The sequence below is a fragment of the Pleurodeles waltl genome, chromosome 6 (genome assembly GCF_031143425.1).
Source record: "Pleurodeles waltl isolate 20211129_DDA chromosome 6, aPleWal1.hap1.20221129, whole genome shotgun sequence".
Classification (NCBI taxonomy): Eukaryota; Metazoa; Chordata; class Amphibia; order Caudata; family Salamandridae; genus Pleurodeles; species Pleurodeles waltl.
In genome coordinates this window covers 1,578,953,158-1,579,025,246 of record NC_090445.1, presented here as the reverse complement: position 1 = coordinate 1,579,025,246, position 72,089 = coordinate 1,578,953,158, and positions in this window count along the sequence as shown.

The following is a 72,089-nucleotide window of genomic DNA, read 5'->3' as shown; positions in this document are numbered from 1 at the left end:
AATAAGTGAGCTCTGTGCATTCATATGCCACTTAAGCAGCTGTCTTTAATGTTGCTATTGCCGCCTAAAAGACGCCAGATAAGACAAAATAAAAATGTCACGCGCCAACCTGACTGGCAGTTCTTTGTGAGCCTGTCCCCCACCATGAATGGATGTCTTAACATTAGAAGGTGTTACTGAAAAAGAACATTTCCAAAGGGACCTATAAGTGTTCAGAGACGGGTTTCTTTACGTGTAAAGCAGCGCGGGGCGCTGGCGCCTTTGTTCTCAGGAGAACTTGAAACAGCACCTTTAGGTCAGCTAGTAAACAGACCCCATGTAAAGCCCGGTGTTGCTACGCATTTGCAATTCTTCATATTGATTAGTCCTGGTCCAATGCGTCGTGTGTATCTCTCCTTCAGTTTATGTCTGTGAGCAGTATCTGTGACACGTGGAATGGGTAAGCCTTGAGTGGTGTGTTTATGTGTGTGTGGGTGTGCGACTGCAGGCTGTGTTTTTGTGTTTGGTGTACGGTTTTCATTCCAGAGACGATTTAAGTCATGGGTAAAGTGGGCTCTGCCACAGGGCCCCAGCCTTTCCGGGGGCACCTGATTAAGCCAGCTCCGATGATCTTGAATACTTCAAAACAGATTGTTTTAAATATTGTTTCCTTTTTTTTTTTTTTTTTTAAAGTGAGTGATCTGCGAGACTCTATTACAGAGATTTTGCAGGGAAATGTGGTTATGTTTCATGCAGCATCCATAAAAAAGTTTATTTTAGATCAAGACAGGACCTCATACATGCCATATGGGAGAGTGTCAAAGAGAAGATTTGCAGTAATATTACTGAGCTGCTGATCAGTGCTTAATGTGCCCAAGGCCCGCCTCTTAAACACGCAGCTGCTTTAATTAAATGTGCGAAGATGGAATACTGATACAGCGTAATCCTGAAGCTATCTTGGGCCTCTTCCATCCATTTAAAGCCAGGGGAGCTCCTCCATTAGGATGATGGAGTATCGCCCCCCCCAACCAGCAGCTGCAGCTTCAAACGTTTTCGTTTTTTGGGAAAAGGGGTGGGGCATCGGGGGTGACGAGCAGTGAGGGGCGCATGTGTGTTTGGCAGGCTGTCTCAGGCCAGCCAAACACACATGCGCAGTGGGCTCTCTCCAGCCCAGCAACAGAGTTGCCAGGCTGGAGAGAGCCTGCACAGGCACCCAGTCTGCCTTGGAGCGCCCTGGCTGGGAGCTCCCAGCCAATCATAACGCTACTCTAAGCAGAGTCAGGCTTTGCTCAGGGCAGACGGGGAGCCTGTGCCTGCAAAGGAGGTGGAGGTAATGTGTTTTTTAAATTATTTTATTATTTTAAATTTAATTTCCCCCCTGTGCTGCCCGCCCCTTTTGCATGCTTCGAGCCGCAACTGTTTAAAGCCACTCCCTGCACCTTCAGCTCACTCTTGCAGTTTTCTGCTTTCTCCTGTTGTGACGCTTTTTCATTTTTCTCTTCCTCCGTCTTTTCCATATGTGTCTTTTGCTCACAGTAAATGTTTGAGGCAGAAAAATAAGTGCCGGCCCCCAAAAATAAGTGCTGGTGCTCCCCACCAGAAACAACAAGCACAAATTAAACACTGATGCTGCTGGGTTACAATATTGAAAACATACATCACTATGCCTGATTATTAGAAGCAACAACTTTAGAATTTGAACAAGTGCCCTGTGCACTATTGATGAAGCAGAAAATGAAGGTTTTGATTTATTTACGCATAAACGTAGTGTGAAATAATCATGTGTGACATTAACCGAACTAATAAAGATTGTACGGGGACAAAATGTGCCCTTAGAGTAGTTTGCCAACATTTATATGCGTGCTTTATATAACGTGGTGTATTAGAATTGCACTAATCCGACATAATCATAAACGTGTGCTACGATTTGCTTGTTTGAAATGCCTTAGCTTAGCATTACTTTAGCGGAGGCTTTGGCCTAGTGGCCTGGTCTCACGGTTTAGATGTTCGTATTTTTCCAATGTGCTATTAAACGTGTATTTCTGCTTGAAGCTGTACTTTTCCACAGAAACTGTTCACATGCTTATCTTAAAGTTTCGTGCCAGCATGGCATATTTTCTCTTTAATTCAAGGTCGACTTGCAGGTGCGGACAATGGAGGCTCTGAAAGTGAGCTAATTGGGAGACAATGTTGCGATTTGCGTACCCATCTCCAAGGATAATGTATGCTTAAGTAAAAGCTTGAGAACTGTCGTTTTTGATTGGACAATTTGAAGCTAACCTATGAACCCTCCAATGGAGACCCTACAGGACTTGAACTGTTGTCTATAAAACCCAGGTGCACGAGAAGAAGGTAGCCATTACCAGCTTTATACCCGCCATTTTGCAGACTTCGTAGCTATTATGGCCCACTTTGCTGCGACGCCATTTTGAGAGACTTTGATTCTTTCTCTAATCGAGAAAAAGAGACTTTAAATGATTCTTGCCCTAGAGACTGTAACTTTGATTTGATCCCTTTGCATGAAGTAATAGTTTTACCTTGCCGCCGTGAGGCATTTGTCCCGTTCACCCCTGCCCCTTTGTCCCGTCCCATGCTGATCGAGAAACGGTACCCACGATGACCGAAGAACGGTACCTGTGAGACGAAGACTTACTTGTATGCTGATCGTAATTGGTAAATATGAAAGGAAATTGTACAATTGCATTGTGTTTCTTTTAGGTAACCAACTGCTGATTTTGATAAGATCCCTAGTTAGGAGTTTTTCTAAATTAATGTTGCTAAATTGTTTTTGCATGAAGACCCACATGACGATGCTAATTTGAGGTTAGATGAGGATTCCATATGTCACACGATGCAATTTGAGATCTTGTTATGCTGACTAAATGTACGCAATTAGCCCATTACAGATTATCGTATTAGTGATTTGCATTGCCATTATCGAATGCCTTGTGATTCAAATGCTACATAGATTACACTTGTTTCGACGATATGGACAGCTATTAATGTTCATTTATGTTTATCATTTGGTGTTGAGACACATTTATATTGTGCTAGCTTTGTTAATATAGGGAAATAAATTCACTAACTTTGAAATAAACTGGTGTGGTTATTCCTGACTGAAAGGTCAGGGTTCGCCGAAATGTATTCTGGATTAATCATTAAGTGTTATGTTGATCAAGGTATTGCTTATGTACGTTATTGATTGTTGATTTGAAGCGACTGATCGATTAAGAGTACAGAGAGTTCCCACTTAGTCAAAAGATTCATCGGCCTAAAGAGCGTCCGAATACAGGTAAATTATTAGTACGGACCGCTCTATCAGTAGATGGTAGCAGAGGACGGTTTCGTCTTTTGGGACCCTGTACTAGTAGAGTACATGGTGTTGGATTAACGGTTACGCATTTTTGAGACCCCACTCGAGAAGTTGAATTAGATTTTCTTGGGTAAAACAGATTGACAGAATGATGATGGGCTAGGTCCACCGCGACTTTCCCGGGATCTCGGAGCTTGCGAATGGAGAGAACGGAGGTATGGAAACAGCGTTGGCGGTACTAGTGATGGTATGAGTGAAGTTAGGGTTTTGCGCTTGCACAGCTTATTGCCGCAGGGTGTGTGAAAAGGTTGCGAGGATTTTTTTTTTTTTCTTTTTAAGGATAGCGGAGGTGCGACTCCGGGTGTAGAAGTAGGGAAGTCGTCGAACTTCATAGAGATAGCGGAGGTGCGGCTCCGAGTGTGAGAGTAGGGAAGTCGTCGAACTTCATGTGCGTGTGGCGCTTTGTGCATAAAAAGGTCCACGTGGTTGTTGTTGTTGAGACGGGCCCTGCGAGGTCAAGAGACTCCGGAGTATGTTGATCCATGTTGTGGTCTGGGCGGTTTAGTAGGTTGATCGGGCGTGGTCAACAAGTCGGTACGTGTGTTAGGGAGTGAAAGAAACTTCGACTTCGGGCTTTGACAAGATTCTAAGTGCACTAGAACAGATCATTGACAAGTTGAGAGTAGGTCTGCGGGTCAGATTTGCTTGCGAATGTGGGGACTGAGAAAGACGGAATAGCGGCCAGAGGCTAGTGAAAGGTCCCGAGGCTAGTGAAAGGTCCCTAAGGTCCTGAAGCGATTGTGTTACCCTTCCTGTAGTAAACCGACAGATCTGTTTTATTTTTTTGGTAGCTCGCAATATATGCAAGAAGTTGTTACGAGAGGAGGTGAGTGAAGGAGGACTAGCCGCGAGGCTTTGTCAGCCGCAGTGTGTGTGAGTGTGACGTCACTAAGAGCTGCGCTGGGATAGGTTGGTTGCAGAGAAGGGTCGCGCACGGATTGGACGCAGTCCGTGGGACTCGTTTGGAAGGGGAAAGGCAAGCGAAGAGTATTCCGGGAATTAAAGTCACCTATTGATTACAAACTTTGTGGAATAAAAGTGACCTATTGATTATAAACTTGGTGAAATAAAAGACGAGAAAATGAAATTCTTTAAAGCATTCAGGAGCGCGATGAAGGGGGAGTCTTACATTAAAGCGAGCGTAGGAGAGGAGACGCCGCCCGAGGGCACACCAGCTTACATTGTAATGGAGGAAAAAGGGGAAGCTCCGTGTCTTTGGCTAAAGCAATGGCACAAACTGACAGAGAAACATGGGAGCGTAGCATTCCCGATACATGGGACATTCAATATAAGGATCCTAGAGAATTTGAGATTCACGATGTACGACATGAAGGTGCCTCCAAGGCCGGCACAGTTTGAGGCTCTAGCAATCTGGGAATTAATGGCTAGACAGCAACAGAAGAATAAGTTTGAAACAAGGATGAGGAAAGTAGAAAAGACACTAGCGGATGCTAGGTGGGATAATGCGCAGAAGGTGTGGAGGTCAGATGTATTGCAGGGAATAAAATTGTTTCCCGCAATTACTAAGGAAGAAGAAGAGACAGGTAAGAAAGCTACCTGTAAGACAGACAGGAAGTGTCCCAAGGATAGAGAGGACAAGGAAAAGTTGAGAAGAGAAGAGGAGTTAGAAGATGAGGAGTTAATAATGCAATTGCTGAACGACCGTCCACCACCTTATGCGGAGAATGGACAAGGTCCAAGTACCAGTTCTGCCCCTCTGGCATCGGTACAGAACAGTGAAACCCAGAGTTCAGGAGCGCCATCGGGATCTAAGGACCCGAGTTTACTGTTCACCCCGCAGATACCGCAGGTTAGGAGAATATATCCAGATGTGCCCATAATGAAACCAGCAGAAAATTATCAACCGCAGATGCCAGGGTACTACAGCAGTGACAATAGTGGAGGAATGGTTCTAGAACAAACAGTAAGGGGAGTACAGAATGGTCACAACCCAATAATGACACAGGCTGAATCAACTCAGTTTATGATGCCTCAAAAGCAGATGCAGGGAGGAAACGCCCATGCTCAGATGACGGGGAGTCAGATGGGCATGCCGGCAATGATGACCCATAATATGGGGATGAACATGCCTCAGAATATGGGAAATGGACAGAATCCAGATGCGATATCACTACCCATTACTGTAGGTCCACCGGTACCTCTGTATAGCCAGCCTAACTTAGGTACGAGCAGACAGGGACCAATGCTGCAGAATGGGACAGAGAGGAGGTGCATAGAGAACACTCCAGGGATAACTCCGATAGCGGCTCAGCCAAGTGGATCTGGATCCTTGATGGAGTTTAGTCCCATATGTGCTCAGTCTACACTGGTGAGGTCGAGCCCCCCACTGATAATACCTTTAACATCGAATACTGAAAAGTTGCCGCAACCATCGATGGCAGTCGATGTGAATGCTACACTGATGGGGGTAAATGCGCAACAGCTGACACAGTGGTTCAACAGTCTAAATTCCACACAAAGTTCAGACAGTGGGAAAGGAGAAGATTACTTGAATAGGATGAGGCTGAACATGGAAGCACAAGAATTGGTGGAAGGGAATATGGGTGTGAACAGGTTAGAGTCCTACACGGAAGAAGAGCTGAGATACCTATGTCCAAAGATCACGAAAGAAGTGAACAAGGTACATAAAAGTTTGCAAGAAGTAGCGGACAGAAACGGGATTGACATAGACAAAATGAAACACTTAAGCAGAAGCTACAGGTTAGATTTTGGGACCACAGATTTTGAACACATGAGGTCAGCAGGCATGAAGACACACCTTAGAGAATTGCTGCAGAGTGCACAAGTGTGGAGGTGCTTAGACAAATGGGAGAGCAGGTGGGTAAAGAGGAAGGAAAAGAGGAGGGACAGTGCTACAGAGCACAATGAGAAAAGACCGCAGAGTAGTGATACAGTAACTATGTTACCAATGAGGGAGACAGCAGGGGGAAAATTAGTACATGTACCATGGCACAGAAGCGACATTCAGTCCTTTACGGACGATTTTCCCAAACTGAGAGAGAAGCCGATTGAATGGTATCAACAGACTGATAGGTTTGTGAAGCTTGCAAAATGTCTCTGGGAAGATCTGAATACTCTCTTTGAGATCGTGGTTCCGGCAGATTTGTGGGAGGATTGCAAAAGAGCTGTAGGTTGGCCGACAAGTGAACCAGAGAGAGACAGGGAGACGGGTGCACCATCACCCTTGGTGATGAGCTTGTACTATAAGGTGATTGAGCATTTGAAGACGAAGGTTGCCGCGAAAAATGTGGATTGGCAGAAGATTGATCGAACTGCCCAAGAGGCTAAAGAATCGATTCATAGTTACTATGAGAGGTTGTTGAAGGCGTTCAAGAATTACAGTGGCACGGAAACGATCGAGGCAAAAGATATGCTTCATTTTGTGTTCAGATTTGTGGAAGGGCTGAGACCAGAGATAAGTCAGATGATAAAGTCGCATTTGATTTGCTGGCAGTCGAAACCGATTGATGAGGTCTTGACTTATGCGAAATACTGTAGCGACGAAATTGAAGTGAAACAGAAAAAGCTGAAAGAGAAGGTGATGGTGATGCAACTTAAAGCAGCTCAGACAGGTTTGCAGGGTTTGCAAGGGATGCAAGGGTTCCAACAGCAGGTACCGCAGCCGCAGTTGCAGTTGCAGGGAAACATGGCGTTTCAGCCACAAGCGAGAGGCAGAGGCAGAGGAGGTTTTGTGAATAATGGTCCGGATTTAAACACTGTTGTGACGGGTGTGCAGGCAATGAAGAAGGTGATGCCGTGTCACGTGTGCGGAATTGTAGGTCATTGGAAGCGCGAGTGCCCGATGGTGGTGCAGGAAGGTGCAGGTGCAGGTGTAGGTGTTGGTCAGCAAAACAATGATGTCAATGCATTTCAGACAATGAGAGGACCGAAAATGAGAGGTCCAAACCCAAGTTTTCAGACCATAAATCAATTGCAGGGATTACAACCTATGCAGCCGCAGCAGATGCAGATGCCTCGTATGCAGATGACGCAAATGCAGCCGATGCAACAGCAGTTACCTATGGTACCTAATCAGCAAATGCAAATACCTTTGGCACCAATGAGTCAGCAGCAAGTGATGGTTCCTCCACAGGTAACGGGTCAGGTAATGAGTACAAACGGCACAGTACAACAGTTCCCATTACACAGTGAGAGTGGAATAAACAACGTATGGGAGAGTGAAAGCTCAGAAGAGGAAGGAGATTGTGTGCTTGCGGCATCCTTAGAAGTTGATCAAAGGGGTCCGTACGTAGAGGGAAGAGTAATGGGTCATCGTGTCTCATTCTTGGTTGACACGGGAGCCACACGTTCAACAGTTAAGAGCAGTGAAGTACCAAATTTGCCACTCTCAGGGAGGACAGTTCAAGTGGTGGGAGTAGCAAACAGACATCTGACGAACCCAATTACAGATCCGGTACCAGTCAGCATCGGTAACTATCAAGGGGTACATCAGTTTGTGGTGTGTGACTCAAGCCCGATAGCACTGTTAGGGAGAGACCTATTGTGTAAATTGGGTTGTTCAATAATGTGTTCAAACGAAGGAATAACAATCCAGACGAGCAGTGATGGGGAAGAGGAGGACAGTGTAGAGGGGGATGAGATGGAAACGGTAGATGAAGAATACCCTCTGATTTGTCTCTACCCGATGATAACTGAAGAAGATATTCCAGCAGAATTACGAGAAACAGTCGGAAAGGAAGTGTGGGACATGACAGGGAAAGAGGTGGGATTGATGAAAGGAGTGGAACCAGTGAAAGTGGCTGTAAAGCCCAATGCAATCTTTCCCCAGACCCCACAATACCACATGCCACAAGATACTCTCATGAAAGTTGCCCAACTCATTGACGAATTTGTAAAGCAGGGAGTACTGAAAGAAGTGTTAAGTAGTCCATGTAATTCACCAATAATGGGACTAATAAAGCCAAGTGGAAAAGTCCGACTTGTGCAGGACTTGAGGAAAATAAATGACATCATAGTCAAATGCTGCCCTGTTGTACCGAATCCAGCTGTGATAATGTTTCAGATCCCTTGCGATGCCGAATGGTTCTCTGTCATCGATTTGTCACAAGCATTCTTTTCTGTGCCTCTTCATGAGGACAGCCAATTTCTCTTTTGTTTCAAATTCCTAGACAGAGTATACAGTTGGTGTCGAATTCCTCAAGGGTTTTCTGAGTCACCGTCGATATTCAATCAGGTTCTAAAGAAAGACTTGGAAGAGTTAGAGTTGCCATTCGAGTCAACCCTAGTACAGTACATTGACGACTTACTGGTTGCATCAAAGACAGAAAGTGGCTGCACAGCCGATACTATTGCCCTGTTGAACCATTTGGGAAGAAACGGACACAAGGTGTCTCCTTCCAAATTGCAGTTCTGTCAGAAGAAAGTGAAATACTTTGGTCACCAGATAGAGAAAGGATCACGGAGAATAATGAAGGAAAGGGTTACAAGTGTACTTCAAATGAGTCCGCCCAAGACGAGGAAGGAGGTGAGGAAGTTTTTGGGAATGGTGGGTTATTGTCGCCAGTGGATTCCCAACTTCTCGACTCTAGCGAAGCCTTTGCTGAAATTGACCCAGAAGGATGCCTTGGATCAGATCGAACTGAAAGGGGATGAGATGGATGCTTTTGTTGAATTGAAAGAATGCATGTGCAGGGCTCCAGCTTTAGGTATGCCTGATTACACAAAGCCTTTCACATTGTTTTGCCATGAACGTGATGCATGTTCTTTGTCTGTCTTGACTCAAGCCCATGGTGGCGTAAACAGACCAGTAGCGTATTTTTCAGCTACTCTGGATCCGGTTGCAGCAGCACTCCCAGGGTGTTTGCGCGCCGTAGCAGCAGTTGGTATCAGCCTCACTCAGAGTGAAGGAATAGTGATAGGACACCCAGTAACAGTCATGGTCCCTCACTCAGTTGAGATACTTTTGACCCGCTCCCGAACGCAGCACATGACAGGAGCAAGACTTACAAGGTATGAAACGATTATTTTGGGCTCACCGAATGTGCAGCTGAAAAGGTGCACTACGTTGAATCCAGCAACCTTGCTTCCTGGAGAAAATGCAGAAATTGAGAACGCTGAAGACGTCGAGCATGACTGCCTTCAGGTGACTGAATTTTGCACAAAACCCCGACCGGACATCAAGGATACTAAACTTGATGAAAATGACCAAATTCTTTTTGTTGATGGTTCATGTCTAAGGGACGGGATGGGGATTTTGAAAGCAGGATATGCTGTATGTACTGTAACAGGGGTTTTGGAAGCGGGATGGCTTCAAGGAGTCTATTCTGCACAAGTAGCAGAACTTGTAGCCCTTACTAGAGCATGTCAATTGTCTGCATTGATGAAAGTCACCATTTACACTGATAGTCAATACGGGTTTGGGATTGTGCATGACTTTGGACAACTATGGTCACAGAGAGGTTTCCTGACTTCTTCAGGATCCCCAGTGAAGAACGGGGAAAGGATAAGGGAATTGTTACATGCCATTCAAGTGCCAGCTGAAGTTGCAGTGGTAAAGTGCAGTGCTCACACGAAAGGACAGGACTATGTTTCTCTGGGAAATGCATATGCAGATCAAGTCGCAAGATTTTGTGCCTTGAACTGTATATTACTGAGAGATGAATGGAACTCAATAAGTGAGCCAGAACTCGAACCGGCTGAAGCATTTGCCTTGAAGGTCGTAGATACAATAGAGGAACTAAAAGCATTACAGAATAATGTCAGGGAGGATGAAAGAGATTCCTGGATCAAATCACAATGTATAAAGAGACAAGACGAGTTATGGGTTTCACATGAGGGAAAATATGTTTTGCCAAATAGTCTCTTATCACAGCTTGCGCGGTTCTATCATGGGCAGGCTCACCTAGGGAGAGATGCCATGATAAGATTGTTCAAAACTGATTGGTTTAACCCCAGATTTCGTCAAGCTGCAGAAGCAGTTTGCCATCGATGTGTCACTTGCCAGCAGATGAACCCAGGAAAGGGAACGGTCGTGAACGCGAGTCACATTGGTAGGGCAAGCGGTCCTTTTAGTCGAATGCAGATGGACTTCATTGAGATGCCTGTGCATGGGGGTCTGAAATATGTGTTGGTGATTGTGTGCATTTTTAGTCACTGGATTGAGGCATACCCCACACGTAGAAATGACAGCCTTACAGTTGCCAAGCTATTGTTGAGGGAGTTGATACCACGTTTCGGATTCCCGATCTCTTTAGAATCAGATAGGGGAAGTCACTTCAACAACGAGGTGATAAAGTTACTCTGCGAAGCACTGAACATTGAGCAAAAGCTGCATTGTAGCTATCGCCCTGAAGCATCAGGACTGGTGGAGCAGATGAATGGTACGCTGAAATCGAGAATGGCAAAAATATGTGCATCGACAAATTTGAAATGGCCTGACGCATTGCCCTTGGTGCTAATGTCAATGAGAAACACCCCTGATAGAAAGACTGGATTATCTCCGCACGAAATTCTCATGGGCAGAGCTATGAGACTTCCCGCAGTTCCCACAAACATGCTTTTGAATATTACAGATGATATGGTGTTAGACTACTGCAAAGGACTGGCTGACGTGGTTCGCTCTTTCTCTCACCAGGTGGAAGCGACCACCTTGCCACCGATCCAAGGTCCAGGACACGCACTGAAAGCAGGTGACTGGGTCGTGGTAAAGAAGCACGTGAGAAAGTCGTGTCTGGAACCCCGTTGGAAAGGCCCTTTTCAAGTGATCCTGACGACAACTACCGCTGTGAAGTGTGCGGGGGTTCCCAACTGGATTCACGCCAGTCACACAAAGAAGGTGTTGTGTCCCACAGATGAGGAAGTTGAAGCGCTGAAATCGCCAGTGCCTGATAAAACAGTGCAGAGTGCTGAGACAGAACAGAAGCGAACTGAAAGCGAACAAGCAGAAGCAGGAGAGAAAGAGATATTATTGGAGGGCGAAGAGTCTGACTCACTTGGGGAAGACCAAGGAGAAAGTTCAGACAGCGACGAAGAAGCTGCAGGTGACAAAGAGCCTGAAGCAGCTGAGGGTAGCAAAAAGCCTGAAGCAGCTGAAGGTGACAAAGAACCTGAAGCAGCCGAAAGTGATACAGAGCCTGACGAAAGTAACGGTGACGAAGGGCTCGAAAAAGGTGAAAAAGCAGGAGAGTCTGATCAGAGGAGGGCTTTCCCAGAAACAGACGATACAGAAAAGGGAAAGGAGAACGTGATTGATTCCCCAGAAGGAGGGAACGAGGCAGAACAAAAGGAAAAAGTTCAAGATTCCACAGAAAAGATCGCAGGTCCATCAAACGGACACAGTGCAAAGAGAAGACTAAGTATCTCACCGATAAAAGAAAAGGGTAAAGAAAGTTTGAACGAGGGAGGAAGGCCAAAAGTGAAAGAGAAAAGAAAGGAAGTGACTGTCGTGGAACAATCGTCAAGTGAAGAAAAAGACTTGGCAAAAGAGGAAAGTGCCAGCGAAGCAGAGTCGAAAAGAGAAGCAAAATTGAAAAGGAAAAGGATACCAAACAGGAGGTATTCTGGTCCTGAATGGGCATATGCAGTCAATGACGATTGGACTGACGAGTTTGTATCTCTAAGCATCGAGAACGAAGAAGAAGAAGAGATACCAATAGAAAAGAAAAGTTTCATAGACTCTGTCGATTGAAAGAATAGTAAATGATATTGCTTGCTACAATCTAACGTAAAATAAACAACCAGCTGAGACATTGCTAAAACGGATGAGACATTTGCTAAACTGATAAAGACTGAGTTATTGCCGAACTGAGACAAATGCTGCTAACCGATAAGTGACTGGCCTTTTGAAAAAGACGGTGTGAACCTTGTGCTCGTTCAGCTTTGTAACTGAATTGCTAAGTAGTTTCATTTATAAGTGCTTCTAACTCTCTGATTCTATACAGATCATGCCTAGGTACGCTATGCAGAATAATAGAAAGAAATATTGTAAATATGTGTGTATAGGCTTGGTAGTTACATGTGTAATAATAATAATGGCAATAGTGCTTGGAATGCATGGAAAGGGTGAGAATGAGACTATTGAGGCTTCTACTTTTGTTCCTGTTACTGCCACTGAACTAACACCATTGAAAAGACTAGCACTGGATGAGAGGCTCTTGCACGATAAGAAAGAGCTTTCGTATAACGTTTTCTATTGCTTACTAACAGAGTATGTTGAGACTATGGATGCGAAAGATTGTTATGTGTGTACCCAGATACCGACATCAGTAAAGGAAGGGGTAACTTATCACCACATGCCTCTTACATATGGGATTACCTGTAGTATAGTAATGTCTAGGTTTTATGGTCAAACTAACATACAGTATTTTTACTCGAATTATGATGTTACCTTTGCTTATGTTCCTATAATAGCGCAGCTAAGCCAGACTGCAAAAGATTGGGATGCTAAAATTATGAGGGAATTTTCCGAGCCAATGCTACCTTTTGAAACGGCTCACGCTCATAGGGAAAATCTTACCTGCTCACTCTCTGCAGTAGAAATAAGCTTTTTAGATTGCACAGTTGATAGAAGGGCTCAAATGAAGGCGAAATTAGAAAAGGAGTTACATAAGAGGACTTCAGTAGATAATTATGATTTTGCTGCATTAAAGACACAGGGGAAAATTGCTTTGGATGCTTGGCATGTAGGGAAGTTTTGTATATATCGAGGTGAATCTTATTATGACAACATTTTTGTAGGGGCGAGTGAGTGTAAACATACGTTTATCTTTAAGGCCAAATGGACATTCATGATGGACGGACTTGACCCTGTCATTCCAGGTGTATATTACATTTGTGGGTATAATGCCTATTATCGTCTTCCAAAGGGATGGTGGGGAAGATGTTATTTGGGTATAGTGTTCCCAAAGGTTTATCAACTGGATGACGTATCGATGATTCAAAAGACATCTGGATCCCATCGTATCCAGAAAAGAGAGACCGCAGCTGCTGTGGTAGGTGATATATTTGGAGCCATGATTCCTTCATTGGGAGTTGTGCTGAATTCCATCAAAATAAGAAAGTTGTCTACTATAGTGGATAACATGTTGACAAAGTTTTCAGGTGCTATAATCCTGATAGATGCTGAACTTGCAGCGGAAAGAGCTATGACTCTTCAAAATAGGCTTGCTTTAGACATTCTTTTAGCAAAGGATGGAGGCGTTTGCAAAATGATTGGTGCAAGACACTGTTGTACCTATATACCTGATAATAGTGTGAAAATTAAAACTATGCTTGCTAATCTAACAAAAGAAAGTGCAGATTTGAAGGAATTGAAAGAACCAGGAGTGTGGGAGAAGGTTGGAAAGGGACTTGCTTCAGTGGGACATTGGATTGGGGGAATTTGTAATGGAATATTATTAAAAATAATAGAAGGAATATTAATAGTAATAATTTGTGTGTTTGGAATTTGGGGAATAAAAAGGGGAATAATAATGATTATGGAAAGAATTAAAAGAAGAAAAGAAGAGAAAATTATGAAAAGAATGGCAGAAGAATATAAAGCACAAACTAGGGGAACTAAAAGGAAAAGGGAGCTGACAGAATTTTAATGGAATAAAATTTGTGGGCTAAATTTGTGTGATGAAAAGTAGTCATCAGAGGAGGGATTGATGAAGCAGAAAATGAAGGTTTTGATTTATTTACGCATAAACGTAGTGTGAAATAATCATGTGTGACATTAACCGAACTAATAAAGATTGTACGGGGACAAAATGTGCCCTTAGAGTAGTTTGCCAACATTTATATGCGTGCTTTATATAACGTGGTGTATTAGAATTGCACTAATCCGACATAATCATAAACGTGTGCTACGATTTGCTTGTTTGAAATGCCTTAGCTTAGCATTACTTTAGCGGAGGCTTTGGCCTAGTGGCCTGGTCTCACGGTTTAGATGTTCGTATTTTTCCAATGTGCTATTAAACGTGTATTTCTGCTTGAAGCTGTACTTTTCCACAGAAACTGTTCACATGCTTATCTTAAAGTTTCGTGGAGGCTCTGAAAGTGAGCTAATTGGGAGACAATGTTGCGATTTGCGTACCCATCTCCAAGGATAATGTATGCTTAAGTAAAAGCTTGAGAACTGTCGTTTTTGATTGGACAATTTGAAGCTAACCTATGAACCCTCCAATGGAGACCCTACAGGACTTGAACTGTTGTCTATAAAACCCAGGTGCACGAGAAGAAGGTAGCCATTACCAGCTTGATACCCGCCATTTTGCAGACTTCGTAGCTATTATGGCCCACTTTGCTGCGACGCCATTTTGAGAGACTTTGATTCTTTCTCTAATCGAGAAAAAGAGACTTTAAATGATTCTTGCCCTAGAGACTGTAACTTTGATTTGATCCCTTTGCATGAAGTAATAGTTTTACCTTGCCGCCGTGAGGCATTTGTCCCGTTCACCCCTGCCCCTTTGTCCCGTCCCATGCTGATCGAGAAACGGTACCCACGATGACCGAAGAACGGTACCTGTGAGACGAAGACTTCCTTGTATGCTGATCGTAATTGGTAAATATGAAAGGAAATTGTACAATTGCATTGTGTTTCTTTTAGGTAACCAACTGCTGATTTTGATAAGATCCCTAGTTAGGAGTTTTTCTAAATTAATGTTGCTAAATTGTTTTTGCATGAAGACCCACATGCCGATGCTAATTTGAGGTTAGATGAGGATTCCATATGTCACACGATGCAATTTGAGATCTTGTTATGCTGACTAAATGTACGCAATTAGCCCATTACAGATTATCGTATTAGTGATTTGCATTGCCATTATTGAATGCCTTGTGATTCAAATGCTACATAGATTACACTTGTTTCGACGATATGGACAGCTATTAATGTTCATTTATGTTTATCATTTGGTGTTGAGACACATTTATATTGTGCTAGCTTTGTTAATATAGGGAAATAAATTCACTAACTTTGAAATAAACTGGTGTGGTTATTCCTGACTGAAAGGTCAGGGTTTGCCGAAATGTATTCTGGATTAATCATTAAGTGTTATGTTGATCAAGGTATTGCTTATGTACGTTATTGATTGTTGATTTGAAGCGACTGATCGATTAAGAGTACAGAGAGTTCCCACTTAGTCAAAAGATTCATCGGCCTAAAGAGCGTCCGAATACAGGTAAATTATTAGTACGGACCGCTCTATCACTATCAGTGACTTGTCCAAAGAGCTGCATGTAAGAGATGAAATTGGATCCGAAATTCAAAGCTGGTCCGAACAGGAGCCCCAAAAATACATGGGGCTACGGTTCCCCCATAATACTTAAATTGTCCTCGTTTTGTTCTCCCTTTCCATGTCCAAAGCACAAAAGACCCAGAAAATATAATGATGAAATAAAATGTTTAGATAGCACACAAAACACACATTAGACAATGTAAATGTAGCTCTGTGTTAGATAAAGTAATATTTTGTTGGCATTTTTTGGCTCATAGAAGCCAGGCATGAGTTCTGAGACCAAACAGAGAAAAAGGGTCAGGTTTAAATTTGTTTGTATGTATGTGCATATGTATGTATGTAGGCATCTTCACATGTATGTATGTGGTATATCAATAGCATAAACCTAGCCAAAAGGCTGTATAGGGTCCAAAGACAAATATAAGTCAATAGTAGAGGTGGCTGGGTTATAGACAGTTAAACAATTACAGTTCTGAGGTGTCTACTGTAAAGGTGTGTTAGACCTGCCATCCTTGGATTGGTTTATCTGCTACCTTTTTGCCTTCAGACCTCCTGTTTTTTCTGCCTTCATTTTTGCTGGCCTTAGAACTCTGCAGACTTTACCACTGCTAATCTGTGCTAAAGTGCTTGTCTCTTCTCCCTAAAGCATGTTAGATGGTTTGTGTCCTCTCCCTAAAACAAGTTAGATTGACTTATACCCAATTGCATATTTAATTTACGTGTAAGCCCCTAGTAAAGTGCCAGTACATGTACCTAGGGCCTGTAAATTAAATGCTACTATTGGGCTTGCAACACTGATTGTACCACCCACTTACATAGCATTTAAAGATGTCTCTGGCCTGCCACTGCAGCCTGTGTGTGTGCATTAAACTGCCAATTTGACCTAGCAAAATAAAACTTTTGCCAGGCCCATACCTTTCTTTTTAATACATATAAGTGACCCCTTGGTAGGCCCTGGACAGCTTAGGGGGAAGAGTGCAAAGTATTTGAAAAATAGACCATGTATGTTCAAGTTTTACATGTCCTGGTAGTGGAAAAAAACATCAACTGATTTTTCACTACTGCAAGTCCTACCTCTCTAATGGGATAACATTGGAGTTACTTTATTATAGGTTATAAGTTTAATTTCTAAATGTGAACAGGTAACCAGTTCATGTTTAGTGTCTCTGGGATTTTATTGAAAAATCCTAATTTATGTCAGTCGAATAACTTTTTCTTCCTACGATATAATCTGTCTACAGGAGACCTGGTCCAAAGATACGTTCCTCCTGAATGGTTTCACCTCTCTGTGTCAGCCAGCACTAACCTCCCAAATGGGGAGAGCTAGTGGCGGCCTTTTAGTTCTCGTCTCCGTACATCTTCCGCTTTTAAATGTGTCTTTAATTTGGTCTTCTCTTTATTTTATGGTTGTCTTGGTCTCTATTAGTGGCCTAAAGGATATCCTAATTTTAAATTTTTACAATAACATCCCTCGGGGCCTCCTTATGGGTCATCTGGAAGAGGTATCGGACCTCATAGATTCTTCACATGTTTTGCAGAATAGTGATCTAATTACTATCTGGGTGGGCGATTTCAATACTCCTCTGTGCAGCAAAGAACACATGGATCTGTGTGCCTTTCCTGCCGAGGGCAGAGAGTCAGTAATTCATTTTAACCATACATCTGAAGGAGATGCCTTAAACCTTTTTACTTCTAAATTTGATCTGGTTCATGTCACAGAGAAATTGGACCCCGACGCCTGTAATACACCAACCTTTCCAGGGAATTTGAGGGGGAGTACTATCGACTTCTTACTTATTAGCTCCTCTGATTTATATGTAATTCAAGAATTTAAGATTACGACTCATTGTGCAAGCGATCATAACCCCCTTAGCATTATATTGGACCTAAAAAATTTCCAGGCACCCAAGAATAAAAGCCTGAGCACTGCTACTGTTTATAATCCAAATTGCGGCATACGTCTAAAATGGGACAAAATAGATCCAAAAATTTTCAACCAGGAAATTGTAAGAAGTAGGTCTGACTCGATTCATATGTGTCTGTCCCAGCAGTTAGATTCTGACCGCATAGTGCGTGAATTTGAATCTTTAAGCATTGATATCTCACGCGCCCTGGCGGCGGACAGGCCCACGAAGGGGCCGGTGGCCCACAGATGGTTCAATTCTGCGTGTTCATCCGCTCATAAAAAACTCAAAGTTGCACTTAAAGCAGTTCCTTTCTCCCGTCAATTAGTCAAAATAGCAAGAGCCGATTATAAGGCTGTCATTGACAAACGGAAATCAGAAATTAGGTCTAGGGCCTGGGGCGAACTTTTGGCTGCATCTGAGCAGAAGGATACTTCTAAATTCTGGAGAGTGATAAATCACTCTTACTTTTCTGATAACCACTCTTTGGCCAATGAATGTCTTATTGCTGAGGACGTCTGGCTAACTCATTTCAGGAAAGTCTTCTGTTCAGAAACTTATGAGAATTTGTATGTAAATTCCTCTGCACCTTTTATTTTAGACTCCAAAACTAAGGCCCCAAACATCATTTTTGACCTCTATGAGGTCAAAAATGCCATTGATAGATCAAGGCAGGGAAAAGCTCCTGGCCCCGATGGGGTTCCCGCTGATCTTTTTAAATCAGAAATTGATCTTTGGGGTCCGTTAGTTACCAATGTGTTGAATAGTGTGGTAAATAGTAACGTGCCCCTCTCATGGAAATCGGCTATCATTGTTCCTATCTTCAAAAAAGGAAATAGACAAGATCCTTCTTGTTACAGACCAATTTCTCTTATCGATTCGACGGCAAAGATTTTAGGTAGCGTGATCCTGTCCCGTTTGGAAGATTGGGTGTCCGAGGCCCAGATTTTATCTCCTATTCAATTTGGTTTCAGACCTGGTGTAGGCACAGTTGAGCAAGTCTTAAACTTGCAGCTGATACTCAGCAAATACGTGACAGTCAAAAAAGAGTCGATTCACATGGCTTTCATTGATCTAACCAGTGCCTTCGATATGGTTAATAGGTCAAAGTTATGGCAAATTTTGGAAGCCTTAGGCTGCGATCCGCCACTATTGGAACTTATTAAACGCCTACACACAGACCTAACGATTTCTGTCCAGGCCGGCTCACACGGGCAGAGAACCTCCCCCATCCCGTCAACTAGGGGTGTAAGGCAGGGATGTACCTTAGCCCCTTTTCTTTTTCTGATTTACATTAATGGGCTCTATGATTCACTGTTAAAACATGCAAAGGATATACCGAAGATGGGCCAGAGACAACTTCCAGTTTTATTATAAGCAGACGATGCAGTTTTAATTGCTCGTACTGCAAACGGTTTACAGGGACTATTGGATGTATTTTATGATTTTATGTTGAACCTTGATCTGAAAGTAAATTACCCCAAGACTTTTGTTATGACTTGTGGCCCACGCAATACAAAGTCTAAACAATTTACTATGGGAGGGCACACCCTTACTAAGGTCAAAGAATTTTGTTATCTAGGCATGTACATGAGTTCCTCTTTGTCCTGGAAGACACACATTAATTTTAAGCTCCAACAGTTGATAAGGAACAACGAAGCAATTTTTCGCTTTTCAAATAAATTAGGTCACAGACCCCCTGCACAGTTGAAAACTCTTTACAATTCCAAATGTACTGCATCAGTCCTTTACGGGGCAGGCGTCTGGGGCTATAATAAAATACCGTCTCTTCAGAGCATTGAAAATAAATTCCTGCGCAGATTATTGTTGGTTCCAAAATGCACCGCAAATATCATTTGCCATGAAGAACTTGGTCAGTGCTTTTTGGAGGACAGGGTCTTTATGGCCCCACTATTGCTCTGGATCAGATGTTGGTCAAACCCTACGGCAAGTTTGGTCCAAGACTGTATCTTTGATTGTCTACATTTGGAAAATTCAAATAGGATTCCTTGGCTTATGTTTTTGCAAAACTCCTTTGAGAACCTAGGGCTTAGATACATGTTTGATGACCCTCATTTGTTAACTATAAACTCTAGGTCTGTCTTGAAGTCTACTTACTCCAAGCATATATCAGAGCTGAGATTTCATAGTTCCCTGAAATTGAAATCTTTTGATTCCTACTCTCGGATCGTGACTGTTCCATGCCTCGAACCCTATTTGACTTGGTTTTCGAGTTTTAAAACAATTTCCTTTTTAACACTTTTTAGACTTAATCTAATTCATTTTAAGGTAGCTTTCCCCGAACCATGTTTCTGGAATAAGGATTTACCATTTTGTCCCTGTGACTCCAAATCAACTCAGAGCACTTTGCACTTTTTTCTTTTTTGCCCTTTATACGCTACTCCTAGAGGGGCTTTAATTTTACCTATGCTACGTCTTCTTAGACCCATTCATTTTAAGGAAGCCCTACTATATCTTCAGAGATTGCCTGATATTCAAATTTGTCATCATGTATTAGACTTTGTCACAGCTTCCTTAAGTATTAGGAAAAGGCCTACTCCTTTTTAAAATTTTATGCATGTATAGTATATCATTTTAAAGCTAATATTTGTACTTTTCTGACTTTGTGATTTTTAATTATGTCTTGTATATTTATCTATGTATGTCAAGGGGTTTTAGATTGGATGCTCATGTGGTGTTTTCAGCAATGATATTAAGTTTTATTTTTTTTACTATTTATAGATCGGTAAATGTGTCTTGGTTTGTACTTTTATGGCAACTGCCGAATAAAGTTATTCCTAATTTATGGTAAAATCTGGTTTTAAATTACAGTTTTGAAAATGACACTTTTAGAAAGTTATCATTTTCTTCCTCTTAGACAAATACACACAATGGGGAGCTTAGGTGTGACTGGACTGGCTATCAGTGGCTGGATGGGAGAGAGGCGTTGGGCCCAGCCCTACTTATGCTTGAATAGGCTGTAGTCTGTCTTCACTCAAAGGGCTGCCTACCCCCTGTGGTCAGTCTGGAGCCAGGGCCAGGAATACAGGGCACCGGTGCATTTCAGGGCATGCCTCTAGAAGCTGCTCCCCATTTCAAAGACACAACTGGTATAAATAAAGGATCTCAGAGACCAGCTCTTCAGAACATTTCAGGACCTGTGGATACTCTACCAGAAAGAAGAACTGCTGTGCTGCTGAAAGGACTAACACTCTGCTAGACTGCTGCTCTGAAGGACTGCTACCATGCTGTACTGACCTGCTGCCTGCTGCCCTCTTGCCTGGGTGAGAAGGACTGAAACTGTATCTCTTGAACCCAACACCCAGAGTGACTCATAGGGCTAGTTGGATGGCCTCTGGATCTGAAGCCCCAGGGTCACAATAGACTTTTAACAACCTTGAAATGCACCTGAACTCTGCTCTGTGAGAGTACCCTGCCAAATGGTGACACGCCTCATCTTGGACCCTCAGAAGTTCGCTTAAGGTGCTCTGCTTTTCTGTGGATCCAGTGGACCGAACACATTTCCTCTTCTGCACTGCGCATACCCGAGCAGAACTGATGCATTGCCGCTGCTGAGTGAATTGAACTCCTCACAAATACTTGTATCGCCTTCGCAGCCCTATTGGAACCACAGCTGTGTGATGCATCTTTGGCACAGGCCCTCACATATCTTGACAATGTTGCCAGACTCTACACTGCAGCCTCAAAGCTTATCGGAACCAATGCATTGCCGTGATGTGCACCACATTCTCGATGCCAGACTTTGCATTACAAGTCTGGTCAATGGGATCCTCGATTGCAACACAGGCTGTTGTGTAGCAGAATCTCTGAACCACAGAACCAATGCATCTGCGAGATGCATCTTCGATGCAGAACGACATCACACCACACAAATCAGGATTTAAGGTACAATGGTCAGTGGACCTTATTGGCTTCCTGTATCTAGCCCATGCTCCATCACAGTGGGCCTGAACTTGTGACTTTGTCCCAGCCTGGCGCAATCCACAGTTGCCACTTTGTGCTTGTTAGTGCTATTTTTACTAAAATATTCAAATCTGAATATCTCTGGATCTACTGTTTGGATTTTTGTCATTTGGTCATTTTTTCTACTTTTCTAACTAGTGTGGGATCCTTTTTGTGTGGTGTTTTCAGTTTCTTACTGTTTGACATGTTGTACAAATACTTTACAAATTGCCTCTAGGTTAAGCCTGACTGCTCTGTGCCAAGTTACCATAGGATTGGGCGCAGGTTAATTTAGGGTTGGCTTGTGCATCACCCTGACAAGCACTGTGTTTGCTGCTTGACAAGGGGTCACACTCAAGTCTACCAACTACCTTATTTCTCACAAGATGCAATATAGCTTCTCCTCGGTTGCCTTTGCCATCACAAGAGACCTCCTTCGTGAAACCTCCTTGATCATGGACAGAAAAGTACTCACTTTATTTCAAATCATGTGTATGGTACCACACTAATAGCATCGTACTTATTAGGCTAAGCCTTACTCCTTAGAGACAACTCAAGCTTATCTCCTGTATATTTGATATTAATTGGAACCCTCCATGGAAATCAGTCCCACAATTGAAATCTAAACATTTATATTTCTATATAGAGAATAGGAAGTGAAACTTGAGTTAGTGTATAAGAAAAAAGTACAGGGCTTCCCTCAACATTGGCATGGTGCCTCCCATACCTCCGCAGCCATTCTGTATAGCAGCATTAAACACTTTTTACTCCAAAGTATTGACCTAGAACTGAAGTTCTTCAGCTTCTGTAACCCAGTCCCTGTAACACCTCTTTCACCAATGTTCGTGGGTCTAGAGTTAAACTAACAATGCTGATCCTTTTAAGTGTGCACTTTCCCTAGTGTTTCTCTAACTTGAGTTAGAATAGCAAATCTGGCTTCCTTTGTTACACAGGTTCTCATTGTTTGCAGGACTGAATTTAGAATTATGATTTCAGACCCTTGGTATTTATGCACCTCCTCTATGTTTGTGGGTATGGAGTTAAAACAGCAAATGTGATCCCCTTTATCTATGCACTTTCATCAATGTTTGTTAGTCGGATTAGACTATCAAATCTGACCCCCTTTATTAATGACCTAATGTTTGTGGAACAGGAGTCAGCATCTAACCTCTTTATTTTTTGCACTTTCTACAATGTTTGTGGCACTAGGGATACATTGGTAAACCTGACCACCTTTATTTAGACACTTTCTTTAACGTTTGTGTTACTGGATGCACAGTATTAAATCTGACCTTATTTATGGGTGTACTTTCCCTAGTGGTTTAAGAAGTGGAGTTGAAATAGTATCTGACCCCCCTTTGTATGCACTTTCCCCAAGTCTTATAGGGATTTAGAGAAGAGAACTCCTTGCCGTCCTTCATTTATGCTCATGCCCCAATATTTGTGAGGGGTGAAATAGAACAGCAAATTTGGTGCTCTTTATTTATGTACTTTCCCTTATGTTTGTATGTTTGGATTTAGAATATTAAGTTGGAGCCCCTTTATGTGTGCACTTTCCTCAGTGTTTGTGTGAATGAAGATAGAATAGTAAGTTTGACCCTCTTCTTTTATTTACGTTGCACAATGTTTGTGGAAGTGAAAGTAGGATTGTAATTCTGACACCCTCTATTTGTGCACTTTCCTAAGTGTTTGTGTGACTGGAATTAGAATAATAATTAGAACCCCCTTCATTTATGTACTTTCCCCAATGTTTGTGGGGGAGGCAGGTATTACACTAAATTTACCCCCCTTTATGTATCCACTTTCCCAAATGTTTGAGTGGGAGGAGTCATACTATTATTACATTTGATTCCCTTCATTCATGAACGATTGAGAATATTTGTGGAACCAGATTAAGAATAGTAAATCTAATAGTAATTATATATGCACTTACCCCGATGTTTGTGTAACTGGGAATAGAATAGTTAATTTGACCCTAATTATTTATACAATGTCACCAAAATTAGCAGAAGGGGAGTCAGAATAGTAACTGTGACCTCCTTTAAATATATGCACTTTTACCAGAGTTTGTGTGAAAAGAGTTAGAATAACCCTTTACTTATGCATTTTAAACCTGACCCCCGTTTATTAACACACTTTCCCTAGTTTTTGTGTGGCTGGAGTTAAAATAGTAAATCGGCCCCCCTTTATTAATGCACTATCCTCCACATTTGTGGGGTTGGTGTTTGATTATTAATTATGATCGCTTCATTTAATTTATGCAATTTCACCTATGTTTGTATAACTATGGTTAGGATAATAAATCTGAGCCTATTTTTATGCACTTCGCCAATGTATGTGGAACTGGAATTAGAATGGAGAACCAACTGGAGGGAGGGATCACAGCCGCGCTCGAATGGGATGGTGTTAAGCAACACCTTTGGTGCTGGGAGAAGCTGAAACAGTTGCAGTTTCAACTGTTGCCTTCCCCCAGCAAACGCAGCATGGAGCTCCTTTTGAAATATCCCAAAGCTGTTCTCTATTTGCTGCCTTTGCAACCAGTAGCCAGAGGTCGCAAAGAAAATGCCAGGGACGTCATTTAGGGGTCGCCTGGCTTCCCCTTTGTGACCCCTAAAGGACGTACATGCCTATAGCAATACTGTGTGTCATGAAGCACAAGAGTAAAGTGTAACCCTGTCATAGAAAGCCAAAATAATAACATTTATTTGGTAACCTTACCCACTGATCTCTAAAGTTCAAGCATCCTTGAAAACTCATTTGTCAAGTATCAATTAGTATATGACAATATGCATTCTACTGACACGATGAGATATCCTGTGTGTCCCCATTGCCTGTATGTCTGAGCTGCTGTCTAGAATGCTGAGAGTAGATAATGTAATAGAATGTCGGTGTGTAGTGTAGAATGAATGCTAGGGAATAGGAGCTGTTAAATGGAGGATTCGGTGATACCAGAAGAGCAGAGTTATAAACTGAAGTGTTGTGTCCCAGTGTATAGTCCCAAGCTTGAGGACAATGCTCGTGAGAAAGTGTTATGAAGAAAGCAATGTGGAGACAGTGCTGGGCAGACAGTGAAAGATGTAGTAAATCTCCTTAACAGTAAGCAGAACTCTAAAATGATGCAAGAAGCTTCAGGCAGCAATACCTTCAACAGTGACAGTGATGCAAGCAAAAGAGTTGGTGAGTTTGATTTCTCAGTTGGGTTGAATGTGGCACAGGCTAGCCCATGTCTTTGGCTGGTCCTGAGTGCATCCTGTATATTTATCAGTGCCCAGGTCGTCTCTCCTTTCCTCCTAGTTGGTGCTCGAAGAACAGGGTGTAGTACTTGTGGGCAGAGTAGTGGAACTTGTTTGTGAGAGAGCCTCACCAAAGTCTTGTATTTCATACCTAGTCGAGACCTAGTGGAGACTATGACACCATGAAGGAAATGTATTAAGCTGATGTGTCAATGGGACAAGTCTGGAGACATTGAAGGAAGACCACCTCCTGGTTAATCTTCATGGTCATTTTGAGAAGGAAGTGAGACTGCTTTTCTAGGGTAGGCTGTGTCCTCAAGTCATAGGAAGTAGAAACATTGTCTGCCTGCCATTTACTCAAAATTGATGTTAAAATACGACATTCAGTTAATCAGCTGGTTTGACACTCAGTTCATATTATTCTAACTGCTTCAGGTATGAAATATGCTTTGTTTTGTTTCCCACTAGGAATGAAGTACATTAGGTTGAGGAATGGTCTGGTTGGTGATTTTTGCATAGTATATTGTACCAGATACTTCTTTCTGGTAATGTATGTGTCAAGTTAGTGAGTTTCCTTGTTGTAAGAAGATGATTTACTACCCTGATTCAAGAGACATGTGTGTGTGTTAGTGCAAACTGGGGAAAAGCAGTACACCATTGCTGGAGGTTGTCTGTAGTAACAACCCATATTATGCAAAGTTGGAGAAGTGTTTTAGCCTGTTGAGATAAGTTCTATGAGAAAAGGTCCCCATGGTGTGCTAAGTAGGGGAAGAGTATTATTCTGTCATGTGAAGTTGCTTGGGGGGAGATTGCAGTGGATGCAAAGCAGGAGAATAGGGGTACCATGAAGCACGAGGTTGAAAGGGGAAATACCCCATGAAGTGAAAATGTGGGGGAAGTGTATTACCCAGTGGTGTTGTGGATGAAAGTTATGTGTTTCAACTGAGCATTGAGGGTGATAGCCACATGTATCACATAAGCTGTCATTCTCTATAAATGAGAAACTTTGACAGAGGTGTTGTACAGGAGATATTAATGTGATTGTTTTGTAGTGTGTTTTATTTTGTTTGTGTGTACAGGAGTCAGTCAGTGATGTGTTAGAATGATCAGGTTTAATGTATCTCTTGTACATTGTTGATGATTACTCATTTCCGTGTTGATGTGGTCTGGTGTCAATGATGGTATTTGCTGTGTTGTGTCAAACATTTTTTCAGTATGTGTCTACTCAATGCTGTTATCATAGTGTTTTTGAAGAAGTTCCCCCATTTTCTGGTGTGAGTTCCAGGGGACATAATGCGGGAGAAGATTAGGTGCTTTCTTCAGAATGGCACTTGCTCATGTTGTTTGGCTGGCTAGTATAACTAAGTGTGGGTTGTGTTGTAGTACTGGGCTGCAATTGTGTGTGTGTAATACAGTGTGTTGTCCTTGTGGGGACATATGAAGGTATAACAGTTTGTCATGTTATGTAGATTAAAAAATGTATGCACTTTCCTCAGAGTTTGCGTAGCAAGAGTTAGAATATTAAACCTGACTCTTTTTCTTATACATTTTCTCCAATGTTTGTAGACCTCAAGTAGAACAGACAACCTGACCTTGACATCATGAAGGAAAGGTAGCAAATTGGTGTTTGATTGGAACAAGTCTGGAGGCATTGAAGGAAGCCTACTTCAGGCCTCCTGGTTAATCTCCATGGACATTTGAGAAAGAAAAGAGACTGTGCTGTTCTAGCGTATGCTGTGTCCTCAAGTCATGGAAACAGAAATATCGTCTGCCTGCCATTTGTGCAGGTCAAATGTATTGTTTAAATATGACATTCAGTTAATTAATCAGCTTGTTTATTTGACACTCTGGTCATATTATTCTAACTGATTCAGGTACGAAATATGCTTTTTTTGTTTCCCACTAACTGTGATGTTCATTAGGTTGGTGAAAAGTCTGGTTGGTGATTTCTTGATATTGCCTTGTACAAAATACTTCTTTCTGGTAATGTATATGTCAGGTCAGTAAGTTTCCATGTAAGCTGAGTTCTGTTGTTTGAGAATTGTTGTCTATTTTATTGGTTATGGCGTGTTATATGTATACTACTGCAAGCCAGGTTGGGAGATTTTAATTTTCCACAAGTACGTTGTTTCAGGAGTAGTGTGTGAACATTTTCTCTTGACTCCATCTGAAGTCTATTTAGCAGTTTAGGGGAATGGGGGTTAGTACCCATCTGCGTGTTATTGTGAAGATACATGCCGATTGTGTGCATCCAAGTGTCAGAGATGTGGGGAGAGTACTACCCTGTTTCAAGAGATACTTGCATGTGTTAGTGCAAACTGGGTAAATAGCAGTACCCTATTGCTAAAGGTTGTGTGAGGGAACACCCCATATTGATCAACGTTGGTGTGCTTAGTAGGGGAACAGTATTGTCTGTCACCTGAAGTTGCTTGGGGGAGTTTTCCAAGGATGGAAAGCGGAGGAAAAGAGCTACAGTGTCTCAAGGGGTTACAATGGAAAGTACCCCATGACGTGAAAATGAGGGGGTATTGTATTACCCTGTGGTGTTGTGGGTGAAAGTTGAACATTTCACCTGAGTATTGAGGAGCTGGATGTCTGGGAACATTGTGTGTGATTACAGGTTTTGTTGAAGTCTAGTGAAGGTAGGTTTGAGTTAAGGTGATGTATGGTTAAACTTTCCCTTTTTGTTATATTTATTCCTTGAAAGTGTAGACTCAAGGATGATGGGGGAAGCTCTTCATCGAAGAAAGCCGATGAGATCTACGCACTGGTCATCGCATGACTATATGTCCTTCAAAATAAATATTGTATGATGTCATTGTGAATGTGCAGACGTGGTGGAGTGGTCTTATATCTGAGAAATTGTGCAAATATTGGACTGTTGTGAATTGCTACCTAGTTGTTGTCTTATTTCTTTGCTTGACATGAGATGTGGGAAGCCTCATGTTTTGACCCATCATAGACCTTCTACAACTGCTATTTGTTGTCCTTGTGTATCTCTGAGGGTGTTGGAGAGTTTAACAGGTTGTTGGTGGGTGAATGTGCAATCTAGACATATTTGAGATTGAGAGATTGTGAATGATTGTACCTGTACTTTATATAGAAGGGTATAGTGGTTCTTTGTTTTGTTGTCGCTTTTTTGGAAAGGGTGGTGTCACGTATCCAGTGTGCCTCCATTTACTCTATGTTTATGCTTCTATCTGGAATGCTAAGAGTGACTGATCTAATGCAATGTTGGTGTGTGTTGTGGAGTAGAACTGGGAGATATGAACAGCTGGAGGGAGGTGGAGCCCTGACAGGACCAACCTCTTGTTGCTCTAACCTAAGGGCCTAACGTGATAGAGAACCTACCTCCTAACTAAGTCACCATTGACACTTATATGAAGGCCTTGCCCTCTAACTACAGCATACCACTTTCTTTCTGATGCTACAAGGGTCCACTAAAGACTGACCATACTTCTCTGTATATACCAACCCCAAAGCCAGTACCAACTCCCCATTCCACCAGTCCAAAGCAAACAATAGAAATCATGCATACCAAGCACATAGTGTAGAAAGCAGCATTTCAGCACTGCAAAGTCCAAACTGATGATAATGTCATATATCTGTGTAGATATATAAATGTTTATATGGTGTTTTATCAGTAGAAGAAGATATAATGCCTGCCTAATTCAAAAGAATGACAAAACAGTTAGTAAAATAGTATTAAGGAGAATGACATCTGCAATTATTTAGGATTTACAGTGACAAACTTTTAGGTCTTAGCTACAAGCTGCGTTACGAATATGTTCTCAAAAACTCATTGACCACAATACAATCCTTGGAGTGGACTTTGGATCACCCCCATGGATATACCTAGATGGCTTTCGTGTCTATTAAAATGTTCTGTTCCGATGGCTTTCCTGCCCTGCGTATCCTTATGTTTGTCCAACCCTGGAAACATTGCTGCTTTCAATTCCGCCACTTCGTATTGAGGAGACTTTTTTAGTTTTTATTGAACACTTCTTGGGAGTGCTTGTCTTCTTTCCTTCTCTCAACTTATTCTCCCTACTATCTTCTCTCCATTTCTCTTTTTTGCAGATTTATCTTTTCTTTCTTCTTTGCTGCTCCCCATCAAACTAGTTTTTTTAATTTTTTATAATTGTTTTCAGGAGGTCCCTACACTTTTTCGATTTGTTCTTCCCTTGCTCCCTCCTGCTCGGATATTGCTTCCCAGTGCGCCCCTGCACATCCACATTTTGCTTGAATATTTTCTTTTTTCCATGGTCCCAGGTACTGCTAAGCCGCAGTGGTCTCCAAACTTTTTTATGCCGCTCGTGAAATTTGTAATTTTTTATTTTCACTTTAATGTTGTAAACTGGCCATCAGCTATGCTTCAATATTAGAGTAAAAAAGACTGCCAACACACATTTTCTGGTAAAACCAGGTACTTTGGGCAAAATGTATGCAAGATTTTGTATACAAAAGTTACGTTAATTGTGTGAGTTTTTCTATAGTCTCTACAGGAACATCCCTTGCTGTTTGCTTCTACATCTCCTCCACTATTGTGCCTCACTCATTAGAAAAACCTGTTGTTGCACCAGTCCACCCAGTGCTTAATTAGTGCTGGTGGTTTCTGGTGCTTGCCAACAGAACTTAATTGCCAACACCGGCTCTTACTTCAGTCTGTCACATGGTAGCGCTGTTAATTTATTTTAGAATTGAGCACAACAACAAATATTTATACATTTAATATATTTTAAGAATGACTAATACCTTACACCAATTCCATTCTCTGGGGGCCTGGAATAGTTTGAATAGTCACACTTGTAAAAGTGTGATGGCTAATAGTCGTATTGGTCCTGTCTCTGGCAGCACGGGCAGGGGCAATGGGTGGTACAAGCTTCAGTGGCCTCCTGACCAGTGCTGAACCTGAGCCAGTGGGATCCAGTGTGGAGCACCAGCACTTATTTTTGAGGGCCGGCACTTATTTTTCTGCCCAAAGCATTTGTAGAGCTAAAGACATATATGGGAAAGACGGAGGAAGAGAAAAACGAAAAAGCGTCATTAAGGGAAAAAGCAGAAAGCTGCAAGAGTGAGCTGAATGGGCAGGAAGTGGCTGTAAAGGATTTAAAGAGGCCCGAGATGGTGTCAGGATTCTGCTGCCTTAGTATTTGCTCGCACATTTAATTGCAGCAGCCACTTGTTTTAGAGGAGATCTTCGGCACCGGCACGTTTTTATTTACAAATTAAAACACTACTCCTGACAAGGGGCCCTGGCATTTATGTTTTTACAAAATAAGCACTGAGCGCACCAGGCCTCAAGCTCCCGCTAGAAAGGCTCCTTCATCAGTGTGTTCTCAGGATTCCTACTCTTAATGGAGTGTGCTTAGCCCCTGGGAATCCAATCTTAGCTGCTGAAAGGAAACTACAAAAAACAGTTATTTGTAAGAGCTTTGATTGATCATTGTTTCATTTCTGTTCACTCCACTGTCTACACAAACCCTGAGACCGTGAGTACCAAGCGAGATGTGAGGTAAATGGGACAAGCCATGGGTAGTAAGCACGGCCCACAGCTGCCACTTATTGACATCCATTCATGCAGAAAATATCAAAAGTCTTTGGACCGTCCATGCTCCCCGACATAAGATTTGTTTACCAATGTGAGGATTTCTTGCACCGCAAAGTAAAATGTGTGAAATAAGTTCTGTAGCACATCGCTCATTTGGAACCTTGTACATTCACTGCGAAGGCAATTTGTTAGAGGTACTTCCAAATGTGCTCTCCATATGCTGTTTACATATATGTCACATATGTCAAACCCTTTAATCATTTTTCCGAAACACTCTGCAGCACTTCATTTAGTTCTCCAGCAGGCTCGAAGTGTCAAAGACATTACAGTAAAACAGAATGTCTTTCTTTATTGCCCCCCAGAGACTCTCCCTATCCAAAATAAACAAGAAAGTCCCTTGAACTTTCAAATTTAGTATAATTTGATATGCCCTTAAGCAGTCAGTAAGTGCTCACCAACACTGACGTGACCACTGCCAGTTGTTACCTTTTCAACCAATGCTGACATTACCTAAGTGGTACAAGATGGCGCCTAGCATTATCAACGCCAATGCATATGTTATTTGATAAAGGTCGAAGGTTAGCCAATGGCCTGAGTGTTCAAAGCTTCAGGAGCGGTTCGCGGCAAGGTAAAGGGGCGGGGTGGGGCACAGGGGAGGGGGCGGGGGGAATTAAAAATAAAAATAGAATTTAAAACAACAAAAAAAACAACACTTATCTCGTCCGCCATGCACTACTCCTCTGTCCCTCATCAACTGCAAGCACAGGCTCCCAGCCTGCCCTACGGCCAATCCTGACACTGCTTGGAGCCTGCACAGGCTGTCTCCAGCCCAGCAACTGTGTTGTGAGAGAGCCTACAGCGCATGTGTGTTTGGCTGGCCTGAAGCGGCACACATGCGCTTCGAGGGAGAGTGCTGAGCACTCCCTCTCACTGCTCGCCACCCCAGTGGCCCCACCCTTTTAACAAACAACAATAATAAACTCAGTTTGTTATCATTGTTTGGTATAAGTTTTGCAGCTGTCCCTGCTGGCAGGGGGGAGATGCTCCTCCACCCTCATGAAGGAGCCGCCCCTGCATAGCTTACTGAATCTGAGCAATATATATACTATGCGGTCAATTCACAAAAGTACCTTGGAGTATACTCATAATCTACTTGTTATGTACACATGGATGCCTTTTTGAATTAGCCCAAAACATATAAAATGAAAATAAAATGGGAATATTCAGAGAATATTCATATACAGGTGTTACAAATAGAAAGCCCTCTTTGCGCTTTTATCAAGAGTAGCCTCAAGTGTTTCAGTACCAATAAAACGTGCAGAGAACGTAAAGTAGTACTACAGAGGTATGTTTTCACATATTCCAAAATGCCTTCGAGAATAGGCCTCTGTGCTGTTTGTGTGACTGGATGCTGTGGCAGGGTGTTCTATTTATTGTGATGTGGATGGGTCAACATGGTGCAGCAAAAGAAACAACACATCCAAGGTTCATACCGTTAGTGCCACCTGGAAAAAACAGGCCATAAGGTTGGTGCTGTAAATGGTCTGTACCTTCACGCATGAATGTAGATATTAATATATTTGTAGGCTTTGTATAGTGCCCCCAATACTGTGAGGCCTTATTAAAACCCTAGATTTTTGGAGGTGTTTATGGAAGCTCTAGTGTTTTGATAAAGCTAATTAGGAGCACTAGGAAGGGGGTTATGTGTATGTGTCAAATTACTAAAAGAGATCATAAGGTGGGCTTTTTACTCAATGACAGATCAATGCATCAACTGCAAAATATTATTTTGACTTGTGTACTGAAAATCCTTGCACCACCAATGGCAGAGAGTCTTTGCTTTCCATGGACTGGGTCAAAATACATTGACCAGAGATCATTGAAACACATAGGCTGAGTGGACCACTTGGATCTTCAAGAGTCTTGAATTTCATCTGGTCTGGTGAAATGGAGGTCTAGAGTTTGGGGCCTTGTGTGTGCCAGGATATTCCAAATTCCTAATTGATCTTATTTTGCAATGAATCATTATGTTGACAGATGCTGCCCTTCTGTATCTACTTAGTCTGTAGTGAAGAAAATCTTTAAATATAGCTTGAAGGCCAATAACACAGGGCTATGTTTATAACACACAGGAGTTTGACAGATGGAGTCTCCCATTTCCTTGACTGAAAGACAGTGCAGTGATTTTCTTGCAAATGTGATGAGTTTGGAATTAGTGACCAGACACGTGTTTAGCTCTGAGACACACACACAAATACAGTAAACAAAGTTCCAGTAACAAGGAGTTTTCTGGTAACCTTAGGCTTAGTGCCCTTCTAGTTAAAAAGTGGTTACTCACCAAAGTTCCAATGCTTCTGATATTTTGTTTGCAGTGAATCTTACCTAGATGATTATCATACAAAGGTAAATTATGGTCAGTGATGATATGCTTGGAAGAAAGATATTGCAGTTCAACTATATACAGCACTTCAGTAACTAACCTATTTCCAGATCCACAAAAAGCCACATGGATGTAACCCAGGTGTCAAACATCAACTCTACTGCAAGAATGTATTTGGTTTCCATTATTAGCTGTAATTCGGTCGTTTTTCAAGCCTTTTTAACAATGATGGAAGATGAGAGAGTTTTACCAGAATCCTAGAAGAGGCACTGGCATGCCTGCACCATGACTGAGTGTGAATTCTGTGTACAGTGTGACCAGTCTATTTGTTATTATGGGATGGTTCTCATGACTGTAACTGAAACAAAGGGAACAATATGCCCACCATACAACACTTCTGTTGTTGATTCAGGGAGTGAAACAGTTGTGAAAAATATGGTCAATCACAAAAAAAACAAAATTGATTGTGAACAAAAGTAAGTAATCACAGTATCATTTTGACTTATGCAATCCAAAAAGGGAGCACCCTGTCTTACATTTCAGCTCGAATAGCCCCAAAGCATCATGATAAATGCAGTCATTAGAATGAATTCGAATAATATTTTAAAAAGTCTTTCACCATAAATGGGCGCAGCAAGTGCTGTAACGTTGTAGAAAGTTTTTCACCATAAGTTGGTGTGGCTGATGCCGTATCTCCGGACACGTGTTTCTGGCTTTCGGCCGTCATCAGCGGAGAGCAAAGTGTGGCAGACAGGGTTGCTTGAAATGCCGCCTAAACGTATTCTCAGGTTTTTGTACCACTCAGTAGGCGCACAGGTGCTTCACCAGAGCTTGTCAGCTCAAAGGCTCACGGGAGCCGTTAAATACACAATCCAAAAAGGGAGCACCCTGTCTTACATTTAAGCTCAAATAGCCCCAAAGCATCATGATAAATGCAGTCATTACAATGAATTCGAATAATATTTCAAAAAGTCTTTCACCATAAATGGGTGCAGCAAGTGCTGTAACGTTGTAGAAAGTTTTTCACCATAAGTTGGTGCGGCGAATGCCATATCTCCAGACACGTGTTTCTGGCTTTCGGCCGTCATCAGCGGAGATCAAAGTGTGGCAGACAGGGTTGCTTGAAATGCCGCCTAAACGTATTCTCAGGTTTTTGTACCATTCAGTAGGCGCCCAGTTGCTTCACCAGAGCTCGTCAGCTCAAAGGCTCACGGGAGCTGTTAAATACACAATCCAAAAGGGGAGCACCCTGTCTTACATTTCAGCTCGAATAGCCCCAAAGCATCATGATAACTGCAGTCATTAGAATGAATTCGAATAATATTTCAAAACGTCTTTCACCATAAATGGGTGCAGCAAGTGCTGAAACGTTGTAGAAAGTTTTTCACCATAAGTTGGTGCGGCGAATACCGTATCTCCGGACACGTGTTTCTGGCATTCGGCCGTCATCAGCGGAGAGCAAAGTGTGGCAGACAGGGTTGCTTGAAATGCCGCCTAAACGTATTCTCAAGTTTTTGTACCACTCAGTAGGCGCACAGGTGCTTCTCCAGAGCTCGTCAGCTCAAAGGCTCATGGGAGCCGTTAAATACACAATCCAAAAAGGGAGCACCCTGTCTTACATTTCAGCTCGAATAGCCCCAAAGCAACATGATAAATGCAGTCATTAGAATGAATTCGAAAAATATTTCAAAAAGTCTTTCACCATCAATCGGTGCATAGTGCTGTAAAGTTGTAGAAAGTTTTTCACCATAAGTTGGTGTGGCAAATGCCATATCTCCGGACACGTGTTTCTGGCTTTCGGCCGTCATCAGCGGAGAGCAAAGTGTGGCAGACAGGGTTGCTTGAAATGTCACCTAAACGTATTTTCAGGTTTTTGTACCACACAGTAGGCGCACAGGTGCTTCACCAGAGCTCGTCAGCTCAAAGGCTCACGGGAGCTGTTAAATACACAATCCAAAAAGGGAGCACCCTGTCTTACATTTCAACTCGAATAGCCCCAAAGCATCATGATAAATGCAGTCATTAGAATGAATTCGAATAATATTTCAAAAAGTCTTTCACCATAAATGGGTGCAGCAAGTGCTGTAACGTTGTAGAAAGTTTTTCACTATAAGTTGGTGCGGCGAATGCCGTATCTCCGGACACGTGTTTCTGGCTTTTGGCCGTCATCAGCGGAGACCAAAGTGTGGCAGACAGGGTTGCTTGAAATGACGCCTAAACGTATTCTCAGGTTTTTGTACCATTCAGTAGGCGCCCAGGTGCTTCACCAGAGCTCCTCAGCTCAAAGGCTCACGGGAGCCGTTAAATACACAATCCAAAAGGGGAGCACCCTGTCTTACATTTCAGCTCGAATAGCCCCAAAGCATCATGATAACTGCAGTCATTAGAATGAATTCGAATACTATTTCAAAACGTCTTTCACCATAAATGGGTGCAGCAAGTGCTGAAACGTTGTAGAAAGTTTTTCACCATAAGTTGGTGCGGCGAATGCCGTATCTCCGGACACGTGTTTCTGGCTTTCGGCCGTCATCAGCGGAGAGAAAAGTGTGGCAGACAGGGTTGCTTGAAATGCCGCCTAAAGGTATTCTCAAGTTTTTGTACCACTCAGTAGGCGCACAGGTGCTTCTCCAGAGCTCGTCAGCTCAAAGGCTCATGGGAGCCGTTAAATACACAATCCAAAAAGGGAGCACCCTGTCTTACATTTCAGCTCGAATAGCCCTAAAGCAACATGATAAATGCAGTCATTAGAATGAATTTGAATAATATTTCAAAAAGTATTTCACCATAAATCGGTGCATAGTGCTGTAAAGTTGTAGAAAGTTTTTCACCATAAGTTGGTGTGACAAATGCCATATCTCCGGACACGTGTTTCTGGCTTTCGGCCGTCATCAGCGGAGAGCAAAGTGTGGCAGACAGGGTTGCTTGAAATGTCACCTAAACGTATTTTCAGGTTTTTGTACCACTCAGTAGGCGCACAGGTGCTTCACCAGAGCTCGTCAGCTCAAAGGCTCGCGGGAGCCGTTAAATACACAATCCAAAAAGGGAGCACCCTGTCTTACATTTCAGCTCGAAAAGCCCCAAAGCATCATGATAAATGCAGTCATTAGAATGAATTCGAATAATATTTCAAAAAGTCTTTCACCATAAATGGGTGCAGCAAGTGCTGTAACGTTGTAGAAAGTTTTTCACCATAAGTTGGTGCGGCGAATGCCGTATCTCCGGACACGTGTTTCTGGCTTTCGGCGGTCATCAGCGGAGAGCAAAGTGTGGCAGACAGGGTTGCTTGAAATGCCGCCTAAACGTATTCTCAGGTTTTTGTACCATTCAGTAGGGGCCCAGGTGCTTCACCAGACCTCGTCAGCTCAAAGGCTCACGGGAGCCGTTAAATACACAATCCAAAAGGGGAGCACCCTGTCTTACATTTCAGCTCGAATAGCCCCAAAGCATCATGATACCTGCCGTCATTAGAATTAATTTGAATAATATTTCAAAAAGTCTTTCACCATAAATGGGTGCAGCAAGTGCTGTAACGTGGTAGAAAGTTTTTCACCATAAGTTGGCGCGGCGAATGCCGTATCTCCGGACACGTGTTTCTGGCTTTCGGCCGTCATCAGCGGAGAGCAAAGTGTGGCAGTCAGGGTTGCTTGAAATGCCGCCTAAACGTATTCTCAGGTTTTTGTACCACTCAGTAGGCGCACAGGTGCTTCACAAGAGCTCGTCAGCTCAAAGGCTCATGGGAGCCGTTAAATACACAATCCAAAAAGGGAGCACCCTGTCTTACATATCAGCTCGAATAGCCCCAAAGCAACATGATAAATGCAGTCATTAGAATGAATTCGAATAATATTTCAAAAAGTCTTTCACCATAAATCGGTGCATAGTGCTGTAAAGTTGTAGAAAGTTTTTCACCATAAGTTGGTGTGGCAAATGCCGTATCTCCGGACACGTGTTTCTGGCTTTCGGCAGTCATCAGCGGAGAGCAAAGTGTGGCAGACAGGGTTGCTTGAAATGTCATCTAAACGTATTTTCAGGTTTTTGTACCACTCAGTAGGCGCACAGGTGCTTCACCAGAGCTCGTCAGCTCAAAGGCTCGCGGGAGCCATTAAATACACAATCCAAAAAGGGAGCACCCTGTCTTACATTTCAGCTCAAATAGCCCGAAAGCATCATGATAAATGCAGTCATTAGAATGAATTCGAATAATATTTCAAAAAGTCTTTCACCATAAATGGGTGCAGCAAGTGCTGTAACGTTGTAGAAAGTTTTTCACCATAAGTTGGTGCGGCAAATGCCGTATCTCTGGACACGTGTTTCTGGCTTTTGGCCGTCATCAGCGGAGAGCAAAGTGTGGCAGACAGGGTTGCTTGTAATGCCGCCTAAACGTATTCCCAGGTTTTTGTACCACTCAGTAGGAGCACAGGTGCTTCACCAGAGCTCGTCAGCTCAAAGGCTCACGGGAGCCGTTAAATACACAATCCAAAAAGGGAGCACCCTGTCTTACATTTCAGCTCGAATAGCCCCAAAGCAACATGATAAATGCAGTCATTAGAATGAAGTCGAATAATATTTCAAAACGTCTTTCACCATAAATGGGTGCAGCAAGTGATGTAAAGTTGTAGAAAGTTTTTCACCATAAGTTGGTGTGGCGAATGCCGTATCTCCGGACACGTGTTTCTGGCTTTCGGCCGTCATCAGCGGAGAGCAAAGTGTGGCAGACAGGGTTGCTTGAAATGTCACCTAAACGTATTCTCAGGTTTTTGTACCACTCAGTAGGCGCACAGGTGCTTCACCAGAGCTCGTCAGCTCAAAGGCTCACGGGAGCCGTTAAATACACAATCCAAAAAGGGAGCACCCTGTCTTACGTTGCAGCTCGAATAGCCCCAAAGCAACATGATAAGTGCAGTCATTAGAATGAATTCGAATAATATTTCAAAAAGTCTTTCACCATAAATGGGTGCAGCAAGTGCTGTAACGTTGTAGAAAGTTTTTCACCATAAGTTGGTGTGGCGAATGCCGCATCTCTGGACACGCGTTTCTGGATTTCGGCAGTCATCAGCGGAGAGCAAAGTGTGGCAGACAGGGTTGCTTCAAATGCCACCTAAACGTATTCTCAGGTTTTTATACCACTCAGTAGGCACACAGGTGCTTCACCAGAGCTCATCAGCTCAAAGGCTCACGGGAGCTGTTAAATACACAATCCAAAAAGGGAGCACCCTGTCTTACATTTCAGCTCGAATAGCCCCAAAGCATCATGATAAATTCAGTCATTAGAATAAATTTGAATAATATTTCAAAAAGTCTTTCACCATAAATGGGTGCAGCAAGTGCTGTAACGTTGTAGAAAGTTTTTCACCATAAGTTGGTGCGGCGAATGCTTATCTCAGGACACGTATTTCTGGCTTTCGGGCGTCATCAGCGGAGAGCAAATTGTGGCAGACAGGGTTGCTTGAAATGCCGCCTAAACGTATTCTGAGGTTTTTGTACCACTCAGTAGGCGCACAGGTGCTTCACCAGAGCTCGTCAGCTCAAAGGCTCACGGGAGCTGTTAAATACACAATCCAAAAAGGGAGCACCCTGTCTTACATTTCAGCTCGAATAGTACCAAAGTATCATGATAAATGAAGTCATTAGAATGAATTCGAATAATATTTCAAAAAGTCTTTCACCATAAATGGGTGCAGCAAGTGCTGTAACGTTGTAGAAAGTTTTTCACCATAAGTTGGTGCGGCGAATGCCGGATCTCCGGACACGTGTTTCTGGCTTTTGGCCGTCATCAGCGGAGAGCAAAGTGTGGCAGACAGGGTTGCTTGTAATGCCGCCTAAACGTATTCCCAGGTTTTTGTACCACTCAGTAGGAGCACAGGTGCTTCACCAGAGCTCGTCAGCTCAAAGGCTCACGGGAGCCGTTAAATACACAATCCAAAAAGGGAGCACCCTGTCTTACATTTCAGCTCGAATAGGCCCAAAGCATCATGATAACTGCAGTCATTAGAATGAATTTGAATAATATTTCAAAACGTCTTTCACCATAAATGGGTGCAGCAAGTGCTGAAACGTTGTAGAAAGTTTTTGACCATAAGTTGGTGTGGCGAATGCCGTATCTCCATACACGTGTTTCTGGCTTTCGGCCGTCATCAGCGGAGAGCAAAGTGTGGCAGACAGGGTTGCTTGAAATGCCGCCTAAACGTATTCTCAAGTTTTTGTACCACTCAGTAGGCGCACAGGTGCTTCTCCAGAGCTCGTCAGCTCAAAGGCTCATGGGAGCCGTTAAATACACAATCCAAAAAGGGAGCACCCTGTCTTACATTTCAGCTCGAATAGCCCTAAAGCAACATGATAAATGCAGTCATTAGAATGAATTTGAATAATATTTCAAAAAGTATTTCACCATAAATCGGTGCATAGTGCTGTAACGTTGTAGAAAGTTTTTCACCATAAGTTTGTGCGGCGAATGCCGTATCTCCGGACACGTGTTTCTGGCTTTTGGCCGTCATCAGCGGAGAGCAAAGTGTGGCAGACAGGGTTGCTTGTAATGCCGCCTAAATGTATTCCCAGGTTTTTGTACCACTCAGTAGGAGCACAGGTGCTTCACCAGAGCTCGTCAGCTCAAAGGCTCACGGGAGCCGTTAAATACACAATCCAAAAAGGGAGCACCCTGTCTTACATTTCAGCTTGAATAGCCCCAAAGCAACATGATAAATGCAGTCATTAGAATGAAGTTGAATAATATTTCAAAACGTCTTTCACCATAAATGGGTGCAGCAAGTGATGTAAAGTTGTAGAAAGTTTTTCACCATAAGTTGGTGTGGCGAATGCCGTATCTCCGGACACGTGTTTCTGGCTTTCGGCCGTCATCAGCGGAGAGCAAAGTGTGGCAGACAGGGTTGCTTGAAATGTCACCTAAACGTATTCTCAGGTTTTTGTACCACTCAGTAGGCGCACAGGTGCTTCACCAGAGCTCGTCAGCTCAAAGGCTCACGGGAGCCGTTAAATACACAATCCAAAAAGGGAGCACCCTGTCTTACATTGCAGCTCGAATAGCCCCAAAGCAACATGATAAGTGCAGTCATTAGAATGAATTCGAATAATATTTCAAAAAGTCTTTCACCATAAATGGGTGCAGCAAGTGCTGTAACGTTGTAGAAAGTTTTTCACCATAAGTTGGTGTGGCGAATGCCGCATCTCTGGACACGCGTTTCTGGCTTTCGGCAGTCATCAGCGGAGAGCAAAGTGTGGCAGACAGGGTTGCTTCAAATGCCACCTAAACGTATTCTCAGGTTTTTATACCACTCAGTAGGCACACAGGTGCTTCACCAGAGCTCGTCAGCTCAAAGGCTCACGGGAGCTGTTAAATACACAATCCAAAAAGGGAGCACCCTGTCTTACATTTCAGCTCGAATAGCCCCAAAGCATCATGATAAATTCAGTCATTAGAATAAATTTGAATAATATTTCAAAAAGTCTTTCACCATAAATGGGTGCAGCAAGTGCTGTAACGTTGTAGAAAGTTTTTCACCATAAGTTGGTGCGGCGAATGCTTATCTCAGGACACGTATTTCTGGCTTTCGGGCGTCATCAGCGGAGAGCAAATTGTGGCAGACAGGGTTGCTTGAAATGCCGCCTAAACGTATTCTGAGGTTTTTGTACCACTCAGTAGGCGCACAGGTGCTTCACCAGAGCTCGTCAGCTCAAAGGCTCACGGGAGCTGTTAAATACACAATCCAAAAAGGGAGCACCCTGTCTTACATTTCAGCTCGAATAGTACCAAAGTATCATGATAAATGCAGTCATTAGAATGAATTCGAATAATATTTCAAAAAGTCTTTCACCATAAATGGGTGCAGCAAGTGCTGTAACGTTGTAGAAAGTTTTTCACCATAAGTTGGTGCGGCGAATGCCGGATCTCCGGACACGTGTTTCTGGCTTTTGGCCGTCATCAGCGGAGAGCAAAGTGTGGCAGACAGGGTTGCTTGTAATGCCGCCTAAACGTATTCCCAGGTTTTTGTACCACTCAGTAGGAGCACAGGTGCTTCACCAGAGCTCGTCAGCTCAAAGGCTCACGGGAGCCGTTAAATACACAATCCAAAAAGGGAGCACCCTGTCTTACATTTCAGCTCGAATAGGCCCAAAGCATCATGATAACTGCAGTCATTAGAATGAATTTGAATAATATTTCAAAACGTCTTTCACCATAAATGGGTGCAGCAAGTGCTGAAACGTTGTAGAAAGTTTTTCACCATAAGTTGGTGTGGCGAATGCCGTATCTCCAGACACGTGTTTCTGGCTTTCGGCCGTCATCAGCGGAGAGCAAAGTGTGGCAGACAGGGTTGCTTGAAATGCCGCCTAAACGTATTCTCAAGTTTTTGTACCACTCAGTAGGCGCACAGGTGCTTCTCCAGAGCTCGTCAGCTCAAAGGCTCATGGGAGCCGTTAAATACACAATCCAAAAAGGGAGCACCCTGTCTTACATTTCAGCTCGAATAGCCCTAAAGCAACATGATAAATGCAGTCATTAGAATGAATTTGAATAATATTTCAAAAAGTATTTCACCATAAATCGGTGCATAGTGCTGTAACGTTGTAGAAAGTTTTTCACCATAAGTTTGTGCGGCGAATGCCGTATCTCCGGACACGTGTTTCTGGCTTTTGGCCGTCATCAGCGGAGAGCAAAGTGTGGCAGACAGGGTTGCTTGTAATGCCGCCTAAATGTATTCCCAGGTTTTTGTACCACTCAGTAGGAGCACAGGTGCTTCACCAGAGCTCGTCAGCTCAAAGGCTCACGGGAGCCGTTAAATACACAATCCAAAAAGGGAGCACCCTGTCTTACATTTCAGCTCGAATAGCCCCAAAGCAACATGATAAATGCAGTCATTAGAATGAAGTCGAATAATATTTCAAAACGTCTTTCACCATAAATGGGTGCAGCAAGTGATGTAAAGTTGTAGAAAGTTTTTCACCATAAGTTGGTGTGGCGAATGCCGTATCTCCGGACACGTGTTTCTGGCTTTCGGCCGTCATCAGCGGAGAGCAAAGTGTGGCAGACAGGGTTGCTTGAAATGTCACCTAAACGTATTCTCAGGTTTTTGTACCACTCAGTAGGCGCACAGGTGCTTCACCAGAGCTCGTCAGCTCAAAGGCTCACGGGAGCCGTTAAATACACAATCCAAAAAGGGAGCACCCTGTCTTACATTGCAGCTCGAATAGCCCCAAAGCAACATGATAAGTGCAGTCATTAGAATGAATTCGAATAATATTTCAAAAAGTTTTTCACCATAAATGGGTGCAGCAAGTGCTGTAACGTTGTAGAAAGTTTTTCACCATAAGTTGGTGTGGCGAATGCCGCATCTCTGGACACGCGTTTCTGGCTTTCGGCAGTCATCAGCGGAGAGCAAAGTGTGGCAGACAGGGTTGCTTCAAATGCCACCTAAACGTATTCTCAGGTTTTTATACCACTCAGTAGGCACACAGGTGCTTCACCAGAGCTCGTCAGCTCAAAGGCTCACGGGATCTGTTAAATACACAATCCAAAAAGGGAGCACCCTGTCTTACATTTCAGCTCGAATAGCCCCAAAGCATCATGATAAATTCAGTCATTAGAATAAATTTGAATAATATTTCAAAAAGTCTTTCACCATAAATGGGTGCAGCAAGTGCTGTAACGTTGTAGAAAGTTTTTCACCATAAGTTGGTGCGGCGAATGCTTATCTCCGGACACGTATTTCTGGCTTTCGGACGTCATCAGCGGAGAGCAAATTGTGGCAGACAGGGTTGCTTGAAATGCCGCTTAAACGTATTCTGAGGTTTTTGTACCACTCAGTAGGCGCACAGGTGCTTCACCAGAGCTCGTCAGCTCAAAGGCTCACGGGAGCTGTTAAATACACAATCCAAAAAGGGAGCACCCTGTCTTACATTTCAGCTCGAATAGTACCAAAGTATCATGATAAATACAGTCATTAGAATGAATTCGAATAATATTTCAAAAAGTCTTTCACCATAAATGGGTGCAGCAAGTGCTGTAACGTTGTAGAAAGTTTTTCACCATAAGTTGGTGCGGAGAATGCCGTATCTCCGGACATGTGTTTCTGGCTTTTGGCCGTCATCAGCGGAGAGCAAAGTGTGGCAGGCAGGGTTGCTTGAAATGCTGCCTAAACGTATTCTCAGGTTTTTGTACCTCTCAGTAGGCGCACAGGTTCTTCACCAGAGCTCGTCAGCTCAAAGGCTCACGGGAGCCATTAAATACACAATCCAAAAAGGTAGCACCCTGTCTTACATTTCAGCTCGAATATCCCTAAAGCTTCATGATAAATGCAGTCATTAGAATGAATTTGAATAATATTTCAAAAAGTCTTCCACCATAAATGGGTGCAGCAAGTGCTGTAACGTTGTAGAAAGTTTTTCACCATAAGTTGGTGCGGCGAATGCCGTATCTCCGGACACGTGTTTCTGGCTTTCGGCCGTCATCAGCGGAGAGCAAAGTGTGGCAGACAGGGTTGCGTGAAATGCCACCTAAACGTATTCTCAGGTTTTTGTACCACACAGTAGGCGCACAGGTGCTTCACCAGAGCTCGTCAGCTCAAAGGCTCACGGGAGCCGTTAAATACACAATCCAAAAAGGGAGCACCCTGTCTTACATTTCAGGTGGAATAGCCCCAAAGCAACATCATAAATGCAGTCATTAGAATGAATTCGAATAATATTTCAAAAAGTCTTTCACCATAAATCGGTGCATAGTGCTGTAAAGTTGTAGAAAGTTTTTCACCATAAGTTGATGTGGCAAATGCCATATCTCCGGAAACGTGTTTCTGGCTTTCGGCCGTCATCAGCAGAGAGCAAAGTGTGGCAGACAGGGTTGCTTGAAATGTCACCTAAACGTATTTTCAGGTTTTTGTACCACTCAGTAGGCGCACAGGTGCTTCACCACAGCTCGTTAGCTCATAGGCTCGCGGGAGCCGTTAAATACACAATCCAAAAAGGGAGCACCCTCTCTTACATTTCAGCTCGAATAGCCCCAAAGCATCATGATAAATGCAGTCATTAGAATGAATTTGAATAATATTTCAAAAAGTCTTTCACCATAAATGGGTGCAGCAAGTGCTGTAACGTTGTAGAAAGTTTTTCACCATAAGTTGGTGCGGCGAATGCCGTATCTCCGGACACGTGTTTCTGGCTTTCGGCCGTCATCAGCGGAGAGCAAAGTGTGGCAGACAGGGTTGCTTGAAATGCCTCCTAAACGTATTCTCAGGTTTTTGTACCACTTAGTAGGCGCACAGGTGCTTCACAAGAGCTCGTCTGCTCAAAGGCTCACGGGAGCCGTTAAATACAGAATCCAAAAAGGGAGCACCCTGTCTTACATTTCAGCTCAAATAGCCCCAAAGCATCATGATAAATGCAGTCATTACAATGAATTTGAATAATATTTCAAAAAGTCTTTCACCATAAATGGGTGCAGCAAGTGCTGTAACGTTGTAGAAAGTTTTTCACTATAAGTTGGTGCGGCGAATGCCGCATCTCCGGACACGTGTTTCTGGCTTTCGGCCGTCATCAGCGGAGAGCAAAGTGTGGCAGACAGGGTTGCTTGAAATGCCGCCTAAACGTATTCTCAGGTTTTTGTACCATTCAGTAGGCGCCCAGGTGCTTCACCAGAGTTCGTCAGCTCAAAGGCTCACGGGAGCCGTTAAATACACAATCCAAAAGGGGAGCACCCTGTCTTACATTTCAGCTCAAATAGGCCCAAAGCATCATGATAACTGCAGTCATTAGAATGAATTTGAATAATATTTCAAAACGTCTTTCACCATAAATGGGTGCAGCAAGTGCTGAAACGTTGTAGAAAGTTTTTCACCATAAGTTGGTGTGGCGAATGCCATATCTCCGGACACGTGTTTCTGACTTTCGGCCGTCATCAGTGGAGAGCAAAGTGTGGCAGACAGGGTTGCTTGAAATGCCGCCTAAACGTATTCGCAAGTTTTTGTACCACTCAGTAGGCACACAGGTGCTTCTCCAGAGCTCGTCAGCTCAAAGGCTCATGGGAGCCGTTAAATACACAATCCAAAAAGGGAGCACCCTGTCTTACATTTCAGCTCGAATAGCCCCAAAGCAACATGATAAGTGCAGTCATTAGAATGAATTCGAATAATATTTCAAAAAGTCTTTCACCATAAATCGGTGCATAGTGCTGTAAAGTTGTAGAAAGTTTTTCACCATAAGTTGGTGTGACAAATGCCATATCTCCGGACACGTGTTTCTGGCATTCGGCCGTCATCAGCGGAGAGCAAAGTGTGGCAGACAGGGTTGCTTGAAATGTCACCTAACCGTATTTTCAGGTTTTTGTACCACTCCCTAGGCACACAGGTGCTTCACCAGAGCTCGTCAGCTCAAAGGCTCGCGGGAGCCGTTAAAATACACAATCCAAAAAGGGAGCTCTCTGTCTTACATTTCAGCTCGAATAGCCCCAAAGCATCATGATAAATGCAGTCATTAGAATGAATTCGAATAATATTTCAAAAAGTCTTTCACCATAAATGGGTGCAACAAGTGCTGTAACGTTGTAGAAAGTTTTTCACCATAAGTTGGTGCAGCGAATGCTGTATCTCCGGACACGGGTTTCTGGCTTTCGGCCGTCATCAGCGGAGAGCAAAGTGTGGCAGACAGGGTTGCTTGAAATGCCGCCTAAACGTATTCTCAGGTTTTTGTACCACTCAGTAGGCGCACAGGTGCTTCACCAGAGCTCGTCAGCTCAAACGCTCACGGGAGCCGTTAAATACAGAATCCAAAAAGGGAGCACCCTGTCTTACATTTCAGCTCAAATAGCCCCAAAGCATCATCATAAATGCAGTCATTACAATGAATTCGAATAATATTTCAAAAAGTCTTTCACCATAAATCGGTGCATAGTGCTGTAAAGTTGTAGAAAGTTTTTCACCATAAGTTGGTGTGGCAAATGCCGTATCTCCGGACATGTGTTTCTGGCTTTCGGCCGTCATCAGCGGAGAGCAAAGTGTGGCAGACAAGGTTGCTTGAATTGCCTCCTAAACGTATTCTCAGGTATTTGTACCACTCAGTAGGCGCACAGGTGCTTCACCAGAACTCGTCAGCTCAAAGGCTCACGGGAGCCGTTAAATACACAATCCAAAAGGGGAGCTCTCTGTCTTACATTTCAGCTCGAATAGCCCCAAAGCATCATGATAAATGCAGTCATTAGAATGAATTCGAATAATATTTCAAAAAGTCTTTCACCATAAATGGGTGCAACAAGTGCTGTAACGTTGTAGAAAGTTTTTCACCATAAGTTGGCGCGGCGAATGCCGTATCTCCGGACACGTGTTTCTGGCTTTCGCCAGTCATCAGCGGAGAGCAAAGTGTGGCAGTCAGGGTTGCTTGAAATGCAGCCTAAACGTATTCTCAGGTTTTTGTACCACTCAGTAGGCGCACAGATGTTTCACCAGAGCTCGTCAGCTCAAAGGCTCATGGGAGCCGTTAAATACACAATCCAAAAAGGGAGCACCCTGTTTTACATTTCAGATCGAATAGCCCCAAAGCAACATGATAAATGCAGTCATTAGAATGAATTCGAATAATATTTCAAAAAGTCTTTCACCATAAATCGGTGCATAGTGCTGTAAAGTTGTAGAAAGTTTTTCACCATAAGTTGGTGTGGCAAATGCCGTATCTCCGGACATGTGTTTCTGGCTTTCGGCCGTCATCAGCGGAGAGCAAAGTGTGGCAGACAAGGTTGCTTGAATTGCCTCCTAAACGTATTCTCAGGTATTTGTACCACTCAGTAGGCGCACAGGTGCTTCACCAGAACTCGTCAGCTCAAAGGCTCACGGGAGCCGTTAAATACACAATCCAAAAGGGGAGCACCCTGTCTTACATTTCAGCTCGAATAGGCCCAAAGCATCATAATAACTGCAGTCATTAGAATGAATTCGAATAATATTTCAAAACGTCTTTCACCATAAATGGGTGCAGCAAGTGCTGAAACGTTGTAGAAAGTTTTTCACAATAAGTTGGTGCGGCGAATGTCGTATCTCCGGACACGTGTTTCTGGCTTTCGGCCGTCATCAGCGGAGAGCAAAGTGTGGCAGACAGGGTTGCTTGAAATGCCGCCTAAACGTATTCTCAAGTTTTTGTACCACTCAGTAGGCACACAGGTGCTTCTCCAGAGCTCGTCAGCTCAAAGGCTCATGGGAGCCGTTAAATACACAATCCAAAAAGGGAGCACCCTGTCTTACATTTCAGCTCGAATAGCCCCAAAGCAACATGATAAATGCAGTCATTAGAATGAATTCGAATAATATTTCAAAAAGTCTTTCACCATAAATCGGTGCATAGTGCTGTAAAGTTGTGGAAAGTTTTTCACCATAAGTTGGTATGACAAATGCCATATCTCCGGACACGTGTTTCTGGCTTTCGGCCGTCATCAGCGGAGAGCAAAGTGTGGCAGACAGGGTTGCTTGAAATGTCACCTAAACGTATTTTCAGGTTTTTGTACCACTCAGTAGACGCACAGGTGCTTCACCAGAGCTCGTCAGCTCAAAGGCTCGCGGGAGCCGTTAAATACACAATCCAAAAAGGGAGCTCCCTGTCTTACATTTCAGCTCGAATAGCCCCAAAGCATCATGATAAATGCAGTCATTAGAATGAATTCGAATAATATTTCAAAAAGTCTTTCACCATAAATGGGTGCAGCAAGTGCTGTAACGTTGTAGAACGTTTTTGACCATAAGTTGGTGCAGCGAATGCCGTATCTCCGGACACGTGTTTCTGGCTTTCAGCCGTCATCAGCGGAGAGCAAAGTGTGGCAGACAGGGTTGCTTGAAATGCCGCCTAAACGTATTCTCATGTTTTTTTACCACTCAGTAGGCGCACACGTGCTTCACCAGACCTCGTCAGCTCAAAGGCTCACGGGAGCCGTTAAATACAGAATCCAAAAAGGGAGCACCCTGTCTTACATTTCAGCTCAAAGAGCCCCAAAACATCATGATAAATGCAGTCATTACAATGAATTCGAATAATATTTCAAAAAGTCTTTCACCATTAATAGGTGCAGCAAGTGCTGTAACGTTGTAGAAAGTTTTTCACTATAAGTTGGTGCGGCGAATGCCGTATCTCCGGACACGTGTTTCTGGCTTTCGGCCGTCATCAGCGGAGAGCAAAGTGTGGCAGACAGGGTTGCTTGGAATTCCGCCTAAACGTATTATCAGGTTTTTGTACCACTCAGTAGGCGCACAGGTGCTTCACCAGAGCTCGTCAGCTCAAAGGCTCAAGGGAGCCGTTAAATACACAATCCAAAAGGGGAGCACCCTGTCTTACATTTCAGCTCGAACAGCCCCAAAGCATCATGATAAATGCAGTCATTAGAATGAATTTGAATAATATTTCAAAAAGTCTTTCACCATAAATGGGTGCAGCAAGTGCTGTAACGTTGTAGAATGTTTTTCACCATAAGTTGGTGCGGTGAATGCCATATCTCCGGACACGTGTTTCTGGCTTTCGGCCGTTATCAGCGGAGAGCAAAGTGTGGCAGACAGGGTTGCTTGAAATGCCGCCTAAACATATTCTCAGGTTTTTGTACCATTCAGTAGGCGCCCAGGTGCTTCACCAGAGCTCGTCAGCTCAAAGGCTCACGGGAGCCGTTAAATACACAATCCAAAAGGGGAGCACCCTGTCTTACATTTCAGCTCGAATAGGCCCAAAGCATCATGATAACTGCAGTCATTAGAATGAATTTGAATAATATTTCAAAACGTCTTTCACCATAGATGGGTGCAGCAAGTGCTGAAACGTTGTAGAAAGTTTTTCACCATAAGTTGGTGCGGCGAATGCCGTATCTCCGGACACGTGTTTCTGGCTTTCGGCCGTCATCAGCGGAGAGCAAAGTGTGGCAGACAGGGTTGCTTGAAATGCCGCCTAAACGTATTCTCAAGTTTTTGTACCACTCAGTAGGCACACAGGTGCTTCTCCAGAGCTCGTCAGCTCAAAGGCTCATGGGAGCCGTTAAATACACAATCCAAAAAGGGAGCACCCTGTCTTACATTTCAGCTCGAATAGCCCCAAAGCAACATGATAAATGCAGTCATTAGAATAAATTCGAATAATATTTCAAAAAGTCTTTCACCATAAATCGGTGCATAGTGCTGTAAAGTTGTAGAAAGTTTTTCACCATAAGTTGGTGTGACAAATGCCATATCTCCGGACACGTGTTTCTGGCTTTCGGCCGTCATCAGCGGAGAGCAAAGTGTGGCAGTCAGGGTTGCTTGAAATGTCACCTAACCGTATTTTCAGGTTTTTGTACCACTCAGTGGGCACACAGGTCGTTCACCAGAGCTCGTCAGCTCAAAGGCTTGCGGGAGCCGTTAAAATACACAATCCAAAAAGGGAGCACCCTGTCTTACATTTCAGCTCGAATAGCCCCAAAGCATCATGATAAATACAGTCATTAGAATGAATTAGAATAATATTTCAAAAAGTCTTTCACCATAAATGGGTGTAGCAAGTGCTGTAACGTTGTAGAAAGTTTTTCACCATAAGTTGGTGCGGCGAATGCCGTATCTCCGGACACGTGTTTCTGGCTTTCGGCCGTCATCAGCGGAGACCAAAGTGTGGCAGACAGGGATGCTTGAAATGCCGCCTAAACGTATTCTCAGGTTTTTGTACCACTCAGTAGGCGCACAGGTGCTTCACCAGAGCTCGTCAGCTCAAAGGCTCACGGGAGCCGTTAAATACAGAATCCAAAAAGGGAGCACCCTGTCTTACATTTCTGCTCAAATAGCCCCAAAGCATCATGATAAATGCAGTCATTACAATGAATTCGAATAATATTTCAAAAAGTCTTTCACCATAAATAGGTGCAGCAAGTGCTGTAATGTTGTAGAACGTTTTTCACTATAAGTTGGTGCGGCGAATGCCGTATCTCCGGACACGTGTTTCTGGCTTTCGGCCGTCATCAGCGGAGAGCAAAGTGTGGCAGACAGGGTTGCTTGAAATGCCGCCTAAACGTATTCTCAGGTTTTTATACCACTCAGTAGGCGCACAGGTGCTTCACCAGAGCTCGTCAGCTCAAAGGCTCACGGGAGCCGTTAAATACAGAATCCAAAAAGGGAGCACCCTGTCTTACATTTCTGCTCAAATAGCCCCAAAGCATCATGATAAATGCAGTCATTAGAATGAATTTGAATAATATTTAAAAAAGTCTTTCACCATAAATGGGTGCAGCAAGTGCTGAAACGTTGTAGAAAGTTTTTCACCATAAGTTGGTGCGGTGAATGCCATATCTCCAGACACGTGTTTCTGGCTTTCGGCCGTCATCAGCGGAGAGCAAAGTGTGGCAGACAGGGTTGCTTGAAATGCCGCCTAAACGTATTCTCAGGTTTTTGTACCATTCAGTAGGGGCCCAGGTGCTTCACCAGACCTCGTCAGCTCAAAGGCTCACGGGAGCCGTTAAATACACAATCCAAAAGGGGAGCACCCTGTCTTACATTTCAGCTCGAATAGCCCCAAAGCATCATGATAACTGCAGTCATTACAATGAATTTGAATAATATTTCAAAAAGTCTTTCACCATAAATGGGTGCAGCAAGGGCTGTAACGTTGTAGAAAGTTTTTCACCATGAGTTGGCGCGGCGAATGCCGTATCTCCGGACACGTGTTTCTGGCTTTCGGCCGTCATCAGCGGAGAGCAAAGTGTGGCAGTCAGGGTTGCTTGAAATGCAGCCTAAACGTATTCTCAGGTTTTTGTACCACTCAGTAGGCGCACAGGTGCTTCACCAGAGCTCGTCAGCTCAAAGGCTCGCGGGAGCCGTTAAATACACAATCCAAAAAGGGAGCACCCTGTCTTACATTTCAGCTCGAATAGCCCCAAAGCAACATGATAAATGCAGTCATTAGAATGAATTCGAATAATATTTCAAAAAGTCTTTCACCATAAATCGGTGCAAAGTGCTGTAAAGTTGTAGAAAGTTTTTCACCGTAAGTTGGTGTGGCAAATGCCGTATCTCCGGACACGTGTTTCCGGCTTTCGGCCGTCATCAGAGGAGAGCAAAGTGTGGCAGACAGGGTTGCTTGAAATGCCTCCTAAACGTATTCTCAGGTTTTTGTACCACTCAGTAGGCGCACAGGTGCTTCACCAGAGCTCGTCAGCTCAAAGGCTCACGGGAGCTGTTAAATACAGAATCCAAAAAGGGAGCACCCTGTCTTACATTTCAGCTCAAATAGCCCCAAAGCATCATGATAAATGCAGTCATTACAATGAATTCGAATAATATTTCAAAAAGTCTTTCACCATAAATGGGTGCAGCAAGTGCTGTAACGTTGTAGAAAGTTTTTCACTATAAGTTGGTGCGGCGAATGCCGTATCTCCGGACACGTGTTTCTGGCTTTCGGCCGTCATCAGCGGAGAGCAAAGTGTGGCAGACAGGGTTGCTTGAAATGACGCCTAAACGTATTCTCAGGTTTTTGTACCATTCAGTAGGCGCCCAGGTGCTTCACCAGAGCTCGTCAGCTCAAAGGCTCACGGGAGCCGTTAAATACACAATCCAAAAGGGGAGCACCCTGTCTTACATTTCAGCTCGAATAGGCCCAAAGCATCATGATAACTGCAGTCATTAGAATGAATTCGAATAATATTTCAAAACGTCTTTCACCATAAATGGGTGCAGCAAGTGCTGAAACATTGTAGAAAGTTTTTCACCATAAGTTGGTGCGGCAAATGCCATATCTCCGGACACGTGTTTCTGGCTTTCGGCCGTCTTCAGCAGAGAGCAAAGTGTGGCAGACAGGGTTGCTTGAAATGTCACCTAAATGTATTTTCAGGTTTTTGTACCACTCAGTAGGCGCACAGGTGCTTCACCACAGCTCGTCAGCTCATAGGCTCGCGGGAGCCGTTAAATACACAATCCAAAAAGGGAGCACCCTGTCTTACATTTCAGCTCGAATAGCCCCAAAGCATCATGATAAATGCAGTCATTAGAATGAATTTGAATAATATTTCAAAAAGTCTTTCACCATAAATGGGTGCAGCAAGTGCTGTAACGTTGTAGAAAGTTTTTCACCATAAGTTGGTGCGGCGAATGCTGTATCTCCGGACACGTGTTTCTGGCTTTCGGCCGTCATCAGCGGAGAGCAAAGTGTGGCAGACAGGGTTGCTTGAAATGCCTCCTAATCGTATTCTCAGGTTTTTGTACCACTTAGTAGGCGCACAGGTGCTTCACCAGAGCTCGTCAGCTCAAAGGCTCACGGGAGCCGTTAAATACAGAATCCAAAAAGGGAGCACCCTGTCTTACATTTCAGCTCAAATAGCCCCAAAGCATAATGATAAATGCAGTCATTACAATGAATTCGAATAATATTTCAAAAAGTCTTTCACCATAAATGGGTGCAGCAAGTGCTGTAACGTTGTAGAAAGTTTTTCACTATAAGTTGGTGCGGCGAATGGCATATCTCCGGACAAGTGTTTCTGGCTTTCGGCCGTCATCAGCGGAGAGCAAAGTGTGGCAGACAGGGTTGCTTGAAATGCCGCCTAAACGTATTCCCAGGTTTTTGTACCATTCAGTAGGCGCCCAGGTGCTTCACCAGAGCTCGTCAGCTCAAAGGCTCACGGGAGCCGTTAAATACACAATCCAAAAGGGGAGCACCCTGTCTTACATTTCAGCTCGAATAGGCCCAAAGCATCATGATAACTGCAGTCATTAGAATGAATTTGAATAATATTTCAAAACGTATTTCACCATAAATGGGTGCAGCAAGTGCTGAAACGTTGTAGAAAGTTTTTCACCATAAGTTGGTGCGGCGAATGCCGTATCTCCGGACACGTGTTTCTGGCTTTCGGCCGTCATCATCGGAGAGTAAAGTGTGGCAGACAGGGTTGCTTGAAATGCCGCCTAAACGTATTCTCAAGTTTTTGTACCACTCAGTAGGCACACAGGTGCTTCTCCAGAGCTCGTCAGCTCAAAGGCTCATGGGAGCCGTTAAATACACAATCCAAAAAGGGAGCACCCTGTCTTACATTTCAGCTTGAATAGCCCCAAAGCAACATGATAAATGCAGTCATTAGAATGAATTCGAATAATATTTCAAAAAGTCTTTCACCATAAATCGGTGCATAGTGCTGTAAAGTTGTAGAAAGTTTTTCACCATAAGTTGGTGTGACAAATGCCATATCTCCGGACACGTGTTTCTGGCTTTCAGCCGTCATCAGCGGAGAGCAAAGTGTGGCAGACAGGGTTGCTTGAAATGTCACCTAACCGTATTTTCAGGTTTTTGTACCACTCAGTGGGCACACAGGTGCTTCACCAGAGCTCGTCAGCTCAAAGGCTCGCGGGAGCCGTTAAAATACACAATCCAAAAAGGGAGCACCCTGTCTTACATTTCAGCTCGAATAGCCCCAAAGCATCATGATAAATACAGTCATTAGAATGAATTCGAATAATATTTCAAAAAGTCTTTCACCATAAATGGGTGTAGCAAGTGCTGTAACTTGTAGAAAGTTTTTCACCATAAGTTGGTGCGGCGAATGCCGTATCTCCGGACACGTGTTTCTGGCTTTCGGCCGTCATCAGCGGAGAGCAAAGTGTGGCAGACAGGGTTGCTTGAAATGCTGCCTAAATGTATTCTCAGGTTTTTGTACCACTCAGTAGGCGCACAGGTGCTTCACCAGAGCTCGTCAGCTCAAAGGCTCACGGGAGCTGTTAAATACAGAATCCAAAAAGGGAGCACCCTGTCTTACATTTCAGCTCAAATAGCCCCAAAGCATCATGATAAATGCAGTCATTACAATGAATTTGAATAATATTTCAAAAAGTCTTTCACCATAAATAGGTGCAGCAAGTGCTGTAATGTTGTAGAACGTTTTTCACTATAAGTTGGTGCGGCGAATGCCGTATCTCCGGACACGTGTTTCTGGCTTTCGGCCGTCATCAGCGGAGAGCAAAGTGTGGCAGACAGGGTTGCTTGAAATGCCGCCTAAACGTATTCTCAGGTTTTTGTACCACTCAGTAGGCGCACAGGTGCTTCACCAGAGCTCGTCAGCTCAAAGGCTCACGGGAGCCGTTAAATACACAATCCAAAAGGGGAGCACCCTGTCTTACATTTCAGCTCAAACAGCCCCAAAGCATCATGATAAATGCAGTCATTAGAATGAATTTGAATAATATTTCAAAAAGTCTTTCACCATAAATGGGTGCAGCAAGTGCTGAAACGTTGTAGAAAGTTTTTCACCATAAGTTGGAGCGGTGAATGCCATATCTCCAGACACGTGTTTCTGGCTTTCGGCCGTCATCAGCGGAGAGCAAAGTGTGGCAGACAGGGTTGCTTGAAATGCCGCCTAAACATATTCTCAGGTTTTTGTACCATTCAGTAGGGGCCCAGGTGCTTCACCAGACCTCGTCAGCTCAAAGGCTCACGGGAGCCGTTAAATACACAATCCAAAAGGGGAGCACCCTGTCTTACATTTCAGCTCGAATAGCCCCAAACCATCATGATAACTGCAGTCATTAGAATGAATTTGAATAATATTTCAAAAAGACTTTCACCATAAATGGGTGCAGCAAGTGCTGTAACGTTGTAGAAAGTTTTTCACCATAAGTTGGCGCGGCGAATGCCGTATCTCCGGACACGTGTTTCTGGCTTTCGGCCGTCATCAGCGGAGAGCAAAGTGTGGCAGTCAGGGTTGCTTGAAATGCAGCCTAAACGTATTCTCAGGTTTTTGTACCACTCAGTAGGCGCACAGGTGCTTCACCAGAGCTCGTCAGCTCAAAGGCTCATGGGAGCCGTTAAATACACAATCCAAAAAGGGAGCACCCTGTCTTACATTTCAGCTCGAATAGCCCCAAAGCAACATGATAAATGCAGTCATTAGAATGAATTCGAATAATATTTCAAAAAGTCTTTCACCATAAATCGGTGCAAAGTGCTGTAAAGTTGTAGAAAGTTTTTCACCATAAGTTGGTGTGGCAAATGCCGTATCTCCGGACACGTGTTTCTGGCTTTCAGCCGTCATCAGCGGAGAGCAAAGTGTGGCAGACAGGGTTGCTTGAAATGCCTCCTAAACGTATTCTCAGGTTTTTGTACCACTCAGTAGGCGCACAGGTGCTTCACCAGAGCTTGTCAGCTCAAAGGCTCACGGGAGCTGTTAAATACAGAATCCAAAGAGGGAGCACCCTGTCTTACATTTCAGCTCAAATAGCCCCAAAGCATCATGATAAATGCAGTCATTACAATGAATTCGAATAATATTTCAAAAAGTCTTTCACCATAAATGGGTGCAGCAAGTGCTGTAACGTTGTAGAAAGTTTTTCACTATAAGTTGGTGCGGCGAATGCCGTATCTCCGGAGACGTGTTTCTGGCTTTCGGCCGTCATCAGCGGAGAGCAAAGTGTGGCAGACAGGGTTGCTTGAACTGCCGCCTAAACGTATTCTCAGGTTTTTGTACCATTCAGTAGGCGCCCAGGTGGTTCACCAGAGCTCGTCAGCTCAAAGGCTCACGGGAGCCGTTAAATACACAATCCAAAAGGGGAGCACCCTGTCTTACATTTCAGCTCGAATAGGCCCAAAGCATCATGATAACTGCAGTCATTAGAATGAATTCGTATAATATTTCAAAACGTCTTTCACCATAAATGGGTGCAGCAAGTGCTGAAACGTTGTAGAAAGTTTTTCACCATAAGTTGGTGCGGCGAATGCCGTATCTCCAGACACGTGTTTCTGGCTTTCGGCCGTCATCAGCGGAGAGAAAAGTGTGGCAGACAGGGTTGCTTGAAATGCCGCCTAAACGTATTCTCAAGTTTTTGTACCACTCAGTAGGCACACAGGTGCTTCTCCAGAGCTCGTCAGCTCAAAGGCTCATGGGAGCCGTTAAATACACAATCCAAAAAGGGAGCACCCTGTCTTACATTTCAGCTCGAATAGCCCCAAAGCAACATGATAAATGCAGTCATTAGAATGAATTCGAATAATATTTCAAAAAGTCTTTCACCATAAATGGGTGCAGCAAGTGCTGTAACGTTGTAGAAAGTTTTTCACTATAAGTTGGTGCGGCGAATGCCGTATCTCCGGAGACGTGTTTCTGGCTTTCGGCCGTCATCAGCCGAGAGCAAAGTGTGGCAGACAGGGTTGCTTGAACTGGCGCCTAAACGTATTCTCTGGTTTTTGTACCATTCAGTAGGCGCCCAGGTGCTTCACCAGAGCTCGTCAGCTCAAAGGCTCACGGGAGCCGTTAAATACACAATCCAAAAGGGGAGCACCCTGTCTTACATTTCAGCTCGAATAGGCCCAAAGCATCATGATAACTGTAGTCATTAGAATGAATTCGAATAATATTTCAAAACGTCTTTCACCATAAATGGGTGCAGCAAGTGCTGAAACGTTGTAGAAAGTTTTTCACCATAAGTTGGTGCGGCGAATGCCGTATCTCCGGACACGTGTTTCTGGCTTTCGGCCGTCATCAGCGGAGAGAAAAGTGTGGCAGACAGGGTTGCTTGAAATGCCGCCTAAACGTATTCTCAAGTTTTTGTACCACTCAGTAGGCACACAGGTGCTTCTCCAGAGCTCGTCAGCTCAAAGGCTCATGGGAGCCGTTAAATACACAATCCAAAAAGGGAGCACCCTGTCTTACATTTCAGCTCGAATAGCCCCAAAGCAACATGATAAATGCAGTCATTAGAATGAATTCGAATAATATTTCAAAAAGTCTTTCACCATAAATCGGTGCATAGTGCTGTAAAGTTGTAAAAAGTTTTTCACCATAAGTTGGTGTGACAAATGCCATATCTCCGGACACGTGTTTCTGGCTTTCGGCCGTCATCAGCGGAGAGCAAAGTGTGGCAGACAGGGTTGCTTGAAATGTCACCTAAACGTATTTTCAGGTTTTTGTACCACTCAGTAGGCGCACAGGTGCTTCACCAGAGCTCGTCAGCTCAAAGGCTCGCGGGAGCCGTTAAATACACAATCCAAAAAGGGAGCTCCCTGTCTTACATTTCAGCTCGAATAGCCCCAAAGCATCATGATAAATGCAGTCATTAGAATGAATTCGAATAATATTTCAAAAAGTCTTTCACCATAAATGTGTGCAGCAAGTGCTGTAACGTTGTAGAAAGTTTTTCACCATAAGTTGGTGCGGCGAATGCCGTATCTCCGGACACGTGTTTCTGGCTTCGGCCATCAACAGCGGTGAGCAAAGTGTGGCAGACAGGGTTGCTTGAAATGCCGCCTAAACGTATACTCAGGTTTTTGTACCACTCAGTAGGCGCACAGGTGCTTCACCAGAGCTCGTCAGCTCAAAGGCTCACGGGAGCCGTTAAATACAGAATCCAAAAAGGGAGCACCCTGTCTTACATTTCAGCTCAAATAGCCCCAAAGCATCATGATAAATGCAGTCATTACAATGAATTCGAATAATATTTCAAAAAGTCTTTCACCATAAATAGGTGCAGTAAGTGCTGTAACGTTGTAGAAAGTTTTTCACTATAAGTTGCTGCGGCGAATGCCGTATCTCCGGACACGTGTTTCTGGCTTTCGGCCGTCATCAGCGGAGAGCAAAGTGTGGCAGACAGGGTTGCTTGAAATTCCGCCTAAACGTATTCTCAGGTTTTTTTACCACTCAGTAGGCGCACAGGTGCTTCACCAGAGCTCGTCAGCTCAAAGGCTCATGGGAGCCGTTAAATACACAATCCAAAAGGGGAGCAACCTGTCTTACATTTCAGCTCGAACAGCCCCAAAGCATCATGATAAATGCAGTCATTAGAATGAATTTGAATAATATTTCAAAAAGTCTTTCACCATAAATGGGTGCAGCAAGTGCTGTAACATAGTAGAAAGTTTTTCACCATAAGTTGGTGCGGTGAATGCCATATCTCCAGACACGTGTTTCTGGCTTTCGGCCGTCATCAGCGGAGAGCAAAGTGTGGCAGACAGGGTTGCTTGAAATGCCGCCTAAACGTATTCTCAGGTTTTTGTACCACTCAGTAGGGGCCCAGGTGCTTCACCAGACCTCGTCAGCTCAAAGGCTCACGGGAGCCGTTAAATACACAATCCAAAAGGGGAGCACCCTGTCTTACATTTCAGCTCGAATAGCCCCAAAGCATCATGATAACTGCAGTCATTAGAATTAATTCGAATAATATTTCAAAAAGTCTTTCAGCATAAATGGGTGCAGCAAGTGCTGTAACGTTGTAGAAAGTTTTTCACCATAAGTTGGCACGGCGAATGCCGTATCTCCGGACACGTGTTTCTGGCTTTCGCCCGTCATCAGCAGAGAGCAAAGTGTGGCAGTCAGGGTTGCTTGAAATGCCGCCTAAACGTATTCTCAGGTTTTTGTACCACTCAGTAGGCGCACAGGTGCTTCACCAGAGCTTGTCAGCTCAAAGGCTCGCGGGAGCCGTTAAATACACAATCCAAAAAGGGAGCACCCTGTCTTACATTTCAGCTCGAATAGCCCCAAAGCATCATGATAAATGCAGTCATTAGAATGAATTCGAATAATATTTCAAAAAGTCTTTCACCATAAATGGGTGCAGCAAGTGCTGTAACATTGTAGAAAGTTTTTCACCATAAGTTGGCGCGGCGAACGCCGTATCTCCGGACACGTGTTTCTGGCTTTCGGCCGTCATCAGCGGAGAGCAAAGTGTGGCAGACAGGGTTGCTTGAAATGCCGCCTAAACGTATTCTCAGGTTTTTGTACCACTCAGTAGGCGCACAGGTGCTTCACCAGAGCTCGTCAGCTCAAAGGCTCACAGGAGCCGTTAAATACAGAATCCGAAAAGGGAGCACCCTGTCTTACATTTCAGCTCAAATAGCCCCAAAGCATCATGATAAATGCAGTCATTAGAATGAATTCGAATAATATTTCAAAAAGTCTTTCACCATAAATCGGTGCATAGTGCTGTAAAGTTGTAGAAAGTTTTTCACCATAAGTTGGTGTGGCAAATGCCATTACTCCGGACACGTGTTTCTGGCTTTCGGCCGTCATCAGCGGAGAGCAAAGTGTGGCAGACAGGGTTGCTTGAAATGTCACCTAAACGTATTTTCACGTTTTTGTACCACTCAGTAGGCGCACAGGTGCTTCACCAGAGCTCGTCAGCTCAAAGGCTCGCGGGAGCCGTTAAATACACAATCCAAAAAGGGAGCAACCTGTCTTACATTTCAGCTCGAATAGCCCCAAAGCATCATGATAAATGCAGTCATTAGAATGAATTCGAATAATATTTCAAAAAGTCTTTCACCATAAATGGGTGCAGCAAGTGCTGTAACGTTGTAGAAAGTTTTTCACCATAAGTTGGTGCGGCGAATGCCATATCTCCGGACACGTGTTTCTGGCTTTCGGCCGTCATCAGCAGAGAGCAAAGTGTGGCAGACAGGGTTGCTTGAAATGCCGCCTAAACGTATTCTCAGGTTTTTGTACCACTCAGTAGGCGCACAGGTGCTTCACCAGAGCTCGTCAGCTCAAAGGCTCACGGGAGCCGTTAAATACAGAATCCAAAAAGGGAGCACCCTGTCTTACATTTCAGCTCAAATAGCCCCAAAGCATCATGATAAATGCAGTCATTACAATGAATTCGAATAATATTTCAAAAAGTCTTTCACCATAAATAGGTGCAGCAAGTGCTGTAACGTTGTAGAAAGTTTTTCACTATAAGTTGGTGCGGCGAATGCCGTATCTCCGGACACGTGTTTCTGGCTTTCGGCCGTCATCAGCGGAGAGCAAAGTGTGGCAGACAGGGTTGCTTGAAATGCCGCCTAAACGTATTCTCAGGTTTTTTTACCACTCAGTAGGCGCACAGGTGCTTCACCAGAGCTCGTCAGCTCAAAGGCTCACGGGAGCCGTTAAATACACAATCCAAAAGGGGAGCAACCTGTCTTACATTTCAGCTCGAACAGCCCCAAAGCATCATGATAAATGCAGTCATTAGAATGAATTTGAATAATATTTCAAAAAGTTTTTCACCATAAATGGGTGCAGCAAGTGCTGTAACATAGTAGAAAGTTTTTCACCATAAGTTGGTGCGGTGAATGCCATATCTCCAGACACGTGTTTCTGGCTTTCGGCCGTCATCAGCGGAGAGCAAAGTGTGGCAGACAGGGTTGCTTGAAATGCCGCCTAAACGTATTCTCAGGTTTTTGTACCACTCAGTAGGGGCCCAGGTGCTTCACCAGACCTCGTCAGCTCAAAGGCTCACGGGAGCCGTTAAATACACAATCCAAAAGGGGAGCACCCTGTCTTACATTTCAGCTCGAATAGTCCCAAAGCATCATGATAACTGCAGTCATTAGAATTAATTCGAATAATATTTCAAAAAGTCTTTCAGCATAAATGGGTGCAGCAAGTGCTGTAACGTTGTAGAAAGTTTTTCACCATAAGTTGGCACGGCGAATGCCGTATCTCCGGACACGTGTTTCTGGCTTTCGCCCGTCATCAGCAGAGAGCAAAGTGTGGCAGTCAGGGTTGCTTGAAATGCCGCCTAAACGTATTCTCAGGTTTTTGTACCACTCAGTAGGTGCACAGGTGCTTCACCAGAGCTCGTCAGCTCAAAGGCTCGCGGGAGCCGTTAAATACACAATCCAAAAAGGGAGCACCCTGTCTTACATTTCAGCTCGAATAGCCCCAAAGCATCATGATAAATGCAGTCATTAGAATGAATTCGAATAATATTTCAAAAAGTCTTTCACCATAAATGGGTGCAGCAAGTACTGTAACGTTGTAGAAAGTTTTTCACCATAAGTTGGCGCGGCGAATGCCGTATCTCCGGACACGTGTTTCTGGCTTTCGCCCGTCATCAGCGGAGAGCAAAGTGTGGCAGTCAGGGTTGCTTGAAATGCCGCCTAAACGTATTCTCAGGTTTTTGTACCACTCAGTAGGCGCACAGGTGCTTCACCAGAGCTCGTCAGCTCAAAGGCTCATGGGAGCCGTTAAATACACAATCCAAAAAGGGAGCACCCTGTCTTACATTTCAGCTCGAATAGCCCCAAAGCAACATGATAAATGCAGTCGTTAGAATGAATTCAAATAATATTTCAAAAAGTCTTTCACCATAAATGGGTGCAGCAAGTGCTGTAACGTTGTAGAAAGTTTTTCACCATAAGTTGGTGCGGCGAATGCCGTATCTCCGGACACGTGTTTCTGGCTTTCGGCCGTCATCAGCGGAGAGCAAAGTGTGGCAGACAGGGCTGCTTGAAATGCTGCCTAAACGTATTCTCAGGTTTTTGTACCACTCAGTAGGCGCACAGGTGCTTCACCAGAGCTCGTCAGCTCAAAGGCTCACGGGAGCCGTTAAATACAGAATCCAAAAAGTGAGCACTCTGTCTTACATTTCAGCTCAAATAGCCCGAAAGCATCATGATAAATGCAGTCATTACAATGAATTCGAATAATATTTCAAAAAGTCTTTCACCATAAATGGGTGCAGCAAGTGCTGTAACGTTGTAGAAAGTTTTTCACCATAAGTTGGTGCGGCGAATGCCGTATCTCCGGACACGTGTTTCTGGCTTTCGGCCGTCATCAGCGGAGAGCAAAGTGTGGCAGACAGGGTTGCTTGTAATGCCGCCTAAACGTATTCCCAGGTTTTTGTACCACTCAGTAGGCGCACAGGTGCTTCACCAGAGCTAGTCAGCTCAAAGGCTCACGGGAGCCGTTAAATACACAATCCAAAAAGGAAGCACCCTGTCTTACATTTCAGCTCGAATAGCCCCAAAGCAACATGATAAATGCAGTCATTAGAATGAAGTCGAATAATATTTCAAAACGTCTTTCACCATAAATGGGTGCAGCAAGTGCTGTAAAGTTGTAGAAAGTTTTTCACCATAAGTTGGTGTGGCGAATGCCGTATCTCCGGACACGTGTTTCTGGCTTTCGGCCGTCATCAGCGGAGAGCAAAGTGTGGCAGACAGGGTTGCTTGAAATGTCACCTAAACGTATTCTCAGGTTTTTGTACCACTCAGTAGGCGCACAGGTGCTTCACCAGAGCTCGTCAGCTCAAAGGCTCACGGGAGCCGTTAAATACACTATCCAAAAAGGGAGCACCCTGTCTTACATTGCAGCTCGAATAGCCCCAAAGCAACATGATAAGTGCAGTCATTAGAATGAATTCAAATAATATTTCAAAAAGTCTTTCACCATATATGGGTGCAGCAAGTGCTGTAACGTTGATGAAAGTTTTTCACCATAAGTTGGTGTGGCGAATGCCGCATCTCCGGACACGTGTTTCTGGCTTTCAGCCGTCATCAGCAAAGAGCAAAGTGTGGCAGACAGGGTTGCTTCAAATGCCACCTAAACGTATTCTCCGGTTTTTATACCACTCAGTAGGCACACAGGTGCTTCACCAGAGCTCGTCAGCTCAAAGGCTCACGGGAGCTGTTAAATACACAATCCAAAAAGGGAGCACCCTGTCTTACATTTCAGCTCGAATAGCCCCAAAGCATCATGATAAATTCAGTCATTAGAATGAATTTGAATAATATTTCAAAAAGTCTTTCACCATAAATGGGTGCAGCAAGTGCTGTAACGTTGTAGAAAGTTTTTCACCATAAGTTGGTGCGGCGAATGCTGTATCTCCGGACACGTATTTCTGGCTTTCGGCCGTCATCAGCGGAGAGTAAATTGTGGCAGACAGGGTTGCTTGAAATGCCGCCTAAACGTATTCTCAGGTTTTTGTACCACTCAGTAGGCGCACAGGTGCTTCACCAGAGCTTGTCAGCTCAAAGGCTCACGGGAGCTGTTAAATACACAATCCAAAAAGGGAGCACCCTGTCTTACATTTCAGCTCGAATAGTACCAAAGTATCATGATAAATGCAGTCATTAGAATGAATTCGAATAATATTTCCAAAAGTCTTTCACCATAAATGGGTGCAGCAAGTGCTGTAACGTTGTAGAAAGTATTTCACCATACGTTGGTGCGGCGAATGCCGTATCTCCGGACATGTGTTTCTGGCTTTCGGCCGTCATCAGCGGAGAGCAAAGTGTGGCAGCCAGGGTTTCTTGAAATGCTGCCTAAACGTATTCTCAGGTTTTTGTACCTCTCAGTAGGCGCACAGGTTCTTCACCAGAGCTTGTCAGCTCAAAGGCTCACGGGAGCCGTTAAATACACAATCCAAAAAGGTAGCACCCTGTCTTACATTTCAGCTCGAGTATCCCCAAAGCTTCATGATAAATGCAGTCATTCGAATGAATTTGAATAATATTTCAAAAAGTCTTTCACCATAAATGGGTGCAGCAAGTGCTGTAACGTTGTAGAAAGTTTTTCATCATAAGTTGGTGCGGCGAATGCCGTATCTCCGGACACGTGTTTCTGGCTTTCGGCCTTCATCAGCGGAGAGCAAAGTGTGGCAGACAGGGTTGCATGAAATGCCACCTAAACGTATTCTCAGGTTTTTGTACCACACAGTAGGCGCACAGGTGCTTCACCAGAGCTCGTCAGCTCAAAGGCTCACGGGAGCCGTTAAATACACAATCCAAAAAGGGAGCACCCTGTCTTACATTTCAGCTCAAATAGCCCCAAAGCATCATGATAAATGCAGTCATTACAATGAATTCGAATAATATTTCAAAAAGTCTTTCACCATAAATAGGTGCAGCAAGTGCTGTAACGTTGTAGAAAGTTTTTCAGTATAAGTTGGTGCGGCGAATGCCGTATCTCCGGACACGTGTTTCTGGCTTTCGGCCGTCATCAGCGGAGAGCAAAGTGTGGCAGACAGGGTTGCTTGAAATGCCGCCTAAATGTATTCTCAGGTTTTTGTACCACTCAGTAGGCGCACAGGTGCTTCACCAGAGCTCATCAGCTCAAAGGCTCACGGGAGCCGTTAAATACACAATCCAAAAGGGGAGCACCCTGTCTTACATTTCAGCTCGAACAGCCCCAAAGCATCATGATAAATGCAGTCATTAGAATGAATTTGAATAATATTTCAAAAAGTCTTTCACCATAAATGGGTGCAGCAAGTGCTGTAACGTTGTAGAAAGTTTTTCACCATAAGTTGGTGCGGTGAATGCCATATCTCCAGACACGTGTTTCTGGCTTTCGGCCGTCATCAGCGGAGAGCAAAGTGTGTCAGACAGGGTTGCTTGAAATGCCGCCTAAACGTATTCTCAGGTTTTTGTACCATTCAGTAGGGGCCCAGGTGCTTCACCAGACCTCGTCAGCTCAAAGGCTCAAGGGAGCCGTTAAATACACAATCCAAAAGGGGAGCACCCTGTCTTACATTTCAGCTTGAATAGCCCCAAAGCATCATGATAACTGCAGTCATTAGAATGAATTTGAATAATATTTCAAAAAGTCTTTCACCATAAATGGGTGCAGCAAGTACTGTAACGTTGTAGAAAGTTTTTCACCATAAGTTGGCGCGGCGAATGCCGTATCTCCGGACACGTGTTTCTGGCTTTCGCCCGTCATCAGCGGAGAGCAAAGTGTGGCAGTCAGGGTTGCTTGAAATGCCGCCTAAACGTATTCTCAGGTTTTTGTACCACTCAGTAGGCGCACAGGTGCTTCACCAGAGCTCGTCAGCTCAAAGGCTCATGGGAGCCGTTAAATACACAATCCAAAAAGGGAGCACCCTGTCTTACATTTCAGCTCGAATAGCCCCAAAGCAACATGATAAATGCAGTCATTAGAATGAATTCAAATAATATTTCAAAAAGTCTTTCACCATAAATGGGTGCAGCAAGTGCTGTAACGTTGTAGAAAGTTTTTCACCATAAGTTGGTGCGGCGAATCCCGTATCTCCGGACACGTGTTTCTGGCTTTCGGCCGTCATCAGCGGAGAGCAAAGTGTGGCAGACAGGGTTGCTTGAAATGCCGCCTAAACGTATTCTCAGGTTTTTGTACCACTCAGTAGGCGCACAGGTGCTTCACCAGAGCTCGTCAGCTCAAAGGCTCACGGGAGCCGTTAAATACAGAATCCAAAAAGTGAGCACTCTGTCTTACATTTCAGCTCAAATAGCCCGAAAGCATCATGATAAATGCAGTCATTACAATGAATTCGAATAATATTTAAAAAAGTCTTTCACCATAAATGGGTGCAGCAAGTGCTGTAACGTTGTAGAAAGTTTTTCACCATAAGTTGGTGCGGCGAATGCCGTATCTCCGGACACGTGTTTCTGGCTTTCGGCCGTCATCAGCGGAGAGCAAAGTGTGGCAGACAGGGTTGCTTGTAATGCCGCCTAAACGTATTCCCAGGTTTTTGTACCACTCAGTAGGCGCACAGGTGCTTCACCAGAGCTAGTCAGCTCAAAGGCTCACGGGAGCCGTTAAATACACAATCCAAAAAGGAAGCACCCTGTCTTACATTTCAGCTCGAATAGCCCCAAAGCAACATGATAAATGCAGTCATTAGAATGAAGTCGAATAATATTTCAAAACGTCTTTCACCATAAATGGGTGCAGCAAGTGCTGTAAAGTTGTAGAAAGTTTTTCACCATAAGTTGGTGTGGCGAATGCCGTATCTCCGGACACGTGTTTCTGGCTTTCGGCCGTCATCAGCGGAGAGCAAAGTGTGGCAGACAGGGTTGCTTGAAATGTCACCTAAACGTATTCTCAGGTTTTTGTACCACTCAGTAGGCGCACAGGTGCTTCACCAGAGCTCGTCAGCTCAAAGGCTCACGGGAGCCGTTAAATACACAATCCAAAAAGGGAGCACCCTGTCTTACATTGCAGCTCGAATAGCCCCAAAGCAACATAAGTGCAGTCATTAGAATGAATTCGAATAATATTTCAAAAAGTCTTTCACCATATATGGGTGCAGCAAGTGCTGTAACGTTGATGAAAGTTTTTCACCATAAGTTGGTGTGGCGAATGCCGCATCTCCGGACACGTGTTTCTGGCTTTCAGCCGTCATCAGCAAAGAGCAAAGTGTGGCAGACAGGGTTGCTTCAAATGCCACCTAAACGTATTCTCCGGTTTTTATACCACTCAGTAGGCACACAGGTGCTTCACCAGAGCTCGTCAGCTCAAAGGCTCACGGGAGCTGTTAAATACACAATCCAAAAAGGGAGCACCCTGTCTTACATTTCAGCTCGAATAGCCCCAAAGCATCATGATAAATTCAGTCATTAGAATGAATTTGAATAATATTTCAAAAAGTCTTTCACCATAAATGGGTGCAGCAAGTGCTGTAACGTTGTAGAAAGTTTTTCACCATAAGTTGGTGCGGCGAATGCTGTATCTCCGGACACGTATTTCTGGCTTTCGGCCGTCATCAGCGGAGAGTAAATTGTGGCAGACAGGGTTGCTTGAAATGCCGCCTAAACGTATTCTCAGGTTTTTGTACCACTCAGTAGGCGCACAGGTGCTTCAGCAGAGCTTGTCAGCTCAAAGGCTCACGGGAGCTGTTAAATACACAATCCAAAAAGGGAGCACCCTGTCTTACATTTCAGCTCGAATAGTACCAAAGTATCATGATAAATGCAGTCATTAGAATGAATTCGAATAATATTTCCAAAAGTCTTTCACCATAAATGGGTGCAGCAAGTGCTGTAACGTTGTAGAAAGTTTTTCACCATAAGTTGGTGCGGCGAATGCCGTATCTCCGGACATGTGTTTCTGGCTTTCGGCCGTCATCAGCGGAGAGCAAAGTGTGGCAGCCAGGGTTTCTTGAAATGCTGCCTAAACGTATTCTCAGGTTTTTGTACCTCTCAGTAGGCGCACAGGTTCTTCACCAGAGCTCGTCAGCTCAAAGGCTCACGGGAGCCGTTAAAAACACAATCCAAAAAGGTAGCACCCTGTCTTACATTTCAGCTCGAGTATCCCCAAAGCTTCATGATAAATGCAGTCATTCGAATGAATTTGAATAATATTTCAAAAAGTCTTTCACCATAAATGGGTGCAGCAAGTGCTGTAACGTTGTAGAAAGTTTTTCATCATAAGTTGGTGCGGCGAATGCCGTATCTCCGGACACGTGTTTCTGGCTTTCGGCCTTCATCAGCGGAGAGCAAAGTGTGGCAGACAGGGTTGCGTGAAATGCCACCTAAACGTATTCTCAGGTTTTTGTACCACACAGTAGGCGCACAGGTGCTTCACCAGAGCTCGTCAGCTCAAAGGCTCACGGGAGCCGTTAAATACACAATCCAAAAAGGGAGCACCCTGTCTTACTTTTCAGCTCGAATAGCCCCAAAGCAAAATGATAAATGCAGTCTTTAGAATGAATTCAAATAATATTTCAAAAAGTCTTTCACCATAAATGGGTGCAGCAAGTGCTGTAACATTGTAGAAAGTTTTTCACCATAAGTTGGTGCGGCGAATGCCCTATCTCCGGACACGTGTTTCTCGCTTTCGACCGTCATCAGTGGAGAGCAAAGTGTGGCAGACAGGGTTGCTTGAAATGCCGCCTAAACGTATTCTCAGGTTTTTGTACCATTCAGTAGGCGCCCAGGTGCTTCACCAGATCTCGTCAGCTCAAAGGCTCAAGGGAGCCGTTAAATACACAATCCAAAAGGGGAGCACCCTGTCTTACATTTCAGCTCGAATAGCCCCAAAGCATCATGATAACTGCAGTCATTAGAATGAATTTGAATAATATTTCAAAAAGTCTTTCACCATAAATGGGTGCAGCAAGTACTGTAACGTTGTAGAAAGTTTTTCACCATAAGTTGGCGCGGCGAATGCCGTATCTCCGGACACGTGTTTCTGGCTTTCGCCCGTCATCAGCGGAGAGCAAAGTGTGGCAGTCAGGGTTGCTTGAAATGCCGCCTAAACGTATTCTCAGGTTTTTGTACCACTCAGTAGGCGCACAGGTGCTTCACCAGAGCTCGTCAGCTCAAAGGCTCATGGGAGCCGTTAAATACACAATCCAAAAAGGGAGCACCCTGTCTTACATTTCAGCTCGAATAGCCCCAAAGCAACATGATAAATGCAGTCATTAAAATGAATTCAAATAATATTTCAAAAAGTCTTTCACCATAAATGGGTGCAGCAAGTGCTGTAACGTTGTAGAAAGTTTTTCACCATAAGTTGGTGCGGCGAATGCCGTATCTCCGGACACGTGTTTCTGGCTTTCGGCCGTCATCAGCAGAGAGCAAAGTGTGGCAGACAGGGTTGCTTGAAATGCCGCCTAAACGTATTCTCAGGTTTTTGTACCACTCAGTAGGCGCACAGGTGCTTCACCAGAGCTCGTCAGCTCAAAGGCTCACGGGAGCCGTTAAATACAGAATCCAAAAAGTGAGCACTCTGTCTTACATTTCAGCTCAAATAGCCCGAAAGCATCATGATAAATGCAGTCATTACAATGAATTCGAATAATATTTCAAAAAGTCTTTCACCATAAATGGGTGCAGCAAGTGCTGTAACGTTGTAGAAAGTTTTTCACCATAAGTTGGTGCTGCGAATGCCGTATCTCCGGACACGTGTTTCTGGCTTTCGGCCGTCATCAGCGGAGAGCAAAGTGTGGCAGACAGGGTTGCTTGTAATGCCGCCTAAACGTATTCCCAGGTTTTTGTACCACTCAGTAGGCGCACAGGTGCTTCACCAGAGCTAGTCAGCTCAAAGGCTCACAGGAGCCGTTAAATACACAATCCAAAAAGGAAGCACCCTGTCTTACATTTCAGCTCGAATAGCCCCAAAGCAACATGATAAATGCAGTCATTAGAATGAAGTCGAATAATATTTCAAAACGTCTTTCACCATAAATGGGTGCAGCAAGTGCTGTAAAGTTGTAGAAAGTTTTTCACCATAAGTTGGTGTGGCGAATGCCGTATCTCCGGACACGTGTTTCTGGCTTTCGGCCGTCATCAGCGGAGAGCAAAGTGTGGCAGACAGGGTTGCTTGAAATGTCACCTAAACGTATTCTCAGGTTTTTGTACCACTCAGTAGGCGCACAGGTGCTTCACCAGAGCTCGTCAGCTCAAAGGCTCACGGGAGCCGTTAAATACACAATCCAAAAAGGGAGCACCCTGTCTTACATTGCAGCTCAAATAGCCCCAAAGCAACATGATAAGTGCAGTCATTAGAATGAATTCGAATAATATTTCAAAAAGTCTTTCACCATAAATGGGTGCAGCAAGTGCTGTAACGTTGATGAAAGCTTTTCACCATAAGTTGGTGTGGCGAATGCCGCATCTCCGGACACGTGTTTCTGGCTTTCAGCCGTCATCAGCAAAGAGCAAAGTGTGGCAGACAGGGTTGCTTCAAATGCCACCTAAACGTATTCTCCGTTTTTTATACCACTCAGTAGGCACACAGGTGCTTCACCAGAGCTCGTCAGCTCAAAGGCTCACGGGAGCTGTTAAATACACAATCCAAAAAGGGAGCACCCTGTCTTACATTTCAGCTCGAATAGCCCCAAAGCATCATGATAAATTCAGTCATTAGAATGAATTTGAATAATATTTCAAAAAGTCTTTCACCATAAATGGGTGCAGCAAGTGCTGTAACGTTGTAGAAAGTTTTTCACCATAAGTTGGTGCGGCGAATGCTGTATCTCCGGACACGTATTTCTGGCTTTCGGCCGTCATCAGCGGAGAGTAAATTGTGGCAGACAGGGTTGCTTGAAATGCCGCCTAAACGTATTCTCAGGTTTTTGTACCACTCAGTAGGCGCACAGGTGCTTCACCAGAGCTTGTCAGCTCAAAGGCTCACGGGAGCTGTTAAATACACAATCCAAAAAGGGAGCACCCTGTCTTACATTTCAGCTCGAATAGCCCCAAAGCATCATGATAAATGCAGTCATTAGAATGAAGTCGAATAATATTTCAAAACGTCTTTCACCATAAATGGGTGCAGCAAGTGCTGTAAAGTTGTAGAAAGTTTTTCACCATAAGTTGGTGTGGCGAATGCCGTATCTCCGGACACGTGTTTCTGGCTTTCGGCCGTCATCAGCGGAGAGCAAAGTGTGGCAGACAGGGTTGCTTGAAATGTCACCTAAACGTATTCTCAGGTTTTTGTACCACTCAGTAGGCGCACAGGTGCTTCACCAGAGCTCGTCAGCTCAAAGGCTCACGGGAGCCGTTAAATACACAATCCAAAAAGGGAGCACCCTGTCTTACATTGCAGCTCAAATAGCCCCAAAGCAACATGATAAGTGCAGTCATTAGAATGAATTCGAATAATATTTCAAAAAGTCTTTCACCATAAATGGGTGCAGCAAGTGCTGTAACGTTGATGAAAGCTTTTCACCATAAGTTGGTGTGGCGAATGCCGCATCTCCGGACACGTGTTTCTGGCTTTCAGCCGTCATCAGCAAAGAGCAAAGTGTGGCAGACAGGGTTGCTTCAAATGCCACCTAAACGTATTCTCCGTTTTTTATACCACTCAGTAGGCACACAGGTGCTTCACCAGAGCTCGTCAGCTCAAAGGCTCACGGGAGCTGTTAAATACACAATCCAAAAAGGGAGCACCCTGTCTTACATTTCAGCTCGAATAGCCCCAAAGCATCATGATAAATTCAGTCATTAGAATGAATTTGAATAATATTTCAAAAAGTCTTTCACCATAAATGGGTGCAGCAAGTGCTGTAACGTTGTAGAAAGTTTTTCACCATAAGTTGGTGCGGCGAATGCTGTATCTCCGGACACGTATTTCTGGCTTTCGGCCGTCATCAGCGGAGAGTAAATTGTGGCAGACAGGGTTGCTTGAAATGCCGCCTAAACGTATTCTCAGGTTTTTGTACCACTCAGTAGGCGCACAGGTGCTTCACCAGAGCTTGTCAGCTCAAAGGCTCACGGGAGCTGTTAAATACACAATCCAAAAAGGGAGCACCCTGTCTTACATTTCAGCTCGAATAGTACCAAAGTATCATGATAAATGCAGTCATTAGAATGAATTCGAATAATATTTCCAAAAGTCTTTCACCATAAATGGGTGCAGCAAGTGCTGTAACGTTGTAGAAAGTTTTTCACCATAAGTTGGTGCGGCGAATGCCGTATCTCCGGACATGTGTTTCTGGCTTTCGGCCGTCATCAGCGGAGAGCAAAGTGTGGCAGCCAGGGTTTCTTGAAATGCTGCCTAAACGTATTCTCAGGTTTTTGTACCTCTCAGTAGGCACACAGGTTCTTCACCAGAGCTCGTCAGCTCAAAGGCTCACGGGAGCCGTTAAATACACAATCCAAAAAGGTAGCACCCTGTCTTACATTTCAGCTCGAGTATCCCCAAAGCTTCATGATAAATGCAGTCATTCGAATGAATTTGAATAATATTTCAAAAAGTCTTTCACCATAAATGAGTGCAGCAAGTGCTGTAACGTTGTAGAAAGTTTTTCATCATAAGTTGGTGCGGCGAATGCCGTATCTCCGGACACGTGTTTCTGGCTTTCGGCCTTCATCAGCGGAGAGCAAAGTGTGGCAGACAGGGTTGCGTGAAATGCCACCTAAACGTATTCTCAGGTTTTTGTACCACACAGTAGGCGCACAGGTGCTTCACCAGAGCTCGTCAGCTCAAAGGCTCACGGGAGCCGTTAAATACACAATCCAAAAAGGGAGCACCCTGTCTTACATTTCAGCTCGAATAGCCCCAAAGCAAAATGATAAATGCAGTCTTTAGAATGAATTCAAATAATATTTCAAAAAGTCTTTCACCATAAATGGGTGCAGCAAGTGCTGTAACATTGTAGAAAGTTTTTCACCATAAGTTGGTGCGGCGAATGCCGTATCTCTGGACACGTGTTTCTCGCTTTCGACCGTCATCAGTGGAGAGCAAAGTGTGGCAGACAGGGTTGCTTGAAATGCCGCCTAAACGTATTCTCAGGTTTTTGTACCACTCAGTAGGCGCCCAGGTGCTTCACCAGATCTCGTCAGCTCAAAGGCTCACGGGAGCCGTTAAATACACAATCCAAAAAGGGAGCACCCTGTCTTACATTTCAGCTCGAGTAGCCCCAAAGCATCATGATAAATGCAGTCATGAGAATGAATTCGAATAATATTTAAAAAAGTCGTTCACCATTAATGGGTGCAGCAAGTGATGTAACGTTGTACAACATTTTCACCATAAGTTGGTGCCGGATCTCCGGACACGTGTTTCTGGCTTTCGGCATGACATTTTTACTTTTGACCTGTTTAGCTGGGCCTGCCAAAGGCTAATATGCATTGCAGCATTGCATGAAAAAACTGATCAATTCCTGCAGAAACAAACTAAAAATCCAAAAGTATGCAACCGGGCTATAAGCTACAAAGTATCATTTGACCATATTATTGTGGTCAAAATAATGTGACTACAAAAATATTGTTGGGCATAATATCGAACTTAAGTATGTTTTTTTTTTTAAATATGAACAATAATATTGATGTTACAAATAGAGTGTACATCAATATGGCACATAATACATTGTATATGTATATTGTAGTTTGTATTTTTTGTTACCATTGTATGTGTAAACAGTTTGTACATTTTACTTTAAATTTTGATATGTTAAAGCTTGGAGGTTAATGGTTGTTTTGGGAGTATTGGATGGGTAGTATGTTCGAACTACCATATTTATCGGCGTATAACACGCACCAGCGTATAACACGCACCTCATAAACTTAAATTTCGGTATGTACTATGGGTCCTTAACATTATATCGGCGTATAACACGCACACATCATTTGCCCCCTATTTT